The sequence below is a fragment of the Desmodus rotundus genome, chromosome 5 (assembly GCF_022682495.2).
Source record: "Desmodus rotundus isolate HL8 chromosome 5, HLdesRot8A.1, whole genome shotgun sequence".
Taxonomy (NCBI): domain Eukaryota; kingdom Metazoa; phylum Chordata; class Mammalia; order Chiroptera; family Phyllostomidae; genus Desmodus; species Desmodus rotundus.
This window is the reverse complement of record NC_071391.1, coordinates 153,308,963-153,375,124: the sequence shown is the minus strand read 5'-3', so window position 1 is coordinate 153,375,124 and position 66,162 is coordinate 153,308,963. Positions and strand designations below refer to the sequence as shown.

General features: G+C 46.7%; 1 protein-coding gene and 1 pseudogene across 3 annotated transcripts; one reads left to right on the top strand and one right to left on the bottom strand.

Annotated features, from left to right (window-relative positions):
• The first annotated feature begins 13,104 nt into the window (after window positions 1-13,104).
• Window positions 13,105-15,737, top strand: LOC112298026 (large ribosomal subunit protein eL36-like; annotated as a pseudogene).
• A 9,110-nt stretch (window positions 15,738-24,847) lies between these two features.
• Window positions 24,848-63,204, bottom strand: KIF3C (kinesin family member 3C). Of its 3 annotated transcripts, XM_045189242.3 has the most exons (10): window positions 62,419-63,204; window positions 58,060-58,149; window positions 56,048-57,902; window positions 39,171-39,272; window positions 38,354-38,476; window positions 37,081-37,199; window positions 36,501-36,617; window positions 26,573-26,681; window positions 26,233-26,405; window positions 24,848-26,067 (listed from the first exon to the last, which is right to left on the bottom strand). In XM_045189242.3, exons 3-10 carry the CDS (start codon window positions 57,581-57,583, stop codon window positions 25,974-25,976), a joined length of 2,373 nt encoding a protein of 790 aa, XP_045045177.2. In that variant the 5' UTR covers window positions 57,584-57,902; window positions 58,060-58,149; window positions 62,419-63,204; the 3' UTR covers window positions 24,848-25,973. The 3 variants fall into 3 exon arrangements, with proteins under 3 accessions (XP_045045177.2, XP_071077677.1, XP_053780604.1); XM_071221576.1 differs by having other exon boundaries at window positions 56,048-58,149; XM_053924629.2 differs by lacking the exon at window positions 62,419-63,204 and adding an exon at window positions 58,332-58,349 and having other exon boundaries at window positions 56,048-58,149.
• Between the last annotated feature and the right edge of the window lie 2,958 nt (window positions 63,205-66,162).

Here is a 66,162-nt window from a genome sequence, read left to right as displayed (position 1 = left end):
TTGTTATCTATTCAGCCACTCTGTATCTTTTGATTAAAGAAGGGGGGAAACATTTTTTTTAGGTTACTTCTATTCACATATTAAAAAGGTATTGAAGTACTCTTTATATTTACACTGTGTTTCAGTTTGGGCCTAGATTAGATAAATAATGCAGGTAGTAATCAGAATGTATTACCATTAACTTACATAAATACCCCTGTTTAATGAAATGGATTAATTTTGTGTATTTTAACCATGAACCAAACACTGAGGACCAGAAAGGAATGCAAGACTACAAAGAGGGAGAACATGTTCATTATTATATTTGCAGTGCCCAGAATAGCACCTGTAAGAGGAAGTGCTCAATACATTTTTATTGAATGAATAAATAGATAAACGAATGAATAAGACATAATCCCTACTCCCAACTAGCTCATATTAAAGTAAGAAAGGGCTGTTTAAAAAGCAAATACCATGCAATCATGAACGGGTGTGCAAGATCCTAAACTGACATAGAGGAAAGGTAATAAACCCTGTGGGGGTTAGTGCTGGGGAGGGTGTCTGGCAAAGCCGCAAGGAGGAGCCTTTTAGATTAAAGTTTAGAATGACAGCCAAGGTAGAAAGTGGTTGGGCAGGGAGAATAAATGAAATTAGAAGCAGAAACCAGCTAGGAGGGCTTGGCAGTATGCAGGGGTTATTATATCCTCAAGTTCTAGTTCAGGGCACCTAACCTGGAGTCTAGGCAAGGGTTCCATTAGCTTAGACAAAATAATGTTTTTGTTTTCACTAACTTTAAACTGATTGGTCACCTATGACTTTGTCACTAACAGAAATCACAGGTATTTTTATATTATATTACAGTTAAGATGTCTGGAAGTAGTCTTACATTTATCACAACTTCACAATTTCAGTATTTTTTACCTGCCACCAGATCTTGTTATCTGATGCATTAATAATGAAGCACACATATCACTATACCACAAATTCATTTTTTAATAAGCTGATCACTCTTTGTCAATATAAATGTCTTTGTAATCTTACGTATTTTCTTACATGTTGAAAGATTCTGAGAAGGGATCCACAGCCTTCAACAAACTGCCAAAGGAATTCATAGCAAAAACACACACAAAAAAACCCAAAACAAAAAAGCAAATACAAAACAGGTGGTAGGGTGGTTAAGAACCTTCCTCCTGACTGAGATCAGGAAATGAAATCCTGGTTTCACCACACAGCATGTGACTGCAGACAAATTTTTAAAAATATCTTTCTTGGCCTCAGTTTTCTCATGTGAAAAACGGGTGTGGTATTGATAGGATCTTCGTAAGTTTGTTGCAAAGGTAACATAAATGCACATAAAGAGCTTAAAATAACGTCAGGTATACAACCAACATTCAATAAATGATAATATTATAACCTGTCTTGACCTTGGTTTCCGAAGAAAATCTAACAAATGATCTCCTAGATCCAGCATCCCTTGAAAATCTAGTGGATTTGTGAAGATTTTCCTAAACACAAATTAAGGCAACAGCCAAAGAGACCTCATTTTCTCTCCTTCCTCTTCTCAGGATCAGTGAAATGTCAGCACAAGGTTCTCATTTTCTGCAAAGAACTAACAAGGCAACTTCCTGAGAATTAAGGCTGATGTATAAACACAGATTTACAATTGATAGACCCCCCCCCCTCTCCTGGAAAATATCCAATTCCAGGTCCTCTAAAGCATGAATCTGGATGCTATTGACAGGCAGGAACTAGCTTCATGGCCATGAAGGGAAAACCAGAGCCGACTTAAGCTGGACTGGACTGCAGGTGGTCAGAGACTCAGAGATGTAGGAAGCAGGAAGGAAGACAGAGGAATTGGAGGCCAGCCAGGAGCAAGCTGGGAATAGCTGGGCTGTGTGCTCCTTAGTTACCACCGGCTTTGTCCAGCCAGATGTCCTCAGCATCTCCTTGGTTTTCTGCCTGAGGAATCTGACTATTCATTCTGAAGTTGTCTTAAATTCCACTTTCACAAATCCTCCTCAGAGGCCAAATACATTTTAAAATGTTCACCCTAGCAAGCGATTTTGTTCATCGATGAGGATACAACCTTGACCTAAAATGATTTAAGTTCAAGTCCCAACTTTGTTATTTACTACCTGGGTGAACTGAAGCAATTTATTCAGATTGTCTAATTTTCAGTTTCCTCATCTACCAAAAATTGGGAAAATTTACTCAATGAAAATCCATTGAGCCTGTTATGTGACGGGCTTGGATGTGGATGTTGAGGATACAGAAGTAAACCAGATAGGTAAGGCCCTGCTGTCATGGAGCTTTAGTCAAGTGGAGAGAAGAGAGAAATAAATCGACAAAACAGTATCAGATGTTAATAAATACTTGAAAGACAATAAAACATGTTGATGTGCAAGAGAGTGACCAAGTGAGAGCATCTTTAGATTACAAGGAAAGCCTCTCTGAGAATTTGACATTTGAGCTGAAACAGAAAACAAAAAAGACAGGACGGAATGAGCCCCATGAAGATAGGGGTGTGGAGCATTCTGATTAGTGGGGAGGAGAATTTCAGAGGCCCTCAGGCCGAGGAGTTTGGCGAGTCAGTGGAATATAAAGAAGAATGGAGTGAGGTGGGGAGGGATCCAGGAAGAGGTGGGAGAGGAGAGCAGGACCGGGGGGGGGGAGTGGAGGCGGATGTGGGAGATTGGAGGAAAGCAGGGAATGTGTGCAATAGTTGTTCTGAAGCACGGGGAGAGAACGGACTGGGGAAGGGTAGTGGGGCTGCTTGGCAGCGTTGAGAGACTCCTTTTGAGATGTGTGGTCATGAATTTAAACTAGAACCGGTTGGCATCCTGGATGTTGTTCTGAGGATTAAATAAAGTGAAAGGCAGTTTTCAATACATGGTAGGTGATCAAAAAAGTTAAATAGCCATCATAAAAGGTAGGAAAAAAAGATGAGGAAAACTAGAAAAAAAAGCCCACATTTATTTTTGCCTCATTTGCCATCCATTAGAGAGGTAAATAATACACTATGTATTCTGATCTTTGGTTTAAGACTGAGATTTTCTTCTAAATTGAGTCTTTTCACATCTGGATATTTTAAACCTGAGTGTTTTTGCATGCCAAACACAAAACGCTGTGATTTTTGCTCTTATGGTCTTAATAAACTGGAAGTAAATTTATTTGGTCAGTCCCCTGTGGGACCACTTCCTTATATTTTAAATACAGGAACATAGCTCATCTTGGTATATACACAAAATTTGCTTCTCTTCATCTTTTTGAGCATTCAGACAAAAGAAAGATTTCTCCTGGTAACCTTCCTGGATGTTTTCAAATGTTGACTCACCACGCTCGGTACCTGAGAACAACTCGGGACCTGAGAACAACTCCGCACACAGCCCAGGATCCGCATCCACTGCAAATTTCAATATAATCTCCCAGCAGTGCTGACGCAGAGATAATCACACCTGAGATTTCCTGTAATTTTATCTCACCAATGAGATCTTTTTTTGACAAACCCCTTTGTTCAGACTCCTTAAGGTTTAGAGGCCCTGATATGGAAAAAGCCCTGATACTGATAAGGGATACAGCAGAAACGCTGAATGAACTAATTTTGAACAGGACAGGATCTGGAGTTGGTGGGGAGCTCAGGGGCAGAGGCTAGGAGACAGGTGGTTTGCTGAGAAGTAAAAACGACAACACGATTGATAGGAGGCTAATGAGAAGTCCAGCAAGGAATAATAAGTGAGCTCGCCCGCTAGGAGACAGGGAGCAGTGGAGAGGAATCTGAGAACAAGCAAAATGTGGGATTCTAGGCTTGCAGTCTGACAGCAGGCTGTGGGAACTCCAGCTCTCACACAGCCAGAGAAATCGAAAAGAACAAGCTCTTTGAGAGCCTCACTTCTGTGTTCTGCAAATGTGTCCCTTAAGTGGTGGTATCTCCCAGAAGCACCATCTACTCCAATGTTCTTGGTTCCTCAAAGAAACCTTCTCCTACGCACCTCCCACCCCCATTCCACATGTGTTTACAAGGTGGAGAAAAAGAGGTTCTGAGGTTGTAGCAAATGTGGCTGGTTTCCGACGTACCCACTCAGCACTCGGTGTTCCCGCATATGCTGACAGCTCCTTCCTGCATGCCTCCGGGACTCTCTGCCTGAGAGTTTTCCCTGATCACTAGAGCAGTCTTGACTCATGAATAGGGCCAACCAGAAAAGCCAAGGTCTTAACGCCCCCTAGGAGCAACTGTCAAACAAGGATTGACTGGAGCTGTATAGGAGCATATTCTAGTGCAGAAGACCTTCTTGTGAAGATCATGGAATCAGATACAGGACATTGAACTAATAACTTGGACTTTGATATGAATTTCTTTAACAATTTTCTCTGCAGTGCAAGTTATTAAACTTAAAGCTATTCTATTTTCCAAATGTGTTCCAACAGAAATTCTTCATAACTTCTAGCATGGTATCTTAATAAAGAATAAAGTTCTTCTCTTTAAAAAATCAAAAAAAAAAAGAAATACATATTTCAGTAACTTATTGCTATGAAACAAACTACTCCTAAACCAGTGGCCTAAGACAATGATTTGTTATTTCTCATGATTCTGTGGGTGGGCTGGGTGGTTCCTCTTCTGGTTTTGCCTGCAGAGCTATATTCAACTGCAGAACTAACTGGGCTGAGAGGTCCAAGCTGGCATCACTTACATGGCTTGCAATTTACCTTGGCTGCTGGCGTGGGACACTTTGGTATTCTTCCACATTGGCCTTCTTTCCTTTACTGGGCTAGACCAGCTTCCTTACTCAGTGGACTTATCAGCATATGAAGAGGCCAAAGGCAGAAGGTACAAGGTGTCTCAAGGCCTAGTCTCTGAAGCTGGCACAATATCACTTTTGCCATTTTTATTAGTCAGAGCAAGTCACAAGATCGTCCCAGATTCAAGGGGCAATGGCTATAGACCACGGTGCTCCTAGGAACAAGATAGAAAGGTAGACAATAAGGGTATTGCTTGACTTTTATACTAAAAAAAGAAAAAAGAAAAAAAAAGATCAAGAATCAGTGAGACACACAGACACAGTCCAGGGTGAGCCCCCTTCCCCCATGGGTCACACTCTTTTATAATTCTCCCTCCTTGAGAACCCGTGCCTTGCTAATTGCCAATAGGTTACATCATTTAAAGAACTCCGTCTCTCCTCTGACTGGTGTGGCTCAGTTGGGCGTCGCCCCACAAAGCAAAAGGTCACTTGTTTGATTCCTGCTCAGGGCATATGCCTGAGTTGTGGGCCAGGTCCCTAGTTGGGGACAAGTGGGAGGCAATCGATCGGTGTTTTTCTCCCTCTGTTTCTCCCTCTCTTTCTCCCTCCCTTCCCTTTTCTCTGTAAAAGTAAATATATGAAATCTTTTAAAAAATAAATAAAAAATGAAAAAACTCCATCTTAGTCAACTGAACTGAGAGATCCTCCTGCTGGCCTGCTGGCCTTGAAGAGCAAGCTGCTAAAAAGTAAACTGCCTCTAAGAGGAAGACCAATGTGCTAAGAGCAGCCAGTCCCTTTATCCTATGACAGCAAGGAACTGAATTGGGCCGGTAATCACGTCAACTTGGAAGGGCACTCCAAACTCCAGAGAGGACCTCCATCCAGAAAGGAGTTCCAGAAGGGGACATAGCCCATCTGACACCTTGATTACAATTTTGTGAAACCTCAAGTGGAGGATCTAGCTAATCCATGCCTGAACTTCTGACCCATGGAAAATGTAAGAAAATAAGATAGATTTTGCTTTAAGCTGCTAAATTTGCTGTAATTTGTTACGCGGCAATATACAACTACCATGAGTGAGTAGAAAGCTGAGGTCAGCCCCTAGGATGGAAAGTCACAGCCCTCCCCCAGTTTTCAGACCTGAGCCAGCTCTCACCCCTAGAGCCCATCAATTGAAAGAGATGCCGAGTCCCCTTGAGGAAGGACCCCAAAACACTGTGATAAGCATATACACTTGTGTCTCCCTTAATCCTTCCACAAAAGGATTTATGGCCATTTACCAGAAAAACTGAACAATGAAGGAAAGAGCATCCAGATTTTTCAAGATCTGTGAGTTGACAGTGATACCAAGTGACTCAAAACACCAGCCTGGCTCCCTATGGGAGGATCCACTGGATTGGAGCACTTGGTTCTCAGGTGAGGGCTCAGTAACCTCAAGGATGGAGGCCTGATCTTCCTCAGAGATGGAGGCAAGCAACCAAGACCAGAGAAAAGGTTGACTGAGGGTGAGGACGATCCAGAATGAGTGGCAGAAGAGAGAGATGATAAATACCATTACAGCCGGGAGTGAGTAACCGCAACAGGACTGAGTCTGGTTCTACCTCAATTAATTTTTATTTTAGATATCATCACTGGCTCCTGCCTTGAAGAGTCAGTGACAAAATGGACTTCATGTGGGAATACAGGTAGATTGCAGAGGAACAGAGTGCATTGGTGCCCCGCACCTGGGCACAGACCTCTGCTCGCCCCATGGCCTTTTCCTGCCAACACCTGCAGCCCTGGCTGCTGGTTTCCTCTGGCTCCAGGTGCATATTTAGCCCACACGTGCGGCCAACTGAGATTGCCAGGGTATTAATGCACTCGGCTCTCAAGCAGTAACTGAAAGAACTTCTTACTTCTCTGGGGACTGCTCCGAAGCAGGTCCTGCACAGTCTCCCAGAGGCCCCCGTGGGACTGAGCCTTGCTGTGTCATTACGCCTCTTCCTGGCTTCTCCTCTGTGTTTCCTCCCTCATCCCGGAGACTGAAAGTTTTAGGGAAGAGTTTTTATTCTGGGAGTTAAAAAGTTTGAATTCAAGCCCCTGTAGCTATAAGATCTAGGAGGAAACAGAAAGAATATTACCCGCTAGTGTAATATTCTCACGAGAATTGGGTGAGAAAAGGAAAATAAAAATGTTTCACTAACTTCAAAATGCCACGTGAATTTAAGATATCACTAACATTAAGTTATTAATAATAATTATAATTGATTGACGTACAATTATTTCCCCTCCTGTAAATTTTAATACCAACGAAATACTCTCTAGTAGTGATATTTGTAGTTTCTGTGTTTCTTAAGGAAGTGGTTTTAAGAGAAAGAGTGTGTGAGTATTCTGAGCCCCTTCAAATTAGCCAAAAGAGGGTCATCTACTCTACCTATAAAACAGTTCAGCCCCGCTCTGACCAGTGTGGCTCAGTGGATTGGGCGTCCTCCCCACAGACCAAACCATCACCGGTTCAATTCCCAGTCAGGACATATGCCTGGGTTGTGGGTTCAGTCCCTGGTTGGGGCACAGGGGAGGCAACTGATCGATATTTCCCTCTTTCTCCCTCCATTCCCCTCTCTCTAAAAATTAATAAATACAATCTTTAAAAAAATAAAATAAAATAAAATCATTCAGCCCTGCTTGGGTATTTCAATTTTCCACTGAGACTCCTTTTGGAGGGGAGCTGTGGGCATGGTACATCGCAGGCCCAAGAGTCAGGGACAGGGAGCCTCTGGCCCTGCTCTGCTTCCCTACTGTTCCCCGAGGAGCTTTCCCTCCCTTACAGACAGTGTCCTAGCTACACCCATGTGCAGAAGGTTCCCTAGGGGTCCTGCTTGCCTGCCGGGAGCGCGGTCCTGGTTAAAAAAAAAGGCAGACCCTGAGGGGGCCCACCTTTCTGGCTCTCTGTGAGCCCAGGAGCTGGAGCTTCAGCAGAGTCCTTGCCACGTCTGTCTCGCCTTTCAGGTTGGCCTTCAGCAGGAGTCCCTGGAAATTAACCTACGCAGTAACTCCTGGGCACAGTCGTCAGCAAGGGTGCCTCTCGTCACCCTGGCTTCAAACAGTGCATAACACAGTGTGTTTGGGAAGCAGGACTCAGTTTAGGAAAAGCATCAGTGACTCAGCATTTTCCTCTAGCTTGTGTCTGCGAGTGGTGTGGTTATCACATCCACTGACACGTTAAAGAAAGCAAGAAAAAGCACAAATATTTGGTGAATGCTTATGATAACGGTAGCTACTGTGCTCGGTGGTGTTTCTCTCTCTCTCTCAACTTATTATTAAAAATTCCAAACATATACAGAAATATAAAAAATAGTATAATGAGCTCCCAATTATCCATCACCCACTTTCAACATACCCTTTCCCATATATTTTTTAAATTATTTATTTATTTTTAGAGAGAGGAAAGGGAGGAGAAAGGGAGGGAGAGAAACGCCAATGTGAGAGAGAAACATCGATCGATGGGTTGCCTCTCGAACACACCCCTACTAGGGACAGAACCCACAACCCACAGCCCAGGCATGTGCCTTACCAGCAATTGAACCAGCGACCTTTTGCTTTGTGGGATGACGCCCAACCAAGCCACATCGGTCAGGGCCCCAAATTATTTTGAAGTGAATTCCAGATATTACTTCATCTGGAAGTAATATCTCAATATATATCTCCAAAAGATAAGGACTCCTTTACAATACAACCACAAATCATTAGCATACCTTAAAAATTAACAATACTCCTTAATATCAAATAGCCAGCCAGTATGCAAATTTCTCTGTGTCTGTGTGTGTGTGTGTGTGTGTTTGTTAACTTTTAACTGATTCAGTCACTTCTCTTTACACTTTTGAACCCTTCTCTGCCCTTTTTCCTCTCTGCTTCACGTGCGTTGCCCCCTGTGCCCACATTGCCCTCTTTTGCCGAACGAGCAAGGCACGGCCTTCCAGATGTGCTCGGAGAGCACCTGCCCAGCAATCTTGCCTTTGTGAAACTCAGCAGTCGCTCATCACCACGGCACGGGCACCTGCTCTGTGTGCACGCACCTGTCTCTCCTCCAGACTGGGAGCTCCTTGAAGACGTGCATTTTGTTCTCCTAGTCTTTGTAACCGTGGTAACAGGCACGGAGCCTGGCCCATGGCATTTGATTCAAGCCAGCCTATTATTTCCAGGGAGAGGTTCCCAAGGCCTCGCCATTATTCTTGGTGTTGATCTAACCTTTTCTAAAGTTCAATGTCTTTTGCAATGGTGTTTTTCCACCCTCCCCCCGCCCCCGATCTGGGCTGGGGGTTGACCTGTGTTTTTAATCTGAAAGCTTTTAGAAACCACTGGAGTCAGGATTTTTTTTTTAAATTTAAGATTCCAGGATTGATATACAGTGATTCCCCCTTATCTGTGGGGGATACATTCCAAGACTCCAGTGGGTGCCTGAAACCAAGGGTAGAGACTAACCCCATGTATTCTACGTGTTTTCCTGTACATACACACACGACTTTTCACTCAAAGGGAGCTCTTTATAAATCCAAATTGCAACATCGCTACTCCTGCGCTTTGGGACCATTATTAAGAAAAATAGGGGTTGTCAGAACACAAATGCTGCGATAGGGTGACAGCCTGTCAGAGGACTCAGGCAGTTACTAAGTGACTGACAGAGACGCTACCCTGGACGAAAGGATGATGCACATCTCAGGCATGATGGCACGAGATTCCACCACGCTCCCTGGAACGGCAAGTCATTTAAAACTTAGGAACTGTTCATTTCTCAAACTTCCATTTAATATTTTTGGACCGTGGTGGACTGTGGGTAACTGAAACCACGGAAAGCAGAGCTGTGGGGAAGGGAGGACAACTGTACAGCAGAAAGACTGGGGCAGAAAGAGAAAGCCACCTTGTCCATCAGCAGCCTGCTCTGGGATTAATGTAGTCGTAGCCGTACAGAGTCTAAAAGAAAAGCGTATTATCCTTGTCCTCTAATTGCATGCAATCTCAAACCTTCTGATTCTCTGAGAAGAACCTTGCAACACTCTCACAGTTTCCAAATTATAATTAATAACAGTTTGAACCATAGTTTTCAAGTGTTTCTTTAACCTCAGGACCCCTTCAGGTTTATCTAGCCTGCGACATGTTACTCATATCACGGCTCTTGAGGAGAGGCGGTGAGCAGAGTGGGGGAGCCCAGTTCTCTGGGGCTTTCTGCCGACTCTCTCCCACAGGGCCCCTGAGGCACAGAACCCAGCACATCAGATCAATTTACCCACATTCAATAACTGTTTATTGAGTGTCTACTATGTGTTTGGTCTTCACAGCACTGTGCTGAACAGGACAGATGGACTTTCATTTACTTGGATTTACATTCTAGGGGGGATACGGGAGAAAAGCAATAGTCATTGCAAGCCAGTGGTTCTCAAACTTGCATTTTATCAGAATCACCTGGAGGGTCTGCTAAAATACAGATCTCTGTGTGTCCTCCCACCTACCCCCCACAATGTCTGCTTCAGTAGGTCTAGAGGAGGGTCTGAGAATATACAGTTCTAAATACATTCCCAGGTGATGCTACAACTGCTGGTCCCAGGACCACGCTGAGAACTACTACTGGCGACAATGAAGTAAATCAAACCCCTTCAGATAATGGCCAGTGCTGTGCTTTTAGAAAATAAAAAAAGGTAATGGAGTCGAAATCACCTGAGTGAGCAGCCACTTTATTTTTTAATTTACCATATTATTATTTTTTTAAATCTTCACCTGAAGCCCTGGCTGGTTCAGTGGGTGGAGTGTCTCACTATGAACTGAAAGGTCTCTGGTTCGATTCCCAGTCAGGGCACACGCCTGCGTTGAAGGCATGTGGGAGGTAACTGATCAATTCACAGATCAATGTTTCTCTCCTTCTCTTTATCCCTCCCTTCCCTCTCTCTAAACAATAAATAAAATCTTAAAAAAAAAAAGTCCTCACCCAAGGATACATTTACTGAGTTTAGAGAGAGAGAGGACAGGAGGGACAGAGGGAGAAAAAACATCAGTGTGAGAAACATCTAGCAGTTGCCTCCCATACATGCCTGGACTGGGGATTGAACCTGCAACCTTTTGGTCTATGGGCCGATGCTCCAACCAACTGAGCCAGTCAGCCAGGGATAGCAGCCACTTTAGACGGAGTGGCCTGGGAGAGCCTAACGGAGACGGTAACATTTGATTTGAGACAGGAATGATCAAAAAGAGCAAGTCATCTAAAAGTGCAGGGGTGGGGGGTGTGGAGTAGGGCATTCCAAGAAAAGGACTTAGCAAGTGCGAAGGCCCTGAGCAGGGAACAAGCACAGCATATTAAGGAACAAAATAAGATGTTAAAAGTGCCAGTATAGCTGAGGAGCATTTTGAAGAGGAAAAAGTGATACAAGATTGTCATAGAATCAGTCAGTAAACAGATCATGTGGGTGTCCTGTAGGCCATTAAAAAAAAAGTTCAAGTTCTATTTTGAAAGTACAATGCAATGCCATTGGAGGGTATTAAGCCTCTTATGTCATATTTTAATAAATTTTAAATATAATGTCTTTGCTATGAAATATCTCTTTGGCTGTTGGGTGGAGAATGTACCATGACGGGCAGGAGGGAAGGGGAAGGAAAAGGTAGAAGCTGGGAGGCCCGTGAGGAGGTGAGTGCAGCAGCCTGGGCCAGACTTGATGGGGGAGGGGAAGTAGCAGTGCAAAGGGTGATAACGGTAGGCTATGCAGGGGTGAGGACTTGTTGATGGGGTGACACTTGGTATAATGCCTTGCCCCTTGTCAGTCTTCAGCAAACAGGCATTAAATAAGTGAATGAATGAAGCTCCCTTCCTGTCTGAAGTGCCGTGATTATAATCCTCAGTTCACCGATAAAACCAAGAATGCTGTAAACGATTGTTCCAAAACTGGATTCCATTTTTCAGTTGGTAGTGGGTTTTGCATAGGTGTGTGAGTTGAATTTTAGCTCTCTTTTTTTAATATTTCACTGCTACACTCCTCCCCTTTCTCAGAATTATTTTCTGTTTGGAAAGCAAATTGAGTAGGGGCGAGCCGGGAGCTCCACAATGCTCCTGGGAGATGTAAGCAGCTGGTCCCAGGGCACTCGTTGCTGGGAGTGGTTGGGAGTGAGGAATGACTCTTCCCTGCTGCACTAAGGGCCAAAATCCATTTATTCCTTTCCATTGTTTTCATTGAACTGTTTTATTATCCTTCTGACTACATCCCATCCTACCAGAACAAAATGCAATGAAAATATGGCTTTAATTTGACAAGGGGAAAGGGCCACGAACACTGTGAGTTGTCAGCACTGTGACACACAACAGCCCTGATCTCTGCGGGAACCAGCAAAGCTGTCGTAGGTTCCACCGACGCTGCTCGTTAGGTGTGGAAGACAGTGTCCGAAGCACGAGTCACTCCTCAAGCGCTGGCCAAAGCTTTAGAATTCCCTGGCTGTCCATTGTCTTAGCATTAAGTTTCAAAAGTTAAACACACGGTTGTGAAAGCAGAAAACCTGTTTTTCTTTGCAGAGTGGACACTGGAATTCTTGCACCCGTTGAAAGGATTCGAAGGTCCCCTTTAACTTCCTTGAGCTTCCAGGTCCCAGGGGGGCCAGAGAGCGGCGCTTGAGCACAAAGCGCTTCCTGCTGCGTCTCTTCGCGCCTCCCACCACGCAGGGCCTTTGCGCCCCGTCCTTTCCCAACACGTACTGTGTTCTCCAGATGACATCCCTGGACGGCTCTCTCACGTCTTTATCTCTTTTCTGCAAACCCGTTTCCTCTCTCTCTCTAGTATGTATTTTAACCAACCAGATACAAAACCAGCCCAACTGCAGAACCGTTTAAATATTATTTTATGTTCTTCAGTCTTCATTTAAAATGTAGATAAGTAAACTATATTATCATATTTTCTCAAAAATAAAAGTATTGTTTTAGGATATTTTTAAATTACATTTTCCCACCCTTGGGCCTCTGGCCCAGGGAAGAGAGAGAGACAGAGGTGAGGAGCAAAGAAGGAAGGGGGAAAGGAAGGCAATACGACTTAAATTTCCTTCTGTGACAGCAGTTTAATTGCTTCATTTTTAAATGGAGATGTCCTTTTATCAGCTACACTGCAGGGTTGGCACCGGCTTGGGAAAGGGGAGGTCACAGACTGGACCTCACATATGACCATTTGATACAATTTTTTAAAATGACTCTCTGTGTGGACATGTGGGACGCTAGAAACTGTCATCTTATCCTCTGTGGGGACCAAGTGCATGGCTACGTGAGGATGCACATGCTCAAAAGCATCTTTGAAAGAGAGGCATGCCAGCCAAACAGAACCCATTCTGCACGCTACCTGATGTGTAGCACGGGTGTGCACACCCATGTGTGTGCACATGTGTGGGCATGCACACCCCTCACCCCCCACCCCCACTCAGCAGCGACACTGCAGACGCTCAGCCTTACACGAGTGCTGCCTGTGAGTAGGTCGCAGCCCCAGGGTGGGCTGGGCAGCTCTTAGTACCCATCCTTAATAAGCCCCTGAAATACATAAATCAATATATTTAAATTAGTTATGTACCTATTGTTCAATTTCCTGCATGTGTGCACCTATGTTTATTTATTTCAACTTTACTGACTTGGCATGTATGAATCTTAAAAATAAAACAAGTATTACATTACAAATGTTTCTGTCATAGTACTTGCCTACGTAGAGTCTCCATCAGGAGGGGAGAGCTCTTTGGGGAGGGGGTTGGACAGTGAAGTGGTACCAAGGGGAGGGCAGAAAAGGCAGGGCGAGGGGCCTAAGGGGGAAGTGCAGGGGGAAATGCAAGGTTGCATTCGACCTTAATCACTGCCACGAAACCTCTGCTGCACCCCCGTGGGGACTGAGGCAAGTTTACTGTGAAGCCCCTGAAGCTTAAACCCCAGGGTGCCCCACTTGCAGGGCCCAGTGAAGGGCCCGGACAATGTATTCATATGGCCACACGCTTCTTATAACATTGTAAAAGGAACAGCCCCTGAGGAGCAGCAGCCCTGGCCCTGCGCTACTCCATGGTCCTGGACCTTATCAAGAGCCACACGGTGACCATGAACGTGAGCAAGCTGAGGCACAGTCCCCCCGTCGCAGGTCCCTCAGCAAGCACTCCGAGTTCGTGTGGGACAGGGTCCGAGAGGCATGTGGCTTTGCCGGCTGTGAGTGTGAGCAGCGCGCCATTGAGCTACTCAAGGTCTCTGAGGACAAGAGGGCCCTGAAATTCATCAAGAAAAGGGTGGGGACACATATCCTTGCCAAGAGGAAGAGAGAAGAGCTGAGTAATGTCCTTGGAGCCATGAGGAGGGCAGAAGCCAAGAAGGATGGAGCCCCATCCCTTCTATGTGTAATACAACCCGTTCAGGGAGAAAAATCTAAAAGAAAGTATCGTAACTGCAGTCACTTAAGACCACTGTCTCTCTCCCCTCCTACTTCCCGCACACCCTCGTGGCATCGCTGCAGGCATTTTTTGAGATCCAGCTAAAGGGCTGTTGAGTTGGGGACATGTTTAGTAGTGGGATATATTTATGTGGTTCCCAGTCACTTGCATGTATAGATAACTTTTTGCTAAGATGACCTAGTGTAGGAATGAAGGAATACTCCTGCCAGGAATACTCCTATCACAGACTCTGCTAACTCATCCACTCTGGGGGGAAAATATGAAGGTGCAAGGCCAGAGACCATAAGTTAATGACAAAGAGTCTTCCAGTGCCTGACACCAGTCACCAGCGGGTAGAGAGGGAGAGACAAGGCCATTATGAAGAGCCAAAAGCTAGTCTGTGGAAAATTCTTCCAATTATCAGACACGCAAAGCAAAATACATGGAATATTTGGTTTTCATCAATGTCTGATTAAAATGGAAGTGTTCTCCCATCAGGAATGTACATGATTCGGTGCATATAGTCATAAACACACATAATTTTGCCTCTTCTTGATGGAAATTGTGCAGAGAATGTATCAGAATTCTTGTGTTTACAGGCATCATCTTGTAAGTGGTACTAAAAGAGCTAGTGTGTATGTTTTATGTTTTCTGCTTCCCCACAAATACTGACATATGAAGATAATATACAAAATTTGTAGCCCTGGCCAGCGTGGCTCAGTTGGTTGAGTGTCGTCCCACGTAGCCAAAGGGCCCTGGTTCAGTTCCAGTCAGAGTACACACCTGGGTTGCGGGCCAGGTACCCATGGGCCGGTTGGGGGCGTGCGAGGAGCAACCAATTGAAGTTTCTCTCTCTCTCTTTCTCCCCCCCTTCCCCTATCTCTAAAAATAAGTAAACAAAATCTGTATTGAAAATGTATAATAAGCCATTATGATTAGGACATTGCCAATAAACTGGTTAATAAGCGTTATTATTTCAAATAGTATTTAAGATTATGTATTGCACACACAAAAATTGAACTGTAATTCTAAAAATTTATGTGATGTTACCAATAATGATTTGAAGCAGAAAGCAACTTCTCTAAACTCTCAATAATAAAAAAGTTTTAAGTCAATCACATTACAAGAAGGACTGAATTATTTCTCTATTTTTTGGCTGGAAAATATTACAAAACTGTTGTCACATGTAGAGGCTTCCAAAAAGTGCACAGTCAGAAAGCACAGGGCAGGAAGTTTCAGAGAGGTTTGTCAGGTATTTAAATAATACAAATATTACAATATGTTATAAATTCTGTGATGTGGTATTTGTCAGATTTTTTAATTTTTTAAAAATTAAAAAGAATTTTGATTTTAGAGAGTAGGGAAGGGAGAGAGAAAGAGAGAGTGAGAAACATGGACTGTTTGCTCTGGCCAAGGCTTTTTGTCAGCTTTTAAATTGTGCAATTTGTCGTGATTGATTTTCTCATTTGAAACAACCATTCACTTTCATACCTAATTTTGTTTCATAATTTCATTCTTTTTCTTAATAAGAGCTCTCCTTTCTCCAAATCATATAAGGCCCAAGTCCTGCAGACCCTGGCTCTGCGGCCCCTGGCAGACATTCCTGGGCTTTGCAGAGGCCATTAGGAAGGGCCCAAAGAACACAGAGCGTTCACAGGGCTCACCTTGTGAACAGAAACAGGACCATAGATGCGGTTACCAGAATAAAACCCCTGATTATTAGCCAGCCTGAATAAAGACAGATTCCACCTTGAAGGCAGGTAGACAAAGTTCTAGCCAATGGGATTATGCGACTTCCAGATTCTTATAAAGGAGAAGGGCACACTCCTACTTCTCCTTCTCTCCCTTTGCACTGACTGGAGTACAGATGTGCTGATGAGCATCTTGGCCGTGTGAACAAGGACGACACTCTAAAGATGTTGGAATAACAATATTATAGGAGTGTCAGTCTCTAACTCCATGGGGCACCCCTAGCAGTCCCCAAACCAGCCCTGGTCACTTATACCCATATTGCTATTTGAGAGAGTGATAAAACTTCTGTCGTGATTAATTCCCAATTCTTTTGGATCTCCGTTAGGCAGCTGATCTTACATTCTAACTGATACAATCATGATAATAATAACTCTTCGAATGTACAGGGCTCTTTATTCTTTGTAAAATTCTGTAGTCTCTCTCTCTCTCTTTTTAAGAGATTTTATGTATTTACTTTTGACCCTTCTATGAGGAACCTGAGGCCAGGGACTTGAAAGCCTTATCTAGGGGCATACAGGAGAGGGTCCTTAACACGGCCAGCTCCCTGTGAGGACATGCGCCAGGTGGAAGCCAGATGTAAGCCAGGGAGCAGCGCAGGTGACGAGCACGCTGGGGTTTTTGCTTTTGGCATTCAGAAAGAGTTTCTCCCTGACTTTTTGATTGGTAAGTCCCCAGAGTAGGGGCAGTTCACATCCTTTCTTTTTCCATCCTCCTGCACTTTTTAAAATTTGCTCAGCACACAGAGAGGATTATAAAATAGGGGAGGGTTCCTGCTTCAAATATAATGTGTCCCCCTCCTCCCTTCCCTTTTTCCTCTCGCTTCCTTAGTAATTCAGTCAGAAGCCATTAGGCATGGCTGTGCAGAGCAGGGGCCTAGCAGAGGTTGGTGCCCTTGTGAGCAGGGCACCTGAGCAGGCTGGCGGCCCTGTGTGGGGCATCGCCATGTACTGGGGAACTGTGCAAATAAGTGCATGCACTGAAGTTGGTGGGAGCCAGGTTTCTCAGCTCCTCAGAGAAAGGGGTCGTCATAGGAAAACAGGGACACTGGAATGAACCCTGAGATTTTGGGTTGGAACTGGAGGAAGCAGTGTGAACTCGTAGTTAGATAAGTAGATGTAAAGTACATATACTTCTAAAGTGTGTCTGAATGAGCATGTATGTGCATACTATGCATATTCATTCTAAGCTCCATCCAATGACAGAGCCTGGGAGTAGAGCCAGCCATTAGCAATAAGCAAACCACTGACCACTAAAAGGAATCAGGACTCCTTGGATGAGCCTGTAACATCTTTGTGTGCCGTAAGGTAAGGAAGTACTCAGAGAACAATGGGAACATTTCAAAAGGACTCAGAAGCCAGCTTGCAGGCACAGCCACTAACCAAATCTGAGATATTTGAGAATCAAAACTACTACTACTACTACTACTACTACTACTACTACTACTACTAAATTATTACCTATTTAATAAAATAGGAATCTTGAGTCCACACTGATGTAAACAAACAAGTTGAAGAGAAAGCAGTTTCTCACAAGTTAATATCAACTAATAAATGTAGAAGAAATAATAAAATTAAAAGCCACCATTCAGCAACCATATAGCAATAATTAACTCAAGCAGGAAACATTAATGAATGTTCAAACTGGTGGATGAAATAGGAGTGGATATTTACATAGTTTCATGGTATTCCCACCCGCCCCGCCCCCCACAATGAAGGCCGGCAGACGCCACCTTAATAAATAATCAAAGTTCACACGATTGGTAGTGGACAAAGCAATGTCATGGTGTCCCACCTGATGGGACACAAAGAAGACCACAGAGCCACTTCTGTGCACCACCCAAATCTAACCATGCGGAGACTCCAGATGGGCCTGAACCGAGGGACAGTCCACAAATTAACTGCCCGGTAATATTAACGAATATGAAGGTTATAAAGGTCAAAAACGGGCTGAGGAATTCTTCTAGACAGGAGACTAAAGAGACATGACAACTAAGCGCAACACACGATCCTGGGTTGGATCCTTTTGCTATAAATGTCAATTTTGGGGCCAACTGGCAAAACTTGAACAGGATCTCTTGGCATATGGGAGCTCTTAGTATGATTATTGTACCTGTTCTGTGATTTTAAGATTATTTCAAAATTAAAGTAAACACAACAAAAAACCCAAACAGTGTGTCTGACTAGTAAATCCTTATGCCTTCCAGGCCCATCTTTGCCTCACAACCATTTGTGTGACTTTGGGAAATCACTTTCCTTTTTCTGGGTTATCTTTTCCTTATTTCAAATGGGAGCTTTGGATGTGGAAATATAATCCCTCTGGTTTTCTAGCCCAGGCAAGTTAGCCCCCTGTGCCCTCCCCCCATCCAGTTGTGAAGAAGGGGCAGGGGTTGAGCACAGCAGCTCCCAGGGCTCTGTGTCCTCAGTAGCCTTGTGCCCTCTGCCCCTGCCATCCTTGAGCACAGTCCTGGTGACTCCACAGGCAGGTGGTCCCAGTGCTGGCGCATGTTGAAGAGGAAGCTCACTGGAATCATGACCAGAAAGCCAAGCAGCTGGAACCGAGGTTCTCAGACCTTAGAGAGCAGTTCATCTGAATCACCTAGAGGTGTTTGTTTCAAATGCAGATTCCTGGCAACAGCTCCCCCCCCCCCCCCCGCAACACTGTCTTAAAAGGGCCTGTCTGGCACTATTATAAGTCCCTAAGCAGACAGACTGAGCTGTCACAGAAGCACACATCCCATCAGGAACTGGGAGCTCCTGGTGTCTCTACCCCATTAACCTTTACAGGCTGTGCTTGTTGCCTCAGGGTTGAACGTGGCTGCTGCTCCCAGTACATGCCTGACCCAAACTTGTCCACAAAGTTTGCATTTGTTGCCCCTCTCCCGGGGTCCTCTTCCACCAGATATCAGCATGGTCCCCTTCCTTGCCTCCTCCAGGAATTTGCTCAGACACCACCTTCTTAGTCTGGGCCTTAAAACTGCCACCTCCCCCTTCCTGTAGTCCCTGGAACTCCCTATCTCCCTTCTCTGCTTCATCCTTCTTGACCACGCTTACTGCCATCTGATACGCAACATGTTTTTCTTGTGTAACATCTTTCTCCTAACCCGAGAAGGTAAGCTCCGTGAGGGTAGGGACCTTGTTCTGTTCTGTTTGCTGCTGCAACTCCAGCACTTAAAACAATCCTTGGAGTATGTGTACAACAGGTGATAAATAATTCTTTGTTCAGTGAAAGAATGTACTTCAAGAAGGTGCATTTGACCTAGACAGGAAGAGCAAAGAGGAAGGAGAGAGATGGGTGATGTCTGAAAGTTGCACTGAATAAGTCTATTTTGATGTCTATTTTAAGAAATAATCTTAAAATCACAGAACAGGTACAAAGATCATACTAAGAGCTCCCATATGCCAAGAGGAAAGCATAAATCAACTCCCAGAAGTGCTGGGACTTCCAGCCAAGATGGAGGTGTAGGTAGGCACACTGTGCCTCCTCGCACAACCAAAAGAAGGACAACAACAAAATAAAAAAACAAACAAACCCAGAACTGCCAGAAAATCAAACTGTATGGAAGTCCGACAACCAAGGAGATAAAGAAGAAAGTTCATCCAGACCGGTAGGAGGGGCGGAGCTGGGCAGCAGGGCGGAGAGGACTGGCGGCAAGGCAGCGGCTGGCGGACCGGGTGAAGAGGCAGCTGGTGGCTGGGCGGTCCCACATTTGTGTGCAGATAACCAGGAGGCAGAACTCTGATGAAGACAGACCTCACAACCCAGGGTCCCAGCGTGGGAAAATAAAGCCTGAAAACTTCTGACTGAAAAAACCTGTGAGGTTTGTGGTGTCAGGAGAACTCCCAACCTCACAGGAGAGTTCATTGGAGAGGCCCACAGGAGCCTAGAATGTACACAAGCCCACCCACTAGGAAGCAGCACCAGAAGGGCCCAATTTGATTGGGGGTAGTGGAGGGAGTGACTGAAATCCAGCAGAGTGGAGCAAGCGCCATTGCTCCCTCTCGGCCCCTCCCCCACATACAGTGTCACAACACAGTGAGTTGGTTGCCCCACCCTGGTGAACACCTAAGGCCCCGCCCCTTTAGTAACAGGTGTGCGGAGACAAAAAAAAAAAAAAGGCCCAAATGAAAGGACAGATCAAAGCTCCAGAAAAAATACAACTAAGCGATGAAGAGATAGCCAACCTACCAGATGCACAGTTCAAAACACTGGTAATCAGGATGCTCACAGAATTGGTTGAGTATGGTTGCAAAATAGAGGAAAAAATGAAGGCTATGAAAAGTGAAATAAAGGAAAATGTACATGGAACCAATAGTGATGGGAAGGCAACCAGGATGCAAATCAATGGTTTGGAGCAGAAGGAAGAAATAAACATTCAACCAGAACAAAATGAAGAAATAAGAATTCAAAAAAAATGAGGAGAGGCTGAGGAACCTCCATGACATCTTTAAACATCCCAACATCTGAATCATAGGGATGCCAGAAGGAGAAAAGGAAGAGCAAGAAACTGAACACTTACTTGAACAAATAATGAAGGACAACTTCCCAATCTGGCAAAGGAAACAGACTTCCAGGAAGTGCAGGAAGCTCAGAGAGCACCAAAGAAGTTGGACCCACAGAGGAACACACTAAGTCACATCATAATTACATTAGCCAAGATTAAAGATAAGGAGAGGATCTTAAAAGCAGCAAGAGAAAAGGAGACAGTTACCTACAAAGGACTTCCCATAAGACTATCAGCTGACTTCTCAAAAGAAATCTTACAGGCAAGAAGGGGCTGGAAAGAAGTATTCCAAGTCATGAAAGGCAAGGACCTACATCCAAGATTGCTCTATCCAGCAAAGCTTTCATTTAGAATGGAAGTGCAGTTAAAGTGCTTCCCAGATAAGGTCAAGTTAAAGGAGTTCATCATCACCAAGCCCTTATTATATGAAATATTAAAGGGACTTATCCAAGAAAAAGAAGATCAAAAATATGAACAGTAAAATGACAACAAACTCACAACTATCAACAACTGAACCTAAAAAAAACCCAGTAATAAAAACAAACTAAGCAAACAACTAGAAGAGGAACAGAATCACAGAAATGGAGATTATCACTTGGAGAGTTATCAGCGGGGGAGTGGAAGAGGGATAGAGGAGGAAAAGGTACAGGGAATAAGTAGCATAAATGGTAGGTAAAAAATAGACAGGGGGAGGGTAAGAATAGTATAGGAAATATAGAAGCCAAAGAACTTACATGTGTGACCCATGGACATGAACTAAAGGGGGGGAATACGGGTGGGGGTGTGTGCAGGGTGGAGGGGAATAAAGGGGGGAGGAAATAGGACAACTAATAGCATAATCAATAAAATATATTAAAGAAAAAAAAGAAATCCCTAGCCAACTTTCATTTACATCTCCTTAGCCAAAACCATGTCACATGGCCACCCACTGCCGCAAGGAGTCTGGAAAGGTGAGTGTTTCTAGTTGTGTGCACCATCCCCCTTAAACAACATTATTTTGTAAGTAAGGCAGGAGGGAGAAATGAATATTGGAAAGGTAACATACAGTGTCCACCACCTGGATCTATCCTGAACCTAATGAAGTGGTATCTCTGAGGGTGATAATTTTGATGCAGGTGAACTGTTATAAGAAAAATGGCTGGAATAAGGGAACAAGCCATCCTGGGTGTGGATATACGGCCATGGACATCTGTCTGGCTGACTGCCTAGACCTCACTCTCCACACCCTGCCACCCTCATCATCTTTTTTTAATTTAAAAAAATTGATTTTAGAGAGAGAGGAAGGGAGACAGAAACATTGATTTGTTGTTCCACTTATTTATGCATTCATTGGTTGATTCTTGCATGTGCCCTGACCAAAGATCAAATCTGCAATGTTGGTGTATTGGGACAATTTTCTAAGCAACTGAGCTACCTGGCCAAGGCCCCTTGCCATCTTTTTTGAGAAATATCTTTATTTGCCCCCTTGCCCTCATATACATGGTTACAGCAGTAGGACTCTTGGAGGCCTTATTCATATTTCATGTTCCCATCCACCTGGCCCAAACCATTGAATCAGAATCACATGACCATGAACTTGGCACTAAGATGGAGATTCTAAGTCTCTCTGGATGACTGGATCATGTAAACAGAGAGCTGCTGGCAGACATATCTTCCATGTCACAAACCGGAGCAGCTGAGGAAAGAACATGTACCCCACACAGAAAGAAGTGTGGTGAAATAGAGGGGGTCTTTGTGGTGTCTGAGCCCCTGGTAGTGGGTCATTCCTGAGGCCGTTCTTGCCCTTGGGGTCCACTGCAGGCTTCTTGTTCTTCTTTTGTTCAGGCCAGCTTAAGCGAATCTTTAGTCGTGGCTAAAGAGTTCAAACACAGACGCACCCCGGCTCAAGGCATCTGAAAACAGAAGGAAGTAACTCTGGAGATCAGGTGCCCAGTGTTGGAGGAAAAAGTGAAACATAGCAGCTTCTTTTTCAACAGCCCAGGAAGGATGAGGCCAGGAGAGAGTTCTTCCGGCCATTTGCAGAGCTCTAGGAAGCCGCTCTTGTCAGCCCCACAAGTGAGCCCACTGCTAATGGGAGGAGTGAGTGCTTTTGAAATGGGACCTCTAGGTTAAGGGTCTGGAGATTTGGTTTTACTTCCAACCACTCTGCCCTTCTGTCCCTGGCTCCTACTTCTTGTAAAACATGTAGGGTGCCTATCAGTTTTCCTGAGGTACAGCTGGGCTGGACAGATAGCGCGGCACAGGGCAAAAAGCAGTATGGGTTCTAGAGTCTGGAAGTCCACATTCATTACTAACCTTTAGACAAGGCACAGGCATACCTACTTTCATTGTGCTTTATTGTGCTTCCTAGGTGTTGCATTTTTTACCCAAAGGCTAGACCCTCCATGAGCAAAAATGCTACAATCCGCTTTATTAGTCACCTGGAACTGAACCTGCAGTATGTCTTAAGTATGCCTATAGTTAATTTCCCCAAATCTCATCTATAAACCAATGGCAGTAACCCCCACCGGGGAGGATAAAATGAGCCTGCATGTGTAAACCGCCTAACACAACAAATGGCAAATCCATCTCAGACAGCAGAGCCATTCCCGCCCTGGCACCCAATTGGAAGGCAGGGCTGGCACCTGGTGTGGAGGCAGGGAGCCCTTCCTGGATAACCATGGGTGCCAAAACAATGGTTCACTGCTGGGTGTTGTGCATCAGCCTAAGATCAGTGCTCTCCCAGGAGTCAGCGGCTTTGCGTTGGTATTTTTTAGCAGAAACTACTTTTCATTTCCTGTAAGACCTCTATGCTATAGGGGGCCAATTGCTAGAACCCAGGGAGAGGGAAAAGAAACCCCCTGAAAAGAGATGAAAGGGGAAGCTAGATTTCAAGTTATTTTAATTCAACACCCACCATGTGCCAGGCACATCCATGTGCTTTAGACCCATTATTGGCTGTTTTAGCCTCTCTTGGCTGACAAATGGAGGTGCAGACAGGCAGAGCTGTTGAATGCTATTGACGGCTCATCTGGACAGCATGTAGGCAGTTCTAAAATCTGCTAACAGCTCCGAATTAGCTGGGCAGAGACCGCTACCAGAACACAAACAGCTGCTGCCATAGTTGGCACTGACTTCACACTGGAGCCTGGGACCTGCCCCTTAGCCCAGCTGGGCAGATGGGTTCCCTTCTTAAGCAGCCAAGGTGCTGGTAACTGCAGCTGGGCTCCCCATGCTACTGACCCCACACTGGAAAAACAAGGAAGAGAGAGAAGGGAGAAAATGAAACAGGGAGTAAAAGTAGGAAGAAACAAAGGGAAGAGAAGGCAGGCAACCAACTCTGTAACGATACTCATTCCTTTATTATCGACTGTGTTAATCTGAACAGGGCTGGGGCCTGCAGGCTGCTGTCAGCATGGAGCTGCAGGTGCATTTCAGCTCAACAGAGAGGCCTCGTCCTAAGCCAAGGAGACAGGGGGCAATGTTTTGCATATATATATTTATATATTACATATGTAATATATGGGCCACTGCATTGTTAGCTGTTGTCCTAAATAAAGACCATAGCAACAGACATGGAAATTTGGTCCAATCAAGGCCCTTACTTTGTTAACCAAATGTCTGCTACATCAAAAGGAAAAGAGAAAGAGAGAGAAACAGAGAGATTGAGATCCAGCCACCCCGGTGGCCCTGTTCCCAGCATATCTTACGCTGAGTGTAGTGTGTCCCCCGTGGAGTTAAATACACACAGACACGCACACACATACACACATACACAAAACCGCAGGCGGGAGCTCCTCTTCCGACCACACCTTGGGCCCAGCCCTCAGACCAGGGGTGGTGAAGTTGGGTGGATTGTGCTATGAGACTGTGAGGGTCACGTGACCAGACAAGGCAGCGTCAATGTGTCCAAGCAGTGAAGGGGGGTGACACGTGCTCTTTCATCCACAAATGTGAAAGAGGTCACTAGGAGAGGCTGCTCAATGCAGGCTCTGATGTCCCCAGGCCACCTGGGGCATTTCTACAAACGACTCCTGTCCCAACCTCAGCAGGATCTAGTATCTGAATTCTGAGTCTCAAATAATCCCTTGGGCTCTGATAGAAAATGTTATTTCCTTGATGGACAGCAGCAAATGGCAACTGAGTTGCCCAACCATCTAGTCCAGTAATTACAGCAGAAATGATAGCATCATCGACTTAAACCAAACCAGGGCTTGGTCCTTAGAGCAGAACTGGAAAGGTGTAAAAGGGTTAATTTCTTAATGGAAAGAGAATAACCAGATAATCACCCCCCCCAACATCAAATTTCAGGCAAACCAGTCAGTTTTATGCTTTTATCACAGTGACCAACTTCCTCATATCCTAGGAACTGGAGACTCCCAGTATGAGGGCATTTTAAAATCCTGAACCACTGGTTTTCTCTGATTACTTCTTCACCCCTCCACCAAAATGCACACTGAGAAAGTAAGTCAATGAAAATTAATCTCTTTTTTTTTGGTAGAAATTTACTTATCACTTAAGATACCTGGAGACATCTTGGGATGTCACAAAGGCAGATGGAGAGTACTTCCCTAGGGACCAGTTTGCACAATGCTGGAGAAGGGGTTAGTTTTCAACAAAATAGTGCCCAACAAATGTGATTCAGAAACGGGGAATAGGTAACGTGGGCAGATCGTGCCTGGGTCTCCATCTCCTGTGCTACATGAGGGGGAAGCAACAGGTTCCAACACCTTTGCTGAGCCAGGGGGACAAAGACATCAACTCCCTCCTGCTATGAACTGGGACCCTGGCAGCTGCGGGGAAGAAATTTGAAGCAGGAAGGAGCAGCATCTCAGACACAGGGAGTTGGCTTGACCACTTGCTGACCAAAGTTACTTCTCAGAGGGGACAGAAACAAAGGGCACCGGAAGAGGGACTTCCCCTGATGACTGTCCACATTGTCTCATGACTTTCATTACCTGCAGGTCCCAAGGAGGTGGCAACTGGTCGGTTCACAAATCCCACCCCAGGCTTGGGAAAGTGGGCAGGAAGCAGAGATCGGGAGCCACGGATTCTTGGCAAAGCTGAAGAGGGGTTGTGTGGGTGAGGTCTTTTAAGTCCTTGAAAAGGGACCCAAGAAGCCTACAGAGGTGGTCTGAGGCCCAGAAAGTGCTGGGAGCACTGTCAGGACGTGTCCCATCCCCAGGGGACGCCCAGCATGTTCCTAGTCCCAGAAAGTGCTCAGGAGCTGCTCACATCAGCACAGGAGGAGATGGAGGCTGTGGAGACAGGTAGACAAAGTCCTCTCTTCTCAGGCACTGGCCACCCTCCTTTCTGGGGACAGCTGACAGCGAGGAGCTTGAAGACTGACTGCGGATCTACAGTCAGCAGGAAAGGAGGCTACGCAGTGACAGGGCAGGCTCAGGCGAGGGCCTCTCCCCCACACTAACTGAGCTCCACGAATAAATAACATTAATTAAATAAAGGAGGCTAAGAAGCGGGCAGAGGCACGGTCTGCCAGCTCTCACCCCTCACACACACACGAACACGCACATGCGCACACACACACACACCAAGCGGCAGATGAGATGAGCCGGAGCTGGCTGCCCCGTCCCAGGAGTCGGCCAGCCCGACAGCCGGACTGAAGGTTGTCACTCATGGTCTAGCACTGTCGCAGGGCGCAGAGCAGCGGAGGCCAGTGAGGCATGTGTGGTGGAGGGTGGAGGCCGCTGAGGACTCTGGCACCTGCGGGGGGTGAGGACAAGGTGGGTGAAAGGGGAAGCTGGGAAAGTGCAGGAAAGCAAACAGTGAGAACTGTCCTTTCCCTCACCCTGTTGCTGTAGAAACAGCTTCGCCACCACCCTGCCTTGCATCCTGAGCCCCCGCCCACTCTGACCATGTGGCACTGACCAGGATCGGGACTTCCGGACTTTCGAGGTGGAAGGTCTTTCCAGAAAGCTGTCCAACCGCATGAGCCTCTCCATGTGTAGAGCACGGGGATCTTGTTCTTGGTCGTGAGAGAATTCCATTTCGAAGACAGCTGGAGGGGACACATCCAACTCCAGAAACATTATGTTTTCAGCCTGTGGTGGGAGGGTCATACCCGACATAAGCACTGGCCCTGGACCTCCCAGGCCCTCGGTAAATATTGGGGGGAACAAGGACGACAAGGTAGGCAGAGGAAGCAGAGGCTGTGAGCATCCCTCCTTGGGATCTCTCCCCTCCCCACTTCCACTTTCCAGCTTCTTACCCTGTACCTGGGGTGGGACCCCATTGCCATGGCAACCCGAGCATACTGGCTGATGGGCCTCTTGTAGCCCACTGCGGAGGTGGGCCGCTTCTTCATTTGGCTGTTATTGCTGTGGGGAAGAGGCTCTGTTAGGATGGGTTTCCTTCAAACACAAAGGGGAGATGATATCCTGAGGAAGTAAGTATTGCCCATGCAGACAGGAGGCCCTGCAGACTGCGGGGCTCTGGAATTTTCTTGTCTTTGCTCCAGTACAAGCTGACAACTCAAACTAATATAAGGAGGCACATACTTCTTCAATTATTTTCCCAGTAGAAATGGGGTGACTGAGGATTTGAGTGAAAAAAGCCAATTCAACCTTACTTTGGTTTTCAGATTCATATACTAATTTCACATACCACACAAAACCACTTGTGATTAGTGGTTCTGCTTTTCATTTTCCTCCATAGGAGTTAGCACAACAAGATGACTAAAAACTCAGGCCTGAAATGCAAGGGTCCCAAAATAGTCAAAACAATCTTGGAGAAGAACAAAGGTGGAGGACTCACATTCCCGTTTGAAAACTTACGACGAAGCTACAGTAGTAACAAGGCTGTATGGTTCTGGCATATGGACACAGAAATCTACCAGTGGAATAGAACAGAATCGAGAGTGTAGAAATAAACTGCCGTATTCCCCTTACTGATTTTCCGTAAGGGCACCAACACCATTCAGCGGAGAAAGAACAGTCTCTTCAACAAATGACACTGGGACAAGTGGGTGGATATGCACAGGCAAAAATGAGATTGAGACCCTACCTTGACCAAATACACAAATTAAGCCCAAATGGATCATAGACTTAAATGTAAAGCTCTATCTTACAGAACTCTGAATAAAACATAGCAGTACAAAGAACACCTATGAAGGACCCATGGACATGGCCGATGGTGAGGGGACTATGGAAATGGGGGTGGGCTGGGTGGAGGTGGGCGAAGGGGGAAAAAGTGGGATAACTGTAACAGTATAAAAAATAAAATATATTTTTTTAATTTAAAAAATCACAGTAGTAAAATTTTTTGACCTTAGATATGCAAGGGTTTCTTAGCTGTAACATCAAAAAACTCAAGCAACTGAAGAAAAAAAATAGATAAATAGGACTTTATAAAAACTAAAAACTTTTGTGCTTCAAAGGACATCATAAAGAAAGTAAAAAGATAATCCACAAAATGGGAGGAAATATGTGCAAATCACATATCTGTTAAGGGACTTTTATCCAGAATCTATAGATAACTTTTACAAATCAACAACAAAAAAGACAACCCAAAGGACAAAGCATTGGCTGGAGCGGATCGGTGGGTGGGGCGTGTCCAGCAAACTGAAAGATCGCCTGTTGGATCCTGGTCAGGTCACATGCCCAGGTTGGGGGTTCCATCCCGGTTGGGCACCTGCAAGAGGCAACTAATCAATGTTTCTCTGTCACATCGATATTTCTCCCCAATCAATGTTTCTCTGTCACATCGATATTTCTCCCCATCTCTTTCTCCCTCTCTGCCCCTCTCGCTGGAATCAGTAAAAGAAACAAATAAATAAATAAAAACGGACAAAGAATTTGAATAGCCATTTCAACAAAGAAGATATACAGTGGCCAATAAGCACATAAAAAGATGCTCAACATTATTAATCATTAGAAAGATGCAAATCAAAACCACTTCACGCCCACTAAAATGACTATAATCAAAGAAGACATACAATAATACATGCTGGTGAGGATGTAGGGAAATTGGAATCCTCATTGTTGGTGGGAATGCAAAATGGTGCAGCTGCTTTGGAAAACAGTTTGGCAGTTACTCAAAAAGTTAAACATAGCTCTGGCTGGTGTGGCTCAGTGGACTGAGCACCAGTCTTCGAACCAAAGAGTCACCACCCAGTCAGGGCACATGCCTGGGTATGTATGAGAGGCAACCACATTGTTGCTTCTCTCCCTCTCTTTCTCCCTCCCTTCCCCTCTCTCTCAAAATGAATGGATAAAATTGTTTAAAAAGAAGTTAAACACAGAGTGACCATATAAAACAGCACTTCCACTACTAGGTATTTATTCAAAAGAATTTAAAACACATCCCCACACAAAAAACTTGTACGCAAGTATTCACAGCAGCATTACTCATGACAGCTAAAACCCAAAAATGCCCAGCAACTGACGAACAGGAAAACGAAGTACGGCACGTCCACAGGGTGGAGTGTTACTCACTCAGCAGTAAAGAGGAGTGAAGTACTGGCACAAGCTGCAATACGAATGAACCTTGAAGAGGTTGTGCTAAGTGGGAGAATCCAGATACTGAAGACTATGTATTGCATGATTCCACTTATATCCAATGTCCATAATCCGCAAATCCGGAGACAGAAAGCATACTGGCAGGTGCCCCGGGCTGGGGCACTGGGAGAATGGGGAGTGACTGCCAGTGGGGACAGGTTTCCTTTTAGGCATGATTATGGGTGATTTAAAAAATTATCTTTATGCCTTTCTACAATATCCACATTTTTTTTACAATGAATATGTATAACTTTATGTCTAATGAATTATTTCAAACATTCAGAAAAGTATAGAAAGTGATATATGTATATCTGTATGTCTACCATCCAGCTTTGTCAAATCTTCTTTTGAAAACTGATTTGAGAGCGAAACATCGATTTATTGTCCTACTTATTTATGCATTCATTGGTTTATTCTTGGATGTGCCCTGACCGAAGATCAAATCTGCAACCTTGGTGTACTGGGAAGACACCCTAGCCAACTGAGCCACCCGGCCAGGACTCAGCTTTGTCAAATCTTAATGTTTTGTTATACTTACACCAAATGAAAACTGGGACAACTGTAATAGAATGACAATAAAATACTTTAAAAAAAGAAATAAAATGTAGACATAGTTTTGTCTTCTTCCCCAGAGTTAATCACTCTTCTTGAGTTTGGTGCTTATCAATGTCATGCAAGTTTGTTTTTAAGATTTTATTTATTTATTTTTAGAGAGATAGGAAGCGAGGGAGAAAAAGAGGGAGAGAAACATCAATGTGCAAGAGCTACATCGACCAATTGCTTTTCTCATGCCCCCAACTGGGGACCTGGCCCACATCCCAGGCATGTACCAGCTAGGGCTCATGCATATTATACTTACTGATATATGTGGGTTTTTATAAATAATATATATGATATCTGTATGCTTGTTTCTAAACTTTAAACTGTATGGTGTATGTACTGTATTTTTTTGTGCTCAACAAGCATGTTTTTTAGATTTATCCATGCAGCTCTAGATTAGATTATTATTTTAAAGATTTCGTTTATTTATTTTTAGAGAGATGGGAAGGGAGGGAGAAATAAAGGGAGATAAACATCAATGTGTGAGATACATCGATGAGTTGCCTCTCACCCGCCCCCAGCTGGGGAGCAGGCCTGCAACCCAGCATGTGCCCTGACTGGGAATTGAAACTGCGACCTTTTGGCTTGCAGGCCGGCACTCAGTCCACTAAGCCACGCCAGCCAGGGCTAGATTATTAAAGTTTAACTATATATTGAGTATTTTAAGGTTTTAATATAGCAACATATGTACACACATATATAATGTATATATTCTCTTGTTGATGGATATCTAGGTTGATTCCTTCCCCCCCCCCTATTAAACACAGCACTGTTGTGAACATTTCTGTACAGGTATCTTCAAGCACATATTCAACAGTTACCCTGGAGCACATAGCCAGGAATGGAAGGTTGGTTGTGTGGTATCTGCATTTCAACTTTACTACATATTGCAAGGGGCTTTTCGAAGTGGTTATACCAGTGAAAGTTTCCACTGCCCTGTATCCTGGCCAACTCATGGTATGTCAACCTTTTTACTTTCAACAATTTGATGTGTGATGTGTTATTTATTATTCAAAACAAACAAACAAAAAAGAACAAGAAAATTATTTCCATTGAAAAAGAAACAATCCAGGTTTTGGAGGAAGACAGCTCAGGTTTGAATGCTGGCCCTGAGAGCTTTGTGACCTCGAGAAGGGGCGTCCCCTCCCAGCCTCCACTGTCTTAGCCCTGTCCTCCAGAATGGCTGAGAGGAAACAGCACAAACACCGAGCACACCCACCCTTCAGTGGTGATTTATTCACAATGCCACTTGCTCATTTCAAGCAGGGATACAAATGAGCAATAAAAGATGCCAAAAGGCAGACAGTTAGGAGACAGAAGAGGAGACGAAACAGGCCAGTAACTCAGATAGGACGCTCTGTCCTTGAAGAGTAGAACAGGCCGTGCAGGGGCCTAGGGAACAAGGCCTGCCTTCTGCAGGGGAGAGTATTAAGAACATTCTTGTGGTTCGTTTTATCAGGGGTAAAAAAAGAGTGCCGGACCCACTTGGGGTCCCTGCTGACTCCTCTTTATAGATGAAGACAAGAAAGGATGAGGCTGTGGAAGCCCCACCCCTTTGGCCTGGGTGCTGGGGAGCTCAGGAGGCTGTGCATGTGGAAAGGGCCACCTCTGCAACAGCTCTGAGGGCAGAGGGAGGGTTAGGAGAATAGTAACATCATTTATGAGGGGAGCCTACATATCCCATTAAATTTGACAACCTCCCGAGGTGTAGACAGGGCAGACACCATACTGTCTTTTGTGTCCAAGGTCATCCAATTAGGAAGAGAGTTGGAATTGAACCTTCGCAGATACTCTTTTCAGGACACTGTCCTGTCTCTGAGGAGGACATGTGAACCGGCCTGGGGCTGAAGTGAGCCTTGAGGGCTGCAGGCTCTGGGAACAGGACAGAAGGACACGGCTGGGCAAGTAGAGCAGTGGATCAGTGTGAATTGGCAGCCTGACCCAACAAAGATGCCAGGGCTATTCTGGGTGGCATGGGGGAGGAGGGATAGGGGGAGGGGAGTCTGTAATTGGAACAGCACACTCCCCATCTACTCCCTCTTCTGCCCCAGGCCTACTTTCTGCGACTGATCCCTCCGTAGTGAGCAGGTTGTGGCGGAGAGCCTGGAGAGGAGGCCTGGTTCCATGTATCCGCCCCTCCCTACAGCGACCTGTGGCAACAGCCAGCATGTGCTTAGTAGATCCTAAGAGCTCTCCTGGGATTCTCCCTCCAGATGGCTGTTATCACTGTTTGGTTTTGTTTTTTCCCCTTAATATTAAAAAGTCACTCTTGGCTCCAGCTCGGGGGCTGACTCCCTTCTCATTACCAGCTCTGTCTGATTGCCCCCATTCCTCTCTTGTTCTGGAAACAGGCATCCAGTGGCATAGGGTGTGTTTTCCTCCCAGGTCCTGCACATGCACCTGCCACAGCACCTCAGACTTTTCCTCAAGGTCTGCCCCCCACCCTCGCCACTGCATTAGCCATTCCCTCGCAGCGCTCCCCTCCCTGCAGGTCTGAACGCTCACTCTTCTCATTTCCCTTCACGACACTGCCCCACCTCCTCCCCATGGCAGTTGATGTGCCTCCCTACTTCTCACAGGCCCATGAATAAATCTAGGGACCCAACCCGGAGCTGAGAAGGTTCTTACTGAGGTCAACTTTGCCTCTATAAGGAAACCAGTGAAATTTTCTATCCTGGTTCTATTTAGAGCCAGGAACGCTCTCTCGTTGAACCTGGAGGTAGCCTGAATAGAAAATTAAAAGGAAAAACAAAAACAGCAAGCCGAACTGCCCTTCTATGGCACTTTTGAGGATGGAGGCAGATTGGTTTCACTGGTGTCCCCATAATTGTCATATTGGCTTATCGGTATGATTGTGACCATTTATCGATCATCTCTTCTGTGCCAGGCTTTGGCCTGGAGCCTCACACACAATCGCACTTTAACCTGAATAATCCTGCAGGGTACATGTATCATCCCAACTGTATAGATGAAGAAACTTGGGTTCAGAGAGGTTAAAAAACCTTCTCAAGGCCACTAGTAAGTGGCAGAGCAGGGACTAGAATTCAGAATGTTCTAAATCCAAAGTCCAGTCTCTTTCAACTGCTCCATGACACCTTTGAACAGCATCCAGGGTGGCCGGGCTGTACAGCCAAAGGGCTGGTGTCGCAGATGAGATGTTGTGAACTACATGTGAACCACGGGCTACAGACATTGCCAAATATCCAAACCTTAGAAGATAACTTTGTGTAAACACAATTAAAAATAAAGTCTATTGTGAGGTCATACTTCAAAAATAATTATTTCTAGAGCTGGTGGAAAAATATTTTTTCAAAGTAACATTAAGACAGAATTGTTCATGATTATGGAAGGCACCTCACCTGAAGTTATTGTGCATCAACTCGCGGCCACATAGAGATAGTGGAGAAAACAGAGAAAGGGAGGGACTTCCAAAATCGGTGGATATGGGTGTGTTTCAAGAGCTGCTTGGCAATAGCCCCTTGTTTTAGAGACAGGCCAGGGGAGAGTGTGTGGGGCAGATGCTTGCTGCTAGAGGAGGAGAAATTCACTTTTCCAACAAGAGTTTTCTAAAGGGACAGCGTGACATGCGGTATTCTTCCCAATGAGGCTGCTTTCCTCACCCTTTGAGCAGAAGGCCAGGGTGTGTTCTCGTCCCCAGAATGCCCAGGCCAAAGTAAAGCCAACCATTCCACACTTGAACTGAGCAGATGGGACAAGGCCCTGACTAGTCAAATGTGCTTTGGGAAGAAAGTTTTTCAGCCCTGATTAAGTTATGCTGCAAATGGTGGGACCCAATGCTGAGGGAAGGCACCTCCCCTTCCAGGGAGGCAGCCTGACGCCACCATTCCCCCACATGGGGAAAGCTGCACCCAAGACGGCCCCACCCTCAGGCTTCCTCTGTGACATGAGGGGCGTGGGGCAGATGATCTCAGAGACCAGGGCCAGCCGCACTTGCACCATGAAGCTACCCTCTGGCTCTCTGAGCTGAGTCAGACTCACAATGGGAATTCCAACTATGAGAGGACTGTTTTCACTTTATTTTAACCACCAACTGCTGCTTTTAAAAAAAGTAATTAAAAATTTTGTTTCATATAAAATCTTCCTAAGTCTATTTTTACTTTTCTTTTGCATTTTCTTGTGATTTTAATAAAAGCTCTGAGATAATTATTATTTATTATGGTTATCAGTCATAGCAAAATGGTCAGTCACATTAAAAAAAGGAAAAATGTACAGCAATGATTCAGAACTGCATGGAGTTGATTACCTAGGATTTGTTAATAAGTCTTCTGGGAGTAATTTATATACTGGAGCTTTTTTCTTAGAGAAATCTATAACTGTTTATATCATTTGTGTGAGTACAGTAGAGAACACTGAAATGTCAGAACTGCCTTAATACCTTTACCCTTACCCAGATCTATTTTGATATTTTCTGTATAGAATATATACTCTGTGTATTCTGAACAGGTCCACACATATAAAATAGTACGGCTAAGTTGTGAATATACTTAACCGTGATTTAAAAAAACTTATGAATATATTTATATCTTTACATGTCCAATATAAAATGTTTAGGGAGCACAGTTCTTTGGGACCCAGCTAGAAGTACTGCTAACACAGACTCACAAATGCAGGCTGGGGAACAACTCCAGATAACACCTGAGACCTGATTCTTCCCAAGGAGTTACGGAAGAGAAAATACTACAGAGTGAGCTAAAGAAGCATTTGAGGAGTAAGCAGAGTTGTCTCGTTTTCCAGTGCCAGTGAAAACACTCACTGCCTCTTTCCTTGTGTTACTTTCCTCCAGCAAGAAGGATGGCGGGGGTGGTCAGAGGAGAGGAAAGATGGGGAGGGGCACTGCAGACACGCATCTGTGTCTGGTCCACAGACGCGTGTCCTCTGAGATGCACACACAAGCATAGCTTTGCCTCTAAAGCAGAAGAGAGGGACTGGAGAAGGCAACAGTCGCTCTGTGAATAAATGTACTGTGTACATTTTGGTGTCCAGTCTACACATTATTTAAAGTGTGCTATTTTAAGATAGCTGTTTTAATTTCAAAAATCTGTGAATGGTTTTTCAGTGTATACAAGCCATTTTATTTTTGCAAAAATGGAAGTTATTTAAAAGGTTATTTAACTTAAAAGTTATTCGAGCTCTTTAAAAGAAAGCAAGCTTTAAAAAAAACAGAAATGAAGAATGGACATTTATAATCACCAAGCAGAAAGCTCCGCTTCAGGAAAAGCACCTGTCATGGGTGCTTTTCAAGTCGGGACTGTGTGCTTGAGGTGGTCAAGCCAAAACCGCAGGGGCCACGTTTTGAACTCTGAACGCAAATAAACTCTGAAGCACAAAACTACAAGACTCAAATCAAGATCCCTTCTCAGCTCCAGATTAAAGGAGACTAAAGAGGCATGACAAATGCAACGCACCACCTCAAGTGGATGGGTGGGGAGGCTGGGGACGGGGCACCGCCGTATAGGGTTATTACCGGTTCTGGCTAAAACGGAATGTTGCCTATATAATACAGTAGTACTGTGTCAATATAAAATTTCCTGAATTTGATTATTGTACTGTGGTTATGTAAGATAAAGTCCTCATTGTTAGGAAACACAAGTAAAGGGCCAGGACATCTTCAACTTAATCTCAAATGGTGGGGTGGGGGGATGGGGAATTAATAAAGCAAGAGGTGGCAAAATATGAATCAGTGAATTTTTCATGAAAGGTATATGCAACTTCTTTGTATTATTCTTTAAATTCTGATTTTTCAAAATAAAAAGTTTAAAAATGCATGCCTTCTCAAATTCTTTCTCATCCCATATCTAACCAACATAAAGAAATTCCTCCACCTGGAAACTTTCAGGTAAGGAACTTTTCTAAGCAGACGCCTCACTAACATTTCCTTCCAGCAGAGGGCGCTACAGTAGTAGTTTTTAAGTCTGGCTTCCTTGCTGGAAGCCTCACCTGGAAGCTTTAAAAAAAAGTTAGTCCTGAGATCCTTCCAAGATCTTTTAAATCAGACTCTTTGGAGCCCAACTTACAGGTGATTCTAGCTTCAGCCAGGGTGGAGAATCTCTGCCTTAGATGCTGTACTACTGTGGGTCTCTACTTAGATTGGAAAGGTAGATTTTAAGTTCAAAGTGACACCACTGAAAAGTCTTCTGCTCATGAAGTTGCCACTTACAAACTCGCTTGGTGTCACCTTGGGTAGGAACAGCCTTTCAGAAAGTAGACGAAGCAGGCATTTGATGCTCGGTGAGAAGCTATAGACCTACACAGCTAGCTTCCCACCCCAGCTTTGGGGAGACTCTTGCCCTATCCTGCCATTAATATTTCTAGGATAAAGAGGGCAAAGAATCTCTGGTGAAGTGCATTGGTATTCGGCCTCCTAAATGCCTTTATATACAGATTTTCAATTAAGGCACTGTGGTGCAGCTGAGCGAGGCAGCCACTCTGTTGGATTTGAACGTCTGGCTTTGTTTTTCCTGGCCACCAGTAGAGGGAGCTGCACACCCAGCCAATGGACGCAAACTATACCTAAAGGCTAGGATGTGGAAACAGGTGGAAATGCTGAATCACGGAGCTGGGCGAGGCTATAAAGATTGGACACACCTCTATCATCTGATCTACTTACTTCTCTGTATGCCCCACTGGACTTGGGTGCATCTCATTGACCTTCTGTCTGCAGAACCCCTCACAGTGCCTGACACACGGTAAGGCAAATACTAACTACCGTTGCTGCTCTTGGCACTAGACAAATGAATATTCATCAGACTGGCCAAATGTTGGCCTTCGCTGGGATTGCCAAGAGGCTAAAGTGCCCTTCCTTCCCACTTCAGGCTCCTTGTGGGGTATTTTCTGCATCCCAGGCCACCGAGAGAGACACTTTGTTTTCGTCACAACACCCCTCCTTCATGGAGACCCCTACGTTAGGTCCTGAGATTCCGCCTTCCATCGGTGTCCCCCCCACCCCTCCCCAATCCGTAAAAGCTTCTGTCCCCCCCACCCTGCAGGCCCCTGGCCCAGGTGACTGGCTGTGGAACTCACACTCCGGCTGGCACGAGCGGCTGGAACTTCCACTGCTCCTCCTCACAGTCCAGGAAAAGCCTGTTCATGATCTTGTTCTTCTCCTCAGGGGGGATGAAGTTCTCAATAATTAGGTACCTGGGAGCAGGAATGAGGCAGAGACAGGGAATTGGGGAGAGAGGCCCCACAGGTATACATGAAGTTGAAGGATCAGAAGAAAGAAGCAAAGAGGCAGAGGGAACATAGGTGAAAAAACCAAAAAGTTGGGGGAGGGGACTCCAATAGGATTAGCAGACTTGAAAATCACTTCTTCTAATGCAGAGTGTAGGCTCAGGGCTGCAGGGGTTCCTTTGGGCCAGCACCCAGCATGCACTTTGGGGTGTTCATCAAGTGCAGACTGAGGAGGGGAGGAGGAAACAGGAGGTAGAAGGAACTCCAGAATCTCTCCCTCATCCCTCCACATGTTAACCCTAAGACCCACAAACCCCTGAGTGGCAGCTGGAATGAGGCCTTCAGGAAGGAGAAGATCCCGTTAGGGAGAAGCGCCTGGGGCCCAAGGGACAGCTGTGAGGACCAGAAAGGGGAAGAACAGGGAGCCTACTTGAGCTTGAGTTCTCGAGTCTGCTCATTCTGCGCCTCCTCCAGGTCCTGCCGCACACGGATGTACTCATCATGCTGGTCCTGGATCTCCGCCTTCACCGCCTGCAGCTTGGCGTAGAGCTGGGTGGGGACAGGTGCAGCTCAGAGCCTGTCCAGCTCAGGCCAGACAGCCACAGGCTCAAGGTCCACCAGCTCAGCCCAGGATGAAGCCAGGGCAGGGTCTGAATCTCCGTCCCGCTACCCCACCACGAGGCAGGACAGATTATTCAAAGGCTGTCCTGTCCCTCCTCCACTATGATATGTTCCCTGCCCCCTCTCAGCTGCTGTCAGCAGTGTGGAATGTTCAAACTCAAAGGGACTCTGGGGACCTTTTGGTCCAACACCCTCTTTTTATAGGTGAGGAACCTCAGGCACAGACTTGTTCAAGGTCACACACAACTAGTTAACAGAAGAGCCAGAATCAGCGCCCAAGTACAGGACTGCTAGTCCTTGGCTCAGGGAGAGGATGGGCTTGGAGGCTGAACCCATCCTACTCCTGCCTCTGCAGGGGCTCTCCAAAGTGGGGGTGTGTGGGGCAGGACTGACCCTACTGTCTCACTCCTAACCCCCTGAGGGGTGTGTCCCTGGAAACTGCCACAGTGGCTAGGCCTCTGCCTGGCCCACCCTGGGGCAGCCACTTGGCAAACCTAAGAGCTCTCCAGGTTCTTCCCAGAATCCAGGCCAAAACTTGCTGCTTTCTGCCCTTGACCGTCATGTGCACACCTTTCCCTGGCCATGGACTTCGCAGGACTCTGGTGGCCAGATAATCTCATCCCTTCACATGCCTTCGAGGGTCCCATGTTTCCTTCCTGGAACCACAGCAGGCTCAAGTCTCCTCAGGCTCCCTCACCGTTCCCCTGGCCCTGCTCCAGGCTGAGCCATTCAAACTGTGACTCACTGGTGACGCTGTAAAGGGGGAAGTTACCCAAGACTCGAGGACTGCAACCCTGGAGACAGGAAGTGATGGCATGGCATTCCCAGTCTAACAGGCCCAGCATGGGGGCCCAGGAGAAAAGGCTCTGTTCCACCCCAACAGACCCTTGCCTTCTCCTCCCCTTGCCCCAGCAGCCCATCTACTCCCCACCCAGAGGAACCCCAGGCAATGTGACTGGGGTTCAGCAGTTCAAAGCAAGTGGGAAGAGGCCCCAAAACACACACCCCTTGGGTAGGTGACTGCCTTGGGCAGAGGCTGCCAGGCCCTCACACCTTGACCCCATCCTGCTGTGGCGTCTCACCTTTTTGAGTTTCTTGGTTTTGACCTCCACCTCCTGCTGCAGGGATGTGTAGGTGCCCCGGAGCTCCATGGTCTCCTCATCTCGGAGCATCATCTCCTGTTGCATCTCCCGCTCACGGCGTTTCTAGGCCAATGCAGCACACAGGGGCTCAGAGCTGCAGCCCATAGCGGGGAGGCTGTGGGAGCTCAGGGACAGGCTCACTCGGCCTCTCACGGGCCTTGGCTTCACCGTGGCCAGGGCCACCAGGAGGGAGAAGGGAGCATCCTGTGGCCCCCACGCATTGTTCCCACCCCATCCTCAGTGGAGCCTCTCTGAACTTTCTCGTCAGCGCACGCTGCCATGCCTCTGCCAGGCACTGCCCATGCGGATGGAGACCCCAGCCCCAACCACTGGCGCATTCCAGAGGTGTCGACCACACATACAGGTGACAGGTGTCCCTCATGCAGGCTTCCCAGCTGCCTCGTCTCCTCATGCAGTTTTACAGTGGACTGGTGAGACCAAATTGTGGTTATGATGACTCAAGACATAGCCATACAGTTGGCAAAGAACTCATGCCCTTGTGGAAGGCCCTGGAATTCATACCAGGTGCAGTGGAGGCCGACATGGTGGAGAGCTACCACTTTCTCTCACCCACCAGCTGGCAGGGCCCCTGCCAGGGACAGGCCCTGGGCTGGCAGGCCCACAGAACCCAGGGCAGCATGTTTTAGGGTCTCAGTACTGTTCCAGGGATCCTAAGCCTATGAGGGCTTTTGGCCTGATGCCCCTCAGTCGTGACCTTCAGGCCATGTGCCCCCAGGGACCTGAAGCCCAGGCCTACCTGCTCAGCAATCTCCTGCCTCTTCAGTTCCAACATCTTTTGCTGCTCATTGGTATGATCCATGATGTTTCTGCCCCCGATGAGCAGCTTGCTCTCCATGGCCTGGGGACACAGAGAGGTTTGGAGACAGGCTATCTGAAGCGCTGCAGGGTCCCCAAGTTGAGGTTTTGCTTCCCTGATGGGGCCTCCTGGCCCTCCACAAGAATAAGATTTTTCCTCCAGCCTCTTGGGCCCCAGCACAAGATTCCTATTGTTGGCAGGACCATTAGGCAAGAAAAAAAGAGGAGATCCCTCAGGGAAGGTAGGATACCTGATCTCTTTGCTTGGGATCCAGATGGAAGGTGGTTCACCAAGCCTGGGAGGGTGTGTGGATGGTGACCTAATCCTGGCAATCAGCACCTAGCTGGTGTCTGGGACAGGGAGACTGGAGGGAGTCACCAGGCAGCCCAGCCTTGGCTAACTGTCACCGGAAACAGAAAGGGGGCTCTCAGCACAGGCGCTGGGAGAGTCTAGCCGTGGGCTGATATGGAAAGAAGAGGAAAAGCCAAAAGGAGGAGACTCTGTGACAGCAAGGGGCACACGGGCCCCAGCAGCACACGAGCTTTGGAGACAGTCCAACAGACCCGGGTTCCACCCGCTAACCGCAAAGCCTAGGCCCAGTTACCCGCTTCGGTTCTCACATCTGAAATTTTGGAACCGACTGTGATCTGGGGTGGCTAGCAAACATTTGCTGAGCAGTATTTGCTAGGGACTGAACTAGGCCCTTAACAGACATTATCTCTGTCCTCACCCTAAGAGAGGGGCACTGTTACCCTCCTTGAAGGAAGAAATTGGAGGAACTAGCCTGAGGGCACACAGGTAGTTGGCAAACCCACCTCCCCTAGGCTCTGTGGAAGCTCCTAGCCTGTGTTCGCCACAGACATTCCATAGATACCTCCTGCACCGGAAGCCTCAATGATTACAGACCTGTGTAAGCCGTGTGCATTGTGAGTACACTAAATGCAATTACACTGTTGCTCCTCACAGGGGGTGCTACTCCAGGGCACCCCAGCTGTCCTCTGACTTCATCCCAGGCCTCCTGGAAGGGCGAAATCACCTTGAGCCACCAGGAGAAATTGGCTGCCTCTGCAATGGAATTTTTCCCAGTGGAACCTGCTGACCTGCTTGAGGGCTCTCAAAGCAGGGGATGCTGTCAGAAGGGGACCCCTGTACCACCTATGAGAGCCTCATCACTGGGGACAGAGGAGGGCAGGGGTTAAGGGTTGCTTTTGGAAGGTCAGAAGTTGGACTATGTGAAGGTGTCAGAGGGCACTGAACAAAGCTGGGTCAGTCAGAGCAGCCCAAGGACCCCTCGGAGGCCAAGGAGAGAGGGGCTGCAGAGAAGGGCACCCTCCAGTGGCTGCCTGTCCTCAAGACCACACCATAGCCACCTGCTGTACCTACTTTGCCCCCTTCCCACAACCCCGACCTTGCTCAGGTTAAAATGTCTCACCATTCACTCCACCATCCATCACAGACCTGAAGTCATCCTAGACTCTTCCTTTTCCCTCAAGATTGGCACTTGCATCACCTTTGTGTGACAAACTCCTTAAATTTTGTGTGCTGGGCACCTTACCTGCCTCACCCTGGTGTCCATCCACATCTATGTACCCCCGGTCACTCGTTAAATCCCATCATGTCTGTCTTCCTGGTGTGGCTCACAACACTCCAACCTTCTCATCTTCATGATACCTGCTGACTTCATGAGATCCTCGGGACTCACCTGAATCGATCATGATTGCCTCACTGCCCCAGTTTTCCCCCTTCCATCCATCTCTACACGATACTCAGAAGGATCCACCAAAAATGCACCTCTGAGTGTGCCCCCGTCCACTGCAAACTGTTTAAGTGGCCCTGCTCCTTACAGGATAACCCCCCAAGTCTGCGGCAGTTACAGGCCCTGGGCTGCCCCAGCCTCCCCGTCTTCTCTTACCACTTACTCCCCTCTCCCCACTATGCACCCTGCACTCCAGCTCCACCGCGAGAACCCCAGCGCCCCGTGTGCTCTGCCTTTCACAACATTGGCCTTCTCTTCCCACCCCATGTCCACCTGGAAAGCCACTACTTCTCCTACACAGCTTAAGCTTTTCTCTGATTCCCTCCAATCTGCACATTTACTCCTTTGGGCCTCCCAATAACCAGGACACTTTCCTAGTGTTCTGCCATGACATCCCATTATTGCTTTACATTCTGCCTCCCCTGTGAGCCTCTTCAGGGCAGGAATCATGTCTGACTCAGGTCTCAGAGTCAGGGCTTAGCACAGTGCTAAGCACATAGCAAGTGCTCAATCCATGTTTGATGAACTAAAAACAACCTTTGGGGTTGACCCAGAGTGGGGCTCCAGGTCCCTTCTCTGGGCTCCCTCATCCCAGCTTTTTCTCCTTCAATGGACCGACCCACACTCACTGTTGCAGGGCAAGAGGGCAGAGCAGCAGGGTCTGGGCACCTGGGACACCTGGTGGGAGGGACAGGCTGGGTGTGAAGAAGGAGAAGAGAAGGCAGCAGCTCTCTCTCATACACAAGGAAGCCACCTAGTGCTCTGGGCCATGGATGACTGGTCCCTCTTAAGTACAGAGAATGGAATCTTGAGGGACCACTGCATTCTGGGACATACACACTTGACCATTCCAGCCCCGAGTCCCTGTGCTTCCCTTGGCATTTTATGTAACTCGTGTTCTTCACTCCTTGCTACCTAATAGAAACACACTAGTTCTCTAACTGGGTTATGTACAAGAATCACCAGGGAGCTTTTAAAACTCCCAAATGCCAGGCCGATCACATTATCCTGGGCCCCTCCACTCCTGGCTGTGGGAACTCCTAGGCCAGGTGCTCCAGAGAAGACCCAAGAAAGGAAGGCCCAGGCAACAACAGGAGATGTCCTGTTTTTTTCCTGCCTGATTTAAAGACTGGGGGCTAGGGCAGAGCGAGAAGCACAGGACAAGGAACCAAGAAAAAGAAAGCCATCATTTTCTTTGTACTTACTACATGTTGGGTTTTTCACATCCAATCCTCTTAATAACCCTTTAAGCAGTGGATCTCAAACTTCTATGTCTATTAGAATCATCTTGCAAAAGGCCCAGTGCCCAGGCTATACCCCAATGCCAGTTAAATTGGAATGGGGATGGGGGCAGGTGGTGAGGTCCAAGCATCAGTGATTTTGAAAGATTCCCAGGTGATTTCAGTGTGCAGTCAAACTTGAGAATCACTGCTTTTTGAGGCCTCCTGAATCAGCATCACTTGGGAACTTGTTAAAATGCAGAATCTCAGGCCCTACCAGACTTAGTGAATCAGAAACTACCTTGTAACGAGATCCCAGGTGATTTGAAGGGGCATATTATTAGTGCCATCATTTTTCCAATGAGAGCTCAGAGAGGTTAAGTAAACCATCCAAGGTCACATCATGGCCATTAAATATAAATGGAGAATCCAGACCCAGGCTGGCCTGGCTCCAAAGCCCATGCTCTTTCTACTGCAGACAGTGTGTTCAGTGCTTCGGGAAGCAGAAAAGCAGAACTTGCTGGGGCCAGGAGTGGGAGGGGGACATGTTTCCAGCAAGAGAAAATCATATCTGACTAATCTCCAAGGTCATCACAGTACATGGAGAAGCCAGTGACTAGAACTTTAGAGGTCAAAATGCTTCTGGCAGGGTTCTTCATCAGAGGTTATTCAAAGTCACAGGGCACGTGAGGAGCTGGAAAAAGGGAAGTACTTTCTCATAACAGAAAAGTGGATTAGCAAAAGGAAACAGAAATAAACAGGCCTCCGCGGAGATGGAAACAAGCTCAAATGTTAAATGCTGGGGCAGACCTCTGTTAGAAAGTGTGCATTGGTGAAATACCCAAACTCACAGATGCACCCAAATCCTACTGAAGAGGGTCAGACACAGGAGGACTCCTTGGCTGTGTGAACCGACACGAACGGCAGAGGAGCATCAGTTATAGTTTGACATTTCGGGAATAGGTACTCCTAGCTCTACTCATTAAATGATAGCTATGAGCGATCAGTTATAAGCCAAAAGGGGTGGGAGCGTTGAGGAGAGAGTCAATGTCTGTTGTTCCCACAAGACATCGGCTTAACATGCTGCCACAGCTGAAAAAGCCAACAGCATCTGGCCGGCCACCATCATGAAGGCCGTTTAGAAACAAAACAGAAATCACTCTACCCTAATATAAAACCACGATGCAGCCGAATCCTGAGTCCTGCGCACAGTCCCCTCCCTGCATCTCCGGGGAATGAAGGGAGAGAAGATCCAGAGTAAGGCGGCTAAAACCAGAGAAGGGCTATTCTAAGAGACCTTAAAAAATAGGCCTCTTCACTCTGCAAAGACAAAGGAAGGTTAAGAGAATAGGCCTGGAAACTATGATCAAAACAGGTGTGAAAAGCAAAGATCCAGACTTTTGCAGTCAATCCTGGTACACAGAGTAGGAGCTTATATCCTGAGGTTTCAGGATAAACAAAGGGAAGTTCTATCCTGTACAGAAGGTAATAAATTTATGGAATCTAATATCTCAGGAGCATGGAATTAAATACTTAACAGTTTATTAAGAGTTCTGGGGACCTGTTTTCAATCTTTTATTGTCTTCCTCTCCTTTCAGAAAAAATTGCACTAACATCAAAATGACCACTGAAATAGTATAAGAAAAGACTTCATATTTTCCTCACCATTGCTAATCAGCTTCTGTTATTTTCCCTGTTTTTTCTAGATTTTCCATATGTATACATTATTTTTCATGTCTATAGACATGGTATAAATACGAGCTTATGTCCTGCTAGTTCCACTTTATCAAATATCTCAGGCATTGTCTGTTACTTCCATAATGTTTACAAGTTTAATGATTGCATAATATTTAGAGTGGATAATTTTTTAAAATTTATTTATTTTTAGAGAATGGGGAAGGAAGGGAGAAAGAGAGGGAGAGAAACATTGATGAGTGAGAGATACATCCATCCACTGCCTCTCCCATGCCCCCTGCTGGGGACCTGGTGGGCAACCCAGGCATGTGCCCTGACTGGGAATTGAACCAGTGACCCTTTGGTTCACAGGCCAGCACTCAGTCCGCTGACCCACACCAGCCAGGGCTAGAGTGGATAATTTTTAAAAATATTTTATTTATTTTTAGAGAGGGGAAGGGAGGGAGAAAGAGAGGGAGAGAAACGTCAATGTGTGGTTGCCTCTCACATGGCCCCCACTGGGGACCTGGCCCGCAGCCCAGGCATGTGCCCTGACTGGGAATCGAACTGGCAACCCTTCGGTTCCAGCCCGTGCTCAATCCACTGAGCTATGCCAGCCAGGGCTAGAGTGGATAATTTATAATGAATTTAATTAACCCCCATTTTAAGATTATTATTGGTTGTTCACAATGTTTGCTGTAAACACCTTTGCGCATATAATGTTTTGCTTTTTTAGATGACTTTCTTGGCAGGAAATTTCAAGAGTGGATGAAGAGTTACAAACATTTTGGGTGTCTTAGAAGATACTGTCCAGTAACCTTTCTAATGGTTTATACCACTTAAACAACTGCCAGCAATAATAATGGAACCACTTTTATTAGAATATCATATACATGAAGCATTCTTGTTATTTTTAAAATCACCTATGATAACAGATTTAAAATTGAGCCTCTCCATTTATTTTATATTCCCATACCCTTGAGGTCTTGTGGAAGTCTGATCTCCCCTTTCACAAAATACCTCAAAACAATTGTTTCTTCAACCTTCACCTTCTCTAGCAACCCACACATAGTCCCACGCTCTCCTTAGTCAAAATTCTGCCTGACAATGTCAAAATGGGTTCAAGAGCTGGGTAACCAACCCATTTGGACATTACGAGGCAGAGGCAGAATTTGAGCTGCTAAGCAGGCCTGGAATTTGAAGCAGCAGCCAAGACGACCAGGCCCCCACGTTCCAATGGTCCTCTCACCCCCATCCCCATGACATAGTTCCCAGGGCTGGGCTCCGTGTTGGTTCTTGTTAATCCACCTTCATTACGGTCCACCTTTGTTATGGACCTCCTCCTTGGACCTAGAACTCTGCTTTAGAATCTCTCTTTCTGGCTGAGCCCGGGCTGCATGAAGAGGGTTCCTGGATGCTGCCTGACTGCCTGTTATCACCCCACCCTGTCTGTCTGTTGCCCCCGTGCTTCCCTCCTGCCCCGCCAGAACCCAGCACAGACGTGGTCTGAATGACGACTGAATTTGCCTTTTCGGTTACTCGCCTAGTCCTGCCCACTTGCCCAGCCCACGTTATCAGACAGGCCTGCCCAACAGACCCTGTATTGTGCTAGAAGAGGGGCTGGCCCTGGCACAAATCTGTGGGTAGGCCTCAATCCAGGTGCAAGGTCTCAGCCCTCTTGCCCCTAGTCTCAACTCATGATGTTGGCTTCCCCCCAACTCTCTGAAATATGTCAGGCATGAGCTTCAATTCTTTGCTTTGAAACAGGGTTTTGTTTTTGTTTTTTGCTTTTGCTTTTTATTTTCCCCAGCTCTCTAAGGATACCATCTCCTCCTTTTCCTTAGAGTTGTCTGTCCTTAACTATCACCTATGGAGGGCAGGGAGGGGCAGGAGTGCCTCAAATGCCTAGGCCCACTTCAGGCTGGGGATACTAAGCAGAAGGCCAGGAATATGGGGTTTCTAGTCCCTAGAAAAGGTTCTCTGGAGCTCTGAGCTGCCTGAGTTAACACTACCTTTGTGATCTCTCAGAGCAAAGAGGTACAGGTGGGTGGAGCCTGCGGACAGGACTGGGTTTGGCTCTACTGGTTCTACATAAGTCCAATGCAGCTAAAAGGCCAGCAGAGGCTGTGGGGTTGGGGAGAAACAGGCTGGGTGCTCCAGGACACCATAGTCTGACTCTGGAGAGAGAGATACGAATCACAGGGTAATTAAGGTGACCTCAGAAAAATGTCGACCTCAACCCCCTTGGCTTTAGTAATGAGGAAACTGAGGCCCAGAGATGGAGTACTCTAAGCCTGGAGTTCATAATCAAGGAATCTTTAACAGTATTTGCTCCTTTATTGACTATGCACTTCCCAGATAATTTCCCAATTTGATCAGTCTTGATTCTAGGTGTTAGAGGCAGGTCGGCTGCTATGACAACAGCCAAGATCACCATAGGGACCATGTCCACTTGCAGACAGAGCTTGGGATATTCAGAGGCTCACCTTTTCCTATTTCAGGAGCAACTGGAGTATATATAAAACCAGAAGGTAAAGAAAAAAGGCCCCAGTACTTATTAAGTGCTGATGCAGAAAGCCAGAACAGAGACAGCCAGGCCCAGCCAGCCACTCTGCTGAGAAGATACCATCAAGTATAATTTTACAAGGACAGAGAAGCCACACAGCCTTTGCCCTGCTGCTGCCAGCTATTCTATGACATTTTGCAGGCGACTGGAATCTCAGATGCGACTTGCCATGTGCCTGCAGCTGGGCTAGGTGACCTTTACATTAATCATCCTATTTAATCATCCCAAGAACCTTATGAGATAACGAGTATGATCCCCATTTGACATAAAAGAAAACTCAGGCTCAGAAAGGTGAAGTGACTTGCTCAAGGTCATGGTACCAGTAAACAGCAGAAGTGATATTTGAACAGCAGCCTCCTAATTCTAAGTCCAGTGTGCTTTTCCCTCTTCCATAGGTTCCAGCAGGAAGGCACCTTGGAGAGAAGCATTATTTGCTATTTGCACCTCTGCCAGCTAAGGAACCACTAGGAAAGCTCAAAGCACCTTTGCTTTCTCTTCCAGGCAGGGCTGCTGAGGATGCTTCTGCCTGTGTGAGGCCCTTAAACCACGTGCCTGGGGGAGGCTGTCAGTGTCATCAGCATCCTTCAGAGAAGCTGAAACCTGGAATGTTCACGGGAAGGGCCATCTCACATGTTCCATGGTGAAATGACACAGTGTTGGGCAAGGCAGCCTGAGTCCTGGTCACACTCTGACACCCTGTTTGCTACAAAATCTAAGGCATTGGCCCCTGGACTTCAGTTTTCTCATCTGTAATGTGGGGAGAATCCCTACTACCTTGCAGGCTTTGGGTGAGAATGGTGAGCTGGGTAACAGTTGTGAACGTACTTGGTAAATGATAAAGTGATCAAACATCAGTGGTTACTTGCTGTTTCAGTATATGATTGACAATTACCCACCACTTATCACAAAGAGCAAAACAAAACAATTAGTGCAACAGCCTCTTAGGAAAATCAGCTCTTCTACCATCACAATCCTATTTCTCCTTTGGTGACTCCCTGGTTGTAGGTCTTGAGAAGCCAGCAGTAAGGGAAGATGATTAAAAAGACAACAGTGAAGCGAAGAATAGTGTTATTTTTGGTGACTCTCTGACACAAATCAGGAGACTAAGTCTGAGTTTCCTGCCTTGAGCCTCCTTCAACAGCTCAAAACACAACATCAGTGATTGGTCTTTCGAATGGTAGGAATTCTCTCATCAAGAAGAGAGAAAAATTGGAGATCAAGAAACATATGGGCTACAAAGTGAGGTGAGCTGGACTCTACTCCAGCCTCACATTAGATGGGCAGGGTATGGATGCCCAGAGTGCTTCAGTTCACCTTGGAGAAGAGCAGGAAGCAAAAGTCAGCCCACTTACTTCAGTGAGGAAAGCATGAGCACCTCAGATCTGATCCTGACCTTCAGCTCTCACCCCTAACCCCCTTACTTTGCAGTATTCTAGAGCATTTCTCTTCAGCATCGGAGATGCAAATCCAGCCAGACGCTACAAGGTCAGAACTGGATGAGACTTAAGGATGCAGAAAGTGCAGACTCGCATTTTACAGGGTCCAGAGGGCTTAGGTGGGTAGTCCAGGGTCATACAGCCTCCAGTTCCCCGGCAATTCTTGGTTATTCCTCCAGGCCTCAATGCTCCTCATTCAGAGGGATCTCTAATCCTGGGCTCCTGACTCACTGCTTCTAAGTGAATTGGCAAATGGTACGGAAAACAAGGAAACATCTCTTGATTATTTTTCACAGTCCCTGGGAAGGGCACTGACTAGTCCAAGGTCACAGAATTACCAATAACTGGGTATCAATGAGTATCATTATTGACCCTGGTTCTCCCTCAATTATTCATTACCTTTAAGCCAATCTTCCAATCAGGTATTAACACATTTACTTTTAATTTTTTTATTAATTTATTGATTTTTAGAGGAAGAGAGAGATAGAGAGAGGGAAACATCAATTTTTTCCTCTACTTATTTATGCATGCATTGGTTGATTGTGGTCTGCGCCCTGACGAGGGATCAAACCCGCAACCTTGGCCTATCGGGATGATGCTCTGACCCACTGAGATAGCTGGCCAGCGCCAACACATTTGTTCTTCTACGTTTTCTCCCTTAAAAAATTTAGGTGTTATTGTTTAATTAACAAAGTAATATATGCTTGCTATAAAAAAGAGATAAAGGTTAAAAAAAAGAAAGAGATAAAGGTAAAAAAAAAGGCATAAAGTAAAAAATAAAAATACCTCTGCCATAGATTGAAATCCTTAGAGATAACCACTGTTAGTGAGTTCTCATGATTCTTTCTAGAAACTTTAATTTAAAAACAAAGTTCACTCTACTGATTTATGTTCTTGGCCATGGGTTCTCAGAAAGATTTGTTGATGATAGGAACGAGTGGTGCTCGGTTGAGGTCAGAGGCTGGGGGTTTGCATCATACAGAAAGACAGGTGAGTTGAGCACCTCAGCAGACAATAGCTCCCACTGGGGCTTATTAGCCAAGGACCTGGCATAAATCCTTCCATTCTGAGTTAGTATTACAGTGTGGAGGTTAAGGTCAGGGGCTTTGGAGTCAGGCAGACATAGGCTCATATTCTGGCCCAAACACTTCCTAGGCATGTGACTGTGGGTTGTTTCTTCCTTAATGTGCCTCAGTGTCCTCACCTGTCATGTAGAGATAAAAATAGCACTATTTCATGGTACTAGTGTGAGGACTGAATAAAGCAATGAACATAACAGAGCAGAGTGCTTGGCTTCAACATGCACGAAAGAAGTGGTAGCTACCATTATTATTGCCACTGTTAATACTATTTTCCTGGCCCACCTCAAGGAGAAAGCCTCAGTTACCTAGTGCTATAGAAATGATTCAACTGGGGCCTGGTACTCCTCTGCTGAGCACACCAGGTGGCAAGGGAAACAAATGGAGAGTAACTCTTTAGTCTGACCAGGAGTTAATGGCCAGATACGACTCCAGACATTGAAAATTCTGGATACACCAAAGCACACATGCAGGTGCCCTACATGCTCTGAGCACAGGTCCTGTCCCCAGGGCTGCAGGGTCTGTGGGAAGCAGAGTCCGTGTCTTATCCACCCAGACAGGCTACCTGGTTCAGCAGCTCTCAGAAGTGCCCCAGACTGGCCAAGCGCAGCAGGCTGGCAGGGGTGGCCTTCTTCAGTTGCATCCAGGCCCTTCCTCCTAGTCCTCAGTGCACAATGAGAACATCATTACAGCCACTTCATCCAATCTTGCGCTATCCGGGGGCTGGAAATGACTAAGGGCAATATGATAACACACTCCTGCAGCCAACACACATCAAGAGAAACCCAACACTGGACCAACAGGCCTGCTGAGCCTCCACATAACTTGAAGCCCAGAACCTTTATGGAACTGTATTAGTTTTATATACTTCTCGCTGGTCAAATCTTTACAAAATGCTCGCAGCTTAAGACAATTCTGTTAACTGATCACACCACCAGGGACAGGGAGGAGTGTAAGTCACTGCTTCCATCCATGCCAAGAGGCCATGGACTTTGACCTAGATGCCAGACCGAGCTTGGAGCATTGGTGGACACTTCTCGTAATGAGGCTTTTCTCAAGGGTCATGGATGACTCAGATGGAGTAGGGGTGCACACAACCCCTTGATCACTCAGCCCCATAAACCTCGGTGTCTGGTGTAGGGCTGGTGTCCTTGGGGACATGCGAATGGGACCAGACCAGCTTTGGGAAATCAGATGCTCTCTATATTACTGGGGAGTCTCTGGAAACTGGGTACAGCCCTACTTGGAGACTAACTTCAAGATCAGGACAGTGGGCTGGAGTATTTAACGCTCTCTTCTACAGTCACTCTCTCCCAACTGGGGTTTCTTCTCCCCGGAAACCTTGCTGTGTGCCCCCTTACGCCTTCTCTCTCCTTTCTCCCTGACTCTATGACTCCATTCCTCTTTCCCCTCTTCACTGGCCCCTCTATTTCTTTCCTGTCTTTCCCCTCATTTTCTTCTCTTTCTTCTCTTCTTCACATTGTCTTTCTCTAACTGGCCATACAGAAAGCTGAAAATATATCTTTTATTATTGGTTGAATACATACATTAAAATTTATGCCCTCCAATTTTAATTTTCAAAAAGATAAAACATTTTATATGTTACTCTAGAAAATGTTACTTAATGTCTGAGGACTTTTAGGAGGAGGGAACTCTGAGGATCACCCAGTTAGTTCAGTGGCTTTTCTGACACACGAATCCCTTTAGAGTGCCTGTGACATTCAGTTTCTCCTTGAGCACTAACAGAGACAGGAGTCCATTGCTTCTAGAAACAGCCCAATTCTAACTGTTAAAAAGTTGGGGTTTTTTTTTAACTCAGATTTTATTTATTTCTAGAGAGAGGGGAAGGGAGAGAGAAAGAGAGGGAGAGAAACATTGACTGGTTGCCTCTTGCACACTCCCAGCTGGGGACCTGGCCCACAACCTAGGCCTGCGCCCTGTCCAGGAATCACACCAGTGACGTTTTGGTTCTCAGGCAAATGCTCAGTCCATTGAGACACACCAGCCAGGGCTAAAAGTTTTTATATTGAGTGGGATCTACTCCCATAATTCTCTGATTACCAGGACAACCTAGGATAAAAGCAGTGCAATCAGCAGAAGGGCAGTGAGGCACTCGCTAGATTCAGAGGAGAGGGGTAGACCAGCTGCCTGTGAGGCGCTCCTAGTGGAGCAGCGTGCTCCCTAGTGGGCAGGGAGACTGAAGAGATATATTGCAGTCAGACTCTGGCGGGCCTTGGATGCCAGGCTACGATGTGGTGTGTTTGACATATGAGGAAGGTGGCCAAGTGAAAACGTCCTTTTGGCAGTTGGAAACAACACTAATACACAGTTATTACTTACTGAACACTTATATGCCAGGAACTAGGCAAAGTGCTTTAATGCCAATTATCTAATTTAATCCTCTCAATAGCACTATCACATAAGTACTAGTATTAGCCCATTTTATAGATGAAGAAACTGAGCTCTCAGAACTAGTAAGTCACCAAACCCAGGCCTGCCTGACTCTGAATACAACACTCTACAAAATAAGGTCAACAGAGGTCAGAATAGAAGACCTCAGTTAGAGTCACTTACATATAGGGAGAGAAGGTCAAGAACAGGGGGCCGTAGGTCTCATTTGAGCCCTCTTCTTGTAAAGATGAGCCCCCAATCTCTGTTTCCAGTCTTGAGCTTGATGCTAAACTCCACTGATACATCATTAGCTGTTCACTGGATTTTGTCACCTTAAATTCAACACGTCTACACCAGTTCCTGTCATTTGTCACCACCTTCCCAGCAATCAGTTTCCAACCTTATATTCCTAATTCCTTAAGCATAAAAGAGGATCAAATTTTGTGTCAAACCAACTTGGGCTTAACTGGAAGTGCCACATGCAAACCATGAGGACTCGGGCCAGTTGCCGAACCTTAATGGGTTGCAGTTTTCTCATCTATGAAATGGAAACAGTAACAAGACCTTTCTGGGAAGGCTCTTGTGTCGACTAAATGACAGTCTGTATGTAACATGTAGCACAGTGCTCGACACCTAGCAAGTGTTAGGTAAATGGGGTTATTATTGTTATTACTGTTGTTCCTCAGGTTAAAACTCCGTCTTTTACACACTCCTAACTCGATGCTGAGAGGTGGGAGGAAGGAGAGGGACTGACAAGGAGATAATAAAAAGCCAGTGCGGCTGGTGCTCCCTGCAGCGATCTCGTCTCTCTGACTCCTGGGGCTGCAGGGTCTCTCTTCTACACCCACCACACAGAGCTGGGCTGTAGCCCAGGATCCCCTGCTCTTCTCCCTCCAGACCTCCTTCCGTGGGGATCAATGAGCAATGTTGTTGTTTCTCCTCTCCCACTCCCTTCAGTTAGAGACCGCATTTTGTGTCATCTGCAGCCCTTGCCTCCCCCAAACATTCCCCTTCCCCTCAAAGTATCTAGAGTCAAAGTTTTAGAAATCATCTAGTCCAATCCCTCAAAATATGGAGTTTAAAATTAAGTCATTTTAAAAAACATTCTTGCATATTTAAATTTGAGTAATGTAGGCTTTCTCATAACCAATCTGCATGCATCCATCAGTTTTCATCACGGTTTGTGCTCTGTGCAAACCTTTGGGTTCTCACTGTGCAGAGCCAACCTCAGTGTGGGTCTGTCTGGGCCTTTACCTACTCCCCTCCCTCACAGGCCTAGCTGCTATCCAGTATGGATGGCTAATGACTGAAGATAAACAGGGCATTGGTCACAATCACAAACCCTCACACATTTGCACTCCCTAACCTCCCCTGAGGCCCATGGTAAAGATGAAAGGAGACTCTAAGGAGATAGGGATGGTGTTTGTATACGGGGCGGGGAAAACAAAGGGAATGGGGAGCCTGGAGGTGGCAGGCAGGAAAAGCAGGCAAGGCAGAAGAGACAGGTTAGATGAGTCAAAGAGAGTGAATGAGGGCACTGGGTCGCATCAGCTCCAGCTTAGCTGCCCCGAGAGGGTAATGTGAACTAAAAGAAGGGAAAAAGGGGAGGCGAAAAGGGGAGTTGATAACATCATTCAGAAAGTGGGAACCAGAGTGTGTTGTAGATGGTCAGCAAAAGTTCAGCTCATTTCCAGGAGGGACCCAAACTCTCGCCTTCTGATCTGGTGTCACCTTAGTCTCCTCAATCTTTCTTGCCTGGCTCTGCTCCCAGGGCAGCAGGGTTATAGCAAGCCACTGGGATGGCAGAGGAAGGAAGGAACTAAGCTAATAACAAAGATGTCAGTCTTGGAGATCACTGGACCCCTGCTTGGCAGACAGAAGCCACCCATGGCTGCTAATGCCCTCCATTTATTTGGTGCTCTCGGCGTATTTCAAATGCCTCCACACGAATGATCTCATTCAGTCTTCCACCCGGCCCTGTGGCATAGGCAGGCTGGGATTATCTCCAAATGTTCCTCCCCTTTTTACCCCATGGATCCCTCAAGAGCCCTCAAATTGTTTGCTCCATAGAAACATCCAACTTAGGGGCTATAAAGAGGTCCTCTGTCAGGGCTCTCCATTCTGGGCTTGCTTGCTGCTGTCTGTCCTGGGCTGGGCCTGACGAGAAGACACAGGACATGGAATCCTTCCACTTCTGGAATTTCCCAGGCACCCCTCCCCCTTTGCTTACATCTGAAAGCCTGGCACACAATGACCATTTCACCCACTCCCCAGAGAGCTATGTCAGACTTCTCCTCATTAGGCGAACGCCTCAGGCCTAGAGAGGCAAAGGCCTTTGCCCTGAGTCACATAGTGAGCAAGCATGGCAGGCTCCATGATGACTTGGAAAGAACACAGGTCCAGGGAAATCAGAAAACCTGGGTTCCAGTCCTGGCTCCGCCCCTTATCAGTCAGAGTCACCAAACAGCCACTCAACATTCCCAGCCTTGGTTTTCATTAACTGTCAAATGTAAATAATACTCACCTCTTGGAGTTGCTGCGAGGATTATAAGAGATCAAGATGTCAAAGTGTAATATAAAATGAATTACTCTGACTACCAAGTAGTATAGGTAACATTAAGACTGTGGCGTAACGGAAAGAGGCCGGGCCAAACATAAGAGTCCACTCTCCTTAACTCACCCAGGTGGCCTGGGCGAGTCCTGGCCTCGGTTTCCCATGGCCCCTGCCAGCTGTAAGATGTGGTTCTGAGGGCTCTGCCTCTGTTGCAAGAATTCTGGCATCCACCTCCCTGATCTCCTGGCTGTCCTATTATCTGTGCCCCACATTGCCTTACATCAAAGAATCTTACTGAGGGAGCCAGTCAATTGCCAAAACTGGGAGATCCCATTGGAGCCTGTGCTCCATCCCCTCTTCCCATTTCCTCAGGGCTGAAAGGAGCTTCTGTACTCTCTCAGCCTCAGTTGCCTCCCAGTCTTAAAGGATGGGGTGGGGGCGGGGAGAGCAAGGAGTGTGGCAGGGGGGTGTTCTTGCTAGAGAAATCAAGGACAGATTGCCCCTGTAAGATTTCCCAGTGGAAAGCACCAGACGGCCTGGATTCCCCTCCTCCTAGGAAGAACTGAATCTAGCTGACCTGCCTTTAACATCCTGCTTCTCCCAGGATGGCCCCAAATGTGCCAGACCATGATCCTTTCTTTGAGGAAGCAGCTCAGCACAACCCTTGCTGAGCTCAAAGAGGTGAAATAAATATACTAAATGTGCAAGGCTAGAGCCCCTGGTGCAGCAGCACATCCCCATAACACAGACAATGGCATCCAGCTTATCGGTCACCCTTCCAGAGGCTACAGCTCTCCCTTTCCAGGCTGGGCTTCCCTGCTCCCAGCCCATACTCCTGAGAAGGAATAAGAAATAGCACTGTTTTCTCTCCCCAGGAAGTGATCAGCTCATGGGTCCCTGTGCCCTTCCTCCAACCCCCAGTGTTGAGGGCTCCAGGGACCTAAAAATGCCAGGCACATTGAGTTATGGCATCTGTAGTGCTAAAATGTAGCAGGGCTGTGGCTGGCCAGGCAGGAACCTCTGTAGTTTAGCCCCCACCTAAGGTCTGGAGACTGCCATGGGGAGGGAACAGCTCAGGAAGCATACTGAGACCTGTTATCTCCCAGGGCAATGGGGAATTGGCTCTTACTGGGATGAGACCTGGTTTAGGTTCTCAAGTTAATGCAGGTCAAAGAATTATCAGTTGGAAAAGCCTCAGAAACCACCCAGGCCAACCCTCTATTTTATAAAAAGAGAAACTGAGGCTTGAGGACAAGAGGAAGTCATTTGCACAGGGTCTCTCAATGAGCCACAGAATAGCTAGGCTTAAAGAGTCCAGGGCTCCAGTGTAGAGCCCAGCTCTCTTTCCACCCTCTGTGCGATCCCCCAAGTCTCCCTCCTAATGATACCGTGTAATGGGCCCTGCCCCACATGGGCCCAGTGGAGCTCATTCACAAGGAGCAGAATCCATTCATAGTCCTGCCTTGCCATCCAAGAACTGGAAGAGCTTGAGGCCCAGGGTTCCCACTCAGCTCTGCCACTTCATAGAATGGTACCTTGGTTAGGCCCCTTCTCCGAGCCTTAGTTCCCCAATGCTAAAATGGGGATTTAAGAAACACTTCCTCAGATGGTTACTGCAAGGATCAAACGAGATCACGTATGGGAGGCATTTCATACACTGTGAAGTGCTATCCAAATATCAGAAATTGTTAAAATAGGGTGAGGTTTGAAGGGGCTGTAGAAGAAGGAGATCACAGGTGAGGGGTCCATACAAGAGTGAGAACCCATGACCAAATGAGGCCGAGGACCTGCCTGGCCATGCCATGGACCTGACTGATACTGGGGACCACCAGCAGAGACTGACATGCAGCAGGTCAGACCAGGCCAAACTCATTGGCTTGAGAGACTGCCTGCCTTCTTTGCTGTGTGTGTGTGTGTGTGTGTGTGTGTTGTGTACATCTGTCCTCCGAGATGCTCCTGTGAGGCTACCCTGGAATTTATTTGCCTGGCTTTTCCAAGGCAGCATTTGGCAGGAGGGCACTGTATGGTGCTGGGGAAGGACACCTTGCTTCAGGCCAGCTCACAGTCCCACAAAAAAAAGCCTGCCAGCCCAGATCCCTCTGGGGACGTCTGGATGCCCCTGCTTCCTCTGGGGCCCTTACCTTGTACTTGGCTGCAAGCAGCTCTGTGGCCTGCTGCTCGCGCCGCAGATCTTCCAGCATCTTCTCCTTCTCCTCCAGCAGCTTCTGCTTCTCTTCACTCACCAGACTGCGGTCATCCTGGATGGCTGCCTTCTCCTCCTCCAGCCGCTCCTTCTGCTCCTGCAGGTAATTCTCCATGTTCTTGTCCAAGGCCGATTCCAGGATGGGCTGGGGTGGACGGTGGTTGTTGTTGTTGTCATCCTCCTCTTCAGCCACCCAGGCCTCGATCACTGGCCCCTCAAGGTACCCGGCAGGGGCTGACACAGCCTTCTTCCTGCGGCTGCTCTTCCTTCGGAGCCGCTTCCCCAGCATCCCCTTCTTCTCCAGCTGGGCCTTCAGGCGGGCTATCTCCTCCTGGAATTCCCGCAGCAGTGTGTCCTTAGGGTCTTCATTCACCCGGGGCTTGTTTTTGATGTTTTTGGCCCGGTTGGCAAAGCGCAAGGTAGAGAGGCTCTCATCGTAGCTGTGAGAAGCTGGCCCCAGCGTAGCCACCATAATGGTCTTGGCATTCCCCCCAAGAGAGTCCTGGAGCAGTCGGGTTAGCTTGGAGTCCCGGTAGGGGATATGGCTGCTTCTGTTGCCTGCCAGAGCAGCGATCACATTACCCAAGGCAGACAGTGAGAGGTTGATTTTGGAGGCTTCCTTAGGCCTCTCTCCACCACCACCGCCCCCTCCACTGCCACCGCTACCTGTGGACTGTGTGGCAGCCCCTCCAGCTGTGTTGGGGCTTGCCTTATTCTGCCTCTCGCTACCAGCCAGGTCCACCAGGTTGAGCTTGCCCACACGGATGTGGTCCTGGCCATCCGAGCCACGCTCACTGCACTCCACAGTGATGACGAAGATGGCATGGGAGCGGGAGCTGACCTCATTCATGTGTGTGCTGCCCACTGCCCGGGTCTGGTTCCCCAGGTTCATCACATGCTCAATCTCCTTGACATTCTTGGTGACAAAAGAGGAGAGGTCCTTGATGTAGACACCTGTCTCTGGGTTTTCCTTCAGCTCCAGCCTCTTGCCCGGCTCCTTGGAGAGCAGGTCTCGAATCTCCTCCTGGTAGATCTCCAGGTAGGAGGCCCGGACCAGGTACTGCTGGTTCTGGGAGCGAGAGATGTGGGTGAAGATGTGCTCAAAGGCATTAGGGATGACCCCACGCAGCTCAGGCTCCACCCAGGTCCCTTGCATGGTGTAGGTCTTGCCAGTGCCCGTCTGGCCATAGGCAAACACCGTGCCATTGAAACCCTGAAGCACTGAGTCTACAAGGGGCCTCACGGTTTCATCATACAAGTCTGCCTGCTTGGAGCTGGCATCATACACGGCATCAAAGGTGAAGGTCTTGGGCAGTTCCCCCAAGGCAGCGCGGGGGTTCCGCAGGGTCACTTGGCCCAGTTTCACGTCCATGGTCAGGATTTGCTCGTGACCAGCGGCCTCCTCCTTCCGGCTGAGGGGGCGGCACCGGGCCACCACCTTCAGGGCCTCGCTGGCCTTGGTTTTACTGGCCATCTTGCTCCTGTCCTTCCTGCCCCGCGGCCCCCTCTGTAGCCTGGGCGGTCCTGAGGTCCTCCCTAGGTAGGAATCCGCAGGGCCGGCCCAGCCCCCAGGCACCGCTCTTCAATCCGCATGCAGCCTCCTTGGGTGGGGATGCTGGGAGGTGGCCCGCCGCTGCTGCAGTCCGGGCCTCCTCCGCCCTCTGGTCCTCGCTGCACCGGCTGGGTACGGAGAATTAAGCAGAATCTCCGGACAGCCACGGGAGCCGCACCCGCTGAACGGCAGTGCCTGGAGCCCTCCCCATGCTGGGGCAGAGGAGCCCGGCTGTAAACAGCTACAGCAACAATGAGATAAAGGAAGAGGAAAATGGGATGGGGTGGGCGGCAGAGCTGTCTTCTCCGCCTCCTCCTCCTCCTCCCCTAGGGATCCATGGCGGGGCGGCAGGTCCTGGGCGGCCGAGGGTCTCGGCCCTCCTGAGGGCAGAGGCTCACCTAGAGTCCTCCACCCCAGCTGGGGGATCATTCATCGCAGTCAGCGCTGCTGCTGCTGCTGCAGCTTCTGCCTCCGCCTTCCCGACCGCGCTGGAGAATGAGAGAAAAACAGAAGGGGATGGGGCGGAGCAGCTGCGAGAGTGATGTTGCCGCGGCGCTGCGGCCGCAGCCAAGCCCGGCTGGGGTGGGGCAAAGGGCGGAGCCGCGGGGCGTTAGATGGGAGCCCGGCGTGGCCAGTGAGCCAGGGACAGGGGTGCACTGCCAAGCCGCACCTTGCAGACCCCTCCGGAATGACAGGCTCCAGGGCCGACTCAGCTCTTACGCCCACCAGGCGGGTGCAGCGCAGCCACCGCCCGCCTTCACCCCACTGGGCCTGGGCATGCTGGGAGTTGTAGTCCCGCCTTTGTTAACCCGGATCTGGCAGGTTGCTGCTGCCTTCTCCAGTCCAGGAGGCCCCGCCCTCGCTGGCACGCAACCCCCAGAGTGACTGCTGAGGTTTCAGCCTACCTGGTGGGCTACCCACACTCGTTTCCTTCACAGACACCATCCTCTGTCTCTCCAATGCTCCCCGCCTCTCTGTCTGCAGACAGGTACACGTCACCCCTCCCTTTCAGGGTGTCCACTGGTACCCTAATTCCTAGTCCTCTCCTCTCCCTACTCTGGTGTATTTCTGCCTTCCTCTTCTCTCCCCTGGAACCACCTTCCAACTGACTTTCTCCTCACCTCCTGTCCGCACACGCACCCCTCCATCTCCATCAGCCTTTCATATTGTAGAAAAGGCTCTCCATCTTCTTGCCTAACTTCCCAGCCTCCCCTCCAGCTACTCTCTTAGGGAGAGTCTGTTACAGATACTCATTCCTTCAAACTGTGCTTGCCAACCCCCAGGCGCCATTCTAGGAGCTGGACCTTCCTGCCCTCAAGGAGCTCACATTCTAGGAACCGTGTTTTGTTTCCTTAACTGGCTGTGCTGTATTGCATCTTTGTGCCTTTGCCCAGAGGACCCTGTCACCCTTCTGTACTTGGTGCCCTGTCACTTGGGCAGTTAGTTCAAGCACCTCCTCTGTGAAGCCTTCACTGAGCAATGTCTTTTCCATAGCAGAAAGAGACACATAATTTGCATAAAACAAAACTTGGATTCCAGTTCCAGTTTGGACCTCCATCCAACTGTGTGACTCTGGGCAGTCACTTACCTTGCCCCAGCCTTAGTTTTCTCATCTGTTTAAAAAATTCGGAAAGGGCAACAAATTATATCAGCTTCTGGAAGTAGTTGTGAGCCCCAAGTGAAAAAATGAATCATAAAACACTACACCAATGAGAAGACTTAGTTTTAAGCAAGCCCTTAATGATGCACATGGCCTTGGATTGCCTGATAGTTCTTGCTTCCTTGAGCATCCTGGATAGTTCAAGTCTATGCTTGGTGTTTCTCTTTGAGGTCATCATATTCCTCTAGTGTACAATTCAAGTATAATTCCTTAAGGTCAAGGACCAAGCCAGTATCCAACCCATGCTCCACTCCGCAGAGGGGAGCTGAATCTGTGGACGGGGCCCTGGCTGGCCTCACCCTTTACATGAGATGGAGGAGGTACTGTTCTCCGAAACCTTTTGGCCATTCTTAATGGAGGCACCAAAAGAATCTGTCCACACATTCTCAATCATGCTATCCTCTAGAGGGCCTAACCATTTAGTTCTTCCACTCCACAGACTGTGTCTTCTTAATTGTTACCCATCTTCAAGTCCCTAGGGCCTGAATGCCAGCCCAACTGGAAGCTAAGGCTTAGCCCAGCTCTGTGATTCCTCGACGCTCCTCAGCTCTCTCTTGATCAAGTTAGACTGCTTGTGATTAACTTGGCTTCTGGACCAATTAGCGGGTGGAGTTTTGGCTTTGTAGACTATCCTGTCTTGGCTCTGGTAACCTGATTTCTGGATGGGCAATTTGGCTCTTGAAGTATTTTCTTGTTGCACTTGGCTTTGGTTTTTGGACCACCTTTTCTCTGCTTTGTCTAACCCACCTGACTCTGCAGTGCTGGATTAAATGGATCCGGGCCCTGTTTTCCCCACCCTATGCCACCACCTGGCAGGGCACTTGCTTAGATCTCCCATCTGGGAGGGACACTGAACTCCCATTTCTTACAAGATGTGTGACCCTGGGTAAATTATTGAACTTCTGAACAGCTATTTTCTCAGTGGGAAAAGTGAGGATAAGAATGCTTCACTGACTCACAGGATTTACGTGAGGATTAAGTGAGATAATGTGTGTGAAAACTCCCAGGGCATAGAAGACATTTAAGAAATTGTAGTTTTCCTTCCTTTTGTCCTTGCATTCAGGTTGTTCACATTATTTGTCTCCCTTTTCAGCATTGTCTTCAGCCCTCCTTCCTCCCCGTACCCTCTTACAAATTCAGGTTTCCAGCCGTTCTGGTTTGCTTAAGGTCCTCCAAACACATGGTTGTTTTTCATGTCTTCATACCTTTGCTCATGTTGCTCCTTGGCTAGAAATATCCTTCTAACTTTGTCTCTGTCTACAGAGCCTCACCTTTTATTAATTACACAACTCGATCTTATATGGCTTCTGCTCCTATGGCTCAATAGAGATTTCCCTTGCCAAGGACATCAGTGAACTCCATGGCCAGTTCTAGTGGGCCCATTTTAATAGGAGCCTTTGACTCTCATTGCCCCTGCACTTTTCCATGACCCTGCATGTTTCCGGTTTTCTTCCTACAGCTCCTAGGAGTTCTTGTTGCTCAATTTCAGTCTCCTTAATTGGTTAATCTCACTCCACTCCTACATCAAATGTTGGAGTTCACTAAGGCTAGGTCCTAAGCCCTATTTTTCTTCCAATGCCACCCTCTGGCAATCACTACAGCTTATGGCTCCAATTATTGTCTAAACGATTCCTAAATTTGTATCTCCAGTCCAGACTTCTCCTCTGGGTTCCAAATTATATATCCAATTCTCTAATGGACATGGCCACTTGGATAGCTCCCGTGTATATGAAATTCTACTTGTTCAACTGAATTCATCACCCTCCCATCCAAACCTGGTCCTCTAGGAATGGTCCTTAGCTCTGTAACAACTCTTTCCCCACCCTCAATATATGCATTCAAACACCAAATCTATCAGCCTCTCCTCCACTTCGAATATCATGATCCAAACCACTGTCTTCTCTGGCCTGAGTTCCCACAATGGATCTTCCCAGGTGTGCTCTTGTCTCCACCCATCTATTCTCTATAATCTTTTAATAATACATGATTTATCATATCACTCCATGCTTGAAACCTTTCAATGCTTCTCACTGTTCTTAAGGTAAAGTCCAAATCATTAATGCAGCCCCTAAGGCCCTACAGATCTGGTACCTGCCTTTGTCTCATGTCCTATCTCATGCCTCTCTGCCTTGTTCCCTGGGCTCTCATTACAACGGCCTTCTGCAGCTCCTTTCCAGCCTCCTAACACAGGGCCCTTCCACATTCTGTTTCTGCTGCATACGACATTCATCTGAACCATCTTTGCCTAGACACCTGCTCTTCATCCTTCAGCTCTCAGCTTGAATGTCACTTCCTAAGGGCACCTTTCTTGACTTTTCCTTCTAGTTTATGTCCCTTTGTCATATGTTCTCATGGTTCCCTCTATTTCTTTCATAGAAGTAAGCATAATTACAATTAAATTGATATTCACCCACCTCCTCTGTTGTTCTTTGAAGACATTCAGTTTTGTAGACTAGCCACAATGACTACTCCAGTTCCTGGCACATAATATGTAATTAATAACTTTTTATAAATAAATGAAATAAAAGCCCCTTATGAATATCACCTCTTCTGGGAACCTTTCTTTGACTCCCCTGAGTCTACCTGCTAACTAATCTTTCCTTTCTTCGTGACCCTATTGCTTGTTGTTTAACTAGTCTTACAGGACTCCTCGTAGTGTGACCTGACTATGGTTACCTGAGTATGTCTCCCTCTCCATAATGTATAGTCCCCTGAAGACAGGAGGCTCATTTACCTAGCAGAGCACCAAATATACTTTAGGTAATCAATATCAGTTGCTAAGCAAATGAATTAATGTTCTAAGACCAAGGCAAGAAAATGGGAAGGCAAAATAAATAAGTAACTGTGATGAACTCTTACACAATATTTGCAGAATGATTTACAGTAAATAGTGTATTATCTTGTATTCACTTGATCCTCACATCAACCCCAGGGAAGGGGAAATATTAATATTCCCTCATTGTAAAGAGGACTCCAAGCTTCAGGCTAATTAAACGACTAAGGAAGGAAACCCAGCCACCAAGTGGCATAGTCAATCTTGACCGCAAACTTGCAATCCTTGGGGGGGTCTTTACCCTATATCATGGGGAGAGCTTACCATGGAAAGGCAGAACAGTTGCTTCTGAGTCCTGGTTTGAATGACAGTTTCACCAGTGTCCAGGCTCATCTTTGGCTTGGCGGGAGTAAGAAGCTTCCTTCACTGTTCTTACTTTGATGATGACGGTTCTTTTTTCCCAGGGGATTTCTACAACAGCCTCTTCTTCCAGTATGGTCCCAGCAACAGTCACGGTGAGATTACACCAAGAAGACAGAGTTACTCTTTAGTGATCCTGGGGCCTGCAAATTTTCAGGTGCAAGTAATTCAGGATTGGGGTTTACCTTGTAAAACCAAGTTCTGCCAGCAGAGGGAGACAAGAGTATGTGACAGAATCATGGAATGAGCTCTAAGCTTCTGCGCTCTCAATCACTGTGACATTATCTAATTCAAGAGACACCCAGTCGTGTCCAAGTCTACATTACTAATAGCTCCTCTTTTCCCAACAGCTTATTTCCCCCTTACTCTGCTGTAAAATTTCTGCTGAATGGGATTTGAGTCAACCCCCCATCTCCTCCCTGAAAAGAATAGAAAAATCTGAATATTAAACACGCACTATCCTAGGTAGCTTTATTGAGCACCTCACGGGTGGGTACAGATGTTTTATTTAATCTTCACATTAACCCATGTGGCAGGACTGCAACTCAAGCCTAATTTCTCCAACTCCAAAGCCTGTGTTCTTTCCACCACCCTATACTGGGCCCCAAGGTTTAGCTTTCAATCTGTCCCCTAGCTGGACTAACTACCTTCTTTCAACACTTCCCTGCTTCTTCCAGCCTCAGGGGTCTCTTCCCTTTTTTACTTCCCTTGGCAATTAGCATTTGCTTTTTTTCAAAAAAACGGCATTATCATATCCACCTGTGAAATATTGTCTCCCCAATTGGATTTCTTCTTTGCTGTACTTAAGTTTCTCATTTAAAAACATGTTTTGAAGAGCTTTCACTATATTATATATAGAATTGAGTATCCTAATATTTTTAAATATTGTACATATTATCAACTCCACTTTCTCTTAATTCTACATGCAGTCCATCAACAGATACTATCTGGGTCCTGCCTACAAAAATCTGTCGGTCCTGACTCCAAAACACTGTGTGCCGCCACCATGGCCACCCTAGTTAGTCCATGCCACCTTTGCCTCTCACCTGGACATCACATAGCATTTTAACAAGAATCCCTGCTTCCACGCACCACCCCACCACTCTCCCTCCTCCACAGAGCAGCCAGTCTTCCTTCTAAACTATAAATCAAATGCCACTTCCTGCTTTCCACCTTCCAATGCCCTCTCATCACTCTTCAAATAAAATCCAAAGTCCCTCCCCAGGGCACCTAGTCCTTCCACGATCTGTCCCTGGTAACTTCTCCCATTTCATGTCTTCATATGCTCCCCTCTCCTCACTCTGATCCAATAACACTGGCCTCCTTGTTCTTCAGTCCTGCCAGGCACATTCCAGTGTAGGGCCTGTGCACTGGCTCTTTCCTCTGCCTGCAGGCTTTTTCTCCCAGGGCTGCACGTGGTTTCTCTCCCTCCCTTCATTCAGTGTGTTTTCAAATGTCATCTCCTCAGAGAGCCTTTTTGACCACACCTCCTAAAATATCTCTTCATCACTCTCTTGCTATCCTTACTCTGCTTTGTTTATTCATAGCACTTGCCACAATGCGACATTCTAGGTGTTTCTATATTTGTTTATGGATCATCTGTCCATTAGAATGCAAGCACCACGACAGAATGTTATTCTGTATCCCAGTGCCTGGAAATAGGACCAGTTCATCATAAGCCCCCCGGAAACATTTGTTTAATGAATAAATGAATGAATGAACTTAGCAAAATCAGCATTTTGAATGGATGCTTCACTTAATGTAAATTATTTGTATTGTGAAATATTAGGTTGAACTATATGAAATCACCATTTTGTAGGTTTAAAATGGTTGAGCATTGGCAATTTAACATAGTTCAGATAAAACACACACTCATGAAGCCGCCTTACATAAATACACAACCTAAAGAATTATTATTAAACAACAACCTTGTAGGGGGGTAGGGGGGAGGTAGAAGGGGGAATAAATGGTGATGGAAGGAGACTTGACTTGGGGTGGTAAACACACAATACAGTGTACAGATGATGTGTTGTAGAATTGTATACCTGAACCTATATAATTTTTTAGCCAATGTTACCCCCAATAAATACAATTAAAAAAATCCCTGTACTGACCACCCAGGCCCAAAATAAGACGTTGCCAGGACCCCTGAAGTCCCCTGCAGGACCCTGCACAGTCAGTCCCCTCCTTCCTCTCTAAGATAGCCACTCTCCTGGCTTTTATGATAATCACTCGCTTGCTCTTTTTGTTCTTTTATCATCTAAAGAATATGGTTTTGTTTTGCCTCTTTTTGAGCTTTACATAAACTCAACCAGTGTGTGTTCTTTCGTATCCAACTTTGTTCTAGTTTCCTGCATTTGAGAGATTCATCCATGTTGTTGTGTCTGTTGTGTGTAATGTTGCTAATATGTATTATTTTGTTGTGTAACTATACCACCTATCATCTACTCTTTATTTTTTAATTTATTGATTTTAGAGAGAGGAGGGGCGGATATTGATTTGTTGTTCTACTTATTTATGCATTAATTGGGTGCTTCTTGTATGTGCCCTGACTAGGAATTGAACCCACAACCTTGGTGTATCTGGACCATGCTCTAACCAACCGAGCTACATGTTTTAATTTGGATTTTCCTGATGACAAATAAATTGATCGCCTTTTCATATACTCATTGGCATTTCAATGTCCATCTCTTGAGAATTGCCCCTTCAATTCCCTTGCTCATCATTCTACTGAGTTGTCTGACTTTTTCTTATGGTTTAAAAAAAAAAAAGAGTTCTTTTTTATTTTGGCTTTGAGCCTCTTGCTGCTTATGTGCATTGCAAGCCTCTTCTCTGTGCCTTGACATTTCATTCTTTTCATGGAGCTTTTTTATAATCAGGATTCCTTAATTTTAATGTAGACGTATCTATCAGTCTTTTTCTTTGATTGGCACTTTTGTGTTTTGCTTAAAAAAACTGTTCCTCTATCCCAAAGTCACAAAGATATTCTACATTATTTTCTAAAAGCTTTGTTGTTTTGAATGGCTATCTAACTTTATAATTTATTTCAAATCATAATGTATTTCAGATCATTCTCCCATTGTTGCATATTTAGGCTGTCCCTGTTTGTTGTTTTTAACTAACATAAATAGTTGTGGGAATGGCTCCCATTCCTTTCCTCAGTCTCATCCAACCCCCCTGGGCCTGGGGAAAAGGAAGTGGAGGGTGAGGTGGGGTGGGTAGTAACTGCCAGCCTGGACCATGAACATTCTAGATTTGCTGTTTCTTGAATTCCAGATGGTGTCCCCCACTGCCTGCCCAGCCTCCTCTTTGGAATGCTCCCATCATCACCTACTTGAGAGGGGGCTCCAACAGGCAAAGGCCCCAAAAGTCAGGAGACCTGGGCTGAGACCCAACTCTGGCCACCCAGGCATTTGATGACTTTGACAGGAAGAGTGCCTGAATCTCTGGCTCACGTGTATAGATCAAGGCACAGAGTCCTGCGTCTCCGGACCGCCCATCTGGTGCCCTTTCCCCTGATTCACCACCACCAGTCAGCACTCAGGCAAGGTCCTGGCTTCTGCATCCTGGAATGTTGCAGGGGCGGTTTCCTGGTGTGATTCACCAACAGCAAGAACGTTTCAGTTCAACACAGAGACCGACTTTGGG

Bases quoted from the DNA above. Each gene is read 5' to 3' on its own strand.
- KIF3C (XM_071221576.1), bottom strand. From the start codon at position 57,583: ATGGCCAGTAAAACCAAGGCCAGCGAGGCCCTGAAGGTGGTGGCCCGG. The intron at 26,682-36,500 runs GTGAGTTCCACA...TCTTCCCCACAG, and splicing joins CCGCTCGTGCCAGCCGGAGT to CAATAACAGCCAAATGAAGA. The intron at 26,068-26,232 runs GTCAGTGCCACA...CACCCCCCGCAG, and splicing joins GTCCGGAAGTCCCGATCCTG to GTGCCAGAGTCCTCAGCGGC.